We start from the raw sequence: 72,089 nt of genomic DNA, 5'->3' as shown, positions 1-72,089 counted from the left end.
CCCCTTGGAGATCCTGATGATCCAACTCCACCCTTCACAGAAGAGATAATGAATGCCCATATCTCAAGGAAATTCAAGATGCCCACTATCAAAGCCTATGATGGCACGGGAGACCCCGCTAATCATGTTAGGACATTCTCTAATGCACTGCTGCTGCAACCCGTGAATGATGCTATAAAATGTCGGGCCTTCCCTCAAACCCTGTCGGGTATGGCTCAAAGATGGTACAGTCGCCTACCCCCAAATTCTATTGGATCATTCAGAGAATTAAGTCAGGCTTTTATTAAGCAATTCATCAGTGGAAGAGTCCATGAGAAAAGTTCAGCATCTCTTATGAGTCTTGTGCAGGGAGCTAAAGAATCCTTAAGAGATTACCTAAATCGTTTTACAAAGGAGGCTTTAAAAGTCCCAGACCTTGATGATAAGGTAGCCATGATAGCACTGCAACAAGGAACTAGGGATGAGTTTTTCAAGATGTCTTTGGCCAAACGACCCCCTGAGAGCATGTTGCAGCTCCAAGAGAGGGCAGGGAAGTATATCAAGGTTGAAGAAAGTATGAGGAAGACCGTAGTAAGTAATGAGCCCACTGGAGGCAAGAAACGAAAAACTGATTTGGAGTATATCGCTAAGGATAAATATCCTAGAACTGAACAAAACCCTGATTCAACCCCCAAGAAGGGAGGACCTGGGCAAAAGTTCACTGAATACGCTAAGCTGAATGCTCCCAGAAGTCAGATTTTGATGGAGATTGAGAAAGACAGAGATATTCGCTGGCCTAAGCCCTTGAAGGCTGATCCTGCCAAGCTAGATAAGGGCAAGTATTGCAGGTTTCACAAAGATGTTGGCCATGACACCGATGAGTGTAGGCAGTTGAAAGATGAAATTGAGTTTTTTGATTCGAAAAGGAAGATTGAACAAGTATACTGGAGATGGAGGAGACAGAAATAATAATGGAAGGAAGAACTTTGAAGATCTTAGGAGGGACCAAGATGATCAAGGGCGGAATCCCCAACCTAGAGGACCAGTTATAAACACCATTTATGGAGGGCCGAGACCTCGAGGGCCTGTGATAAATACGATCTTTGGAGGTCCAACTGCTGCTGGATTGTCCAAAAATTCCAGAAAGGCGTATACTAGAGAGGTTATGCATATTGTTGGAGAAGCCCCGAAGAGGGTCAGGACAGAAGTAACATTGGCTTTTGATGATTCCGACCTAGAGGGTGTGAAGTTTCCCCATGACGACCCGCTGGTCATAACGCCGATAATAGGAAATAGCCCGGTTAAGAGGGTCCTTGTGGATAATGGTGCTTCTGTGGATATCTTGCTCCACGACACCTTTCTAAGGATGGGGTATAACGACTCCCAGCTGACACCAACCGACATGCCGATATATGGATTTGCTGGAGTAGAATGTCCTGTGGAAGGGATAATTAAATTGCCAACCACCATAGGTACGGAGCCAAGGCAAGCAACGCAGATGCTGGATTTTGTGGTGGTAAAGGCTAGTTCAACTTATAATGCTATCATGGGGAGAACAAGGATACATGCCTTCAAGGCAGTCCCCTCTTCCTACCATTCAGTCATGAAGTTTCCCACCCGAAACGGGATTGGAGAAGAGAGAGGAGATCAAAAAATGGCTAGAAGCTGTTATGTGGCCTCTTTGAGGGCAGATGGAGTCGGGGGGCAGGTTCTTCCTATTGAAGATATGGATGTTCGAGAAAATGATGAGAATAGAGGAAGGCCAGCAGAAGAACTGGTTTCGGTTCCTTTAGATCCCAAGAATCCTGAGAGGATGACTTTCATTGGAGCCACATTAGAGGAGCCCCTTAGAGGGAAGTTAGTGAAATTTTTGCAAGAAAATAGTGATGTGTTTGCATGGTCAGCAGCTGATATGCCAGGCATAGACCCGGAGTTAATTACTCACAAATTAAACGTGGATCCAAGCCGGAAGACAGTGAAACAAAAGAAAAGAAATTTTGCCCCGGAAAGACAAGAGGCTATAAAGCAGGAAGTGGAAAAGCTCTTAGAGGCTGGTTTCATTGAGGAGATTCAATTTCCGGAGTGGTTAGCAAACCCTGTAATGGTAAAGAAGGCTAATGGAAAGTGGAGGATGTGTATAGACTTCACCGATCTGAATGATGCATGCCCCAAAGACTGTTTTCCGCTGCCTAGAATTGATACTTTGATTGATGCCACCGCTGGACATGAGATGCTGAGTTTCATGGATGGGTTTAGCGGATACAACCAGATCAAAATGCATAAGGATGACATTCCAAAGGTATCATTTATCACTGACTTTGGTGTTTATTGTTATCTTGTTATGGCGTTTGGTCTCAAGAATGCAGGAGCCACCTATCAAAGGTTGGTGAATAAAATTTTTAAGGATCTTATTGGGAAGACTATGGAAGTCTATGTTGATGACATGCTAGTCAAGAGTCTAGTAAAGACTGATCATATAACCCATTTGAGGGAAGCTTTTGAGGTCCTGAGGTACCACAAGATGATGTTGAATCCCACGAAGTGTGCTTTCGGAGTAGGATCTGGAAAATTCTTGGGATTGATGGTCTCAAAGAGGGGAATTGAGGCTAACCCCGATAAAATAAAGGCAATCCTGGACATGGAACCCCCAAAAACTGTCAAGGATGTTCAGAAACTCACAGGAAGGGTTGCTGCGCTAGGACGATTCATCTCCAAGTCAGGAGACAAGTGCTTGTCATTCTTCAAGTCATTAAAGAACATTAAAGACTTTGTATGGAGTGAGGAAAATCAGAAGGCATTTGAAGAGTTAAAGAAGTATATGGGCCAGGCCCCGTTGTTGGCCAAGCCAGTTCTGGGTGAAGTTTTATTCTTGTACTTGGTTGTTTCAGAAAGCGCCTTGAGCGCGGTGTTGGTTAAGGAGGAACTGAAAGTCCAGAAACCCGTATACTATGTCAGCAAAATTTTGCATGGTGCTGAGTTGAATTATTCAGCCATTGAGAAATTCGCTTTAGCCTTGGTAATGGCTTCAAGAAAGCTGCGTCCTTATTTTCAAGCTCACCAAATTGAAGTACTAACAAATCAGCCACTGAGAAATATCATTCACAGTCCCAAGGCAAGTGGGAGACTGATTAAGTGGGCAATAGAGTTGGGAGAGTTCGATCTCAAGTATAAGCCACGTACGGCCATAAAAGCCCAGGCACTAGCTGACTTCGTGGTGGAATGTACCATACCCAACCAAGAAGTCGGGGGGCAGGAAGATACCATACCTCAAGACAAGGGAGTCGACAATGGGGACAAGGAGAAAGAATATTGGGTTCTCTATTTTGATGGAGCATCAAAAACAAATTCCAGTGGAGCAGGGTTGGTTTTGCAAAGCCCTGATGGATTCTTAATTGAGTATGCCATGAAGCTAGACTTCCCAACAACAAACAATGAGGCAGAGTATGAAGCCCTGATTGCTGGCCTTGGTCTAGCTGGGACACTTAGAGTCAAAAACTTAAAGGTCCGTGGAGACTCGAAGCTGATCATATCCCAGGTAAAGGGAGAATTTGAGGCAAGGGATGATACGATGGCTAAGTATGTTCGCCTAGTAAGGGCTGTGATGACCCAATTTAATGAATGCCATGTTGAACACATTCCAAGGGAAGAAAATGCTAAAGCAGATGCGCTATCAAAGTTTGCTTCATCTGAGATTGAAGAAAGTTCAGGAAGTGTGTACTTCCGTGTTTTGAAGACACGAAGCATAGATGTTAAGCTTGTGGCTCCCGTAGGCTTGGGGACGTCATGGATTGATCCCATCAAGGCTCACATTCAGACCGGTTGGTTGCCAAGCGATGCAATTGAGGCACGGAAGTTAACTGTTCGAGCACTAAGGTACTCTTTGATAGATGGGATTCTATATAAAAGATCTTTCGTGGTTCCTTACCTGAGGTGTCTCAGGCCCGATGAGGCACGCTTGGCTCTTGAAGAAGTGCATGAAGGTATTTGTGGACAACACCTGGGGGGCAGGGCCTTGGCTCATAAAATAACCCGTTTAGGCTTCTATTGGCCAGAAATGATGGCTGATGCCAAAGAATATGTGAAGAAGTGTGATCGCTGTCAGAAGCATGCACCAGTTGTTAGACAACCCCCCGAGATGCTGACCTCTATCAACTCGCCTATTCCCTTTGCCATGTGGGGGATGGATATTCTAGGGCCTTTTCCTATGGCCACGGCACAAAGGAAATTTCTGATTGTAGCCATTGATTATTTCACCAAGTGGATCGAAGCCAAACCCTTGGCCAAAATCACAACTAAGCAGGTTGCACAATTCCTGTGGGAAAACATTATGTGCCGATATGGAATTCCCCGTATCCTCGTCACTGACAATGGAACACAATTCAACAATGAGGAATTCAAGATGTATTGTGAAGAAAATGAAATTGAGTTACGATTCACCTCTGTGGCTCACCCGCAAGCCAATGGGCAAGCAGAGGTAGCAAATCGGATAATCCTGGATGGACTAAAAAAGAGGATCGAGAAGTCAAGAAATAATTGGGTGGATGAGATACTTCCAATATTATGGGCCTATAGGACTACCTGTAGAGTCACGACAGGAGCAACTCCTTTCATGTTGGCATATGGGGCAGAAGCAGTAGTTCCCGTGGAGATATCGCATTCCTCTCCAAGGATTCAGACTTTCAATACTGTAGAAAATGAGGAAGGGCAGAGGTTAGCCCTGGATCTAATTGATGAAGTGCGAGATGAGGCACATGCAAAGATAGTAGAATATCAGAAAAAGGCTTCATTCTATTACAACCTAAGGGTTAAAGAGAGATTTTTTAAACAAGGAGATCTAGTCTTGAGAAAAATAGAGGCTTCTGGTGTTGGACAGAAAGGAAAGCTTGCCCCGAATTGGGAAGGGCCGTACAGAGTCAAGAGCGTTCAGGGTAGAGGAACCTACAAGCTGGAAACTATGGAAGGTTTTGAAGTCCCGAGGACCTGGCACGCACAAAACCTGAAGGCTTACTATGTGTAAGATAGGAGAAGTACGATTCTCACTTGTCATTGACAAGTAGGTTTAAAAGCACCTTAAAGCTTTGCTTGCATAGGATTTTATATTCCAGTAGAATTTACATTATCTAATTATTGTTGATTAGGGTCGAACCCATGCTATGTAAGGTTTTGGAAAACCAGACTTCATATTAAAGAGTTTGAAATTATTTCTATCTAAGGATGTTTAAGGTTCAAATGCATATTAAGATTGTAAAGATAAAACAGAAAAAGGCAAGAAAAGCAACATATAGAATACAAGCCCCGAAGGGTAATAAGTTCTGAATGCGATTAAGTCAATACATAGAAAGCCACAATGGGCCAAACAAGAAAAACAAAATACTCAAAGATCCTTGAAGAAGTCATCATCGATGTTTCCTTCGTTGGCAACAGAAGAAGGAACTGGAACATGATCAGCACCTCGAGGAGAAACAGCTTCGGCCTCAGCAGAAGAAGCAAGAATAGGAGAAAGAGGGATATCATCAAGAAGAGGCTCTTTCCCAGGAATATCAGGGACTGGATAGGCAGTAAGAGTCACCTCCGGAATCTTCTTCCCAATCTCCTCTACTATCTGCTCCCAACAGCTAGAAAAGGTCTCCGGGAAGTTAGCATCGTACTCAGCATTTAGGACATCCTGAAAGTCCTGAGATGCCTTATACTCAGCTATCACCTCAGCTCGGGCCCTTTGAGCATCCAGCTCCAGCTTACGAACTTTCTCCTTCTCGTCCGCCAGCTCCTTCTCTACCTCACGAAAACGAGTGAAGTTGGCCTCGGAAGCCTTGAGGTACCTATCCCTGTCCCTCTCAGCAATAGTTAGGCTGGTCCTCACATCCTTCAAATTGTGAAGGGCAGCCTGGAGATAGGTATTCATCTGCACGAACATATCAAAGTACAGTAAGTAATAATAAACAAAAAAAAAACAGTTAAAAAAGGAAGAGGCTTACAGAAGCCACGGCCTGAGCACCCAGACGTTCAATCTGTAGGTCATCAGAAGACTCGACGATCTCAGCCCTGTCACGAGGCGTGATCACACTCTGAGACCAAACGGCGGCAGCCTCGGAACTCCCTACCACCGTGTCCCTCCTCTGAAGGCCCCAAGTGACGGTGAAGGGAGAGTTATCTTCATCAAGGCTAGGAGGCCTCTGGGATAAAAAAGTAGGGACGGCCTCCTGAACCGTGACTGAAGGGCCGTCACCAATCCTAACCCGCTTGTCGCGGTGGCTCTCAACAGCAGAGCCCTTGGCGGCACGGGCCTCCCGCTTCTTGAAGATCGTGTCCAAAGCGGCCCTAGCTGCATGCAAATACAAGCACGTAAGAAAAAGGACAAATAGAAAATGGAGGAAATGGAACAAAAAGGGGAAAGAAATACCCTCGGGACCAAGGTCACTTAGACCTACACCTTGCAAATTACCCTCTGAAAGGATGAGAGCGCAATGGTGCAAGTTATCAGCAGTAATGGCCTTGATGGCCGCATCCTCATCTATCCCCAATTTTAGGTCTCTTAAAGACCCGTCTATACTTTTTGAGAAGTTGGGCCTGAAAAAATGGTCCCAACCCTCCTCGGAATCCAGAAATATATAAAACCACTCACTCTTCCATGTTGGATACGAGTCGGGATTGGTGCCAGAAATAAAGCAGGAACGAGCCAAGGATCTATGAATATTTTGACCCATCCTTGGTCCTCAGAAGCATTTACAAATTTAAATAAATAACGAAAGACACAAACATTTGGCTCAAAACCGTGTTTACGAGATTGGGCCATATAACAGTGAATAAAACGCCAAGAGTTGGGAGTGAGTTGGGTCGGACAGACTCGGGCCTCAGCTAAAAGGCAAAAAACAAAAGGATGAGGAGGTAGGCGAAAACCAGCATAGAAGGTTTCCTTATAGACCCGAATGGCCCCAGGTTTTGGGTAGCAGGCCCTATCATTTGGGCCTGGAGCCTCGGCCCTATAAGGGTGGGAAATGCCAAAAAGGCGGGCTATGGTACCTACTTGATCTGAACCAAATCTAGAAGGATAATTATATGCATCTAAGTGTAACATGTTAGGAAAGGCTTGCCCAAATTCGGTTAAAAGATCCCTAAGAGAAATAACTGAGGAATGTACAAGAGATTTTTTACCTCGGCTGGCCCTAGAGGGACGGGCAACAGCTTGGGGGACATGGGAGTGAGATGAATCGGAATCCGCTATGGATGAAGACAAAAACCCAGGAAGCTCTTGAAAGTAAGTAAAGAAGATGAAGATTCAAACGGAATCTTCAAAATAAGCCCAGAAAGCGGCGGAGTAGAAAGCCGGAAATCGCTTGGAGGTGGCGATTCTTGAGAGACTAATTGCAGAGTTGAAATTTAGAAATTTTTGTGAAAGTGAAGTGTGAGAAATGAACTCACACTCCACCTCTTATATAGAGAAGCTCAAAGATGCACAAACGGGCCTGGGCCTAATAAAAAGGCGGGAAGCCCATAAGATTTGCATTTTGAAAAGATTTAAAATCAAAGTTCAATGAATGAATCAAGGCTCGAACAGCCTCAACAACACTCAGGATACATCGTCCCTAGCCGTTGTTAGAAGTGTGGCTCCTAGGCGTGGTACAACAACGCCCAGGAAGCATCTGTATTCAACAACGCTCAGGATACATCGTCCCTAGCCGTTGTTAGAAGTGTGGCTCCTAGGCGTGGTACAACAACGCCCAGGAAGCATCTGTATTCAACAACGCCCAGGACGCAAGTTTCTTAGACGTTGTTAGAAAACTGTCTCCTAGGCGTGGGTGCACAACGTCTAGGATCTATGAAAGCATCTGTCTTCGACAACGCCCAGGACGCAAGTTTCCTAGACGTTGTTAGAAAACTGTCTCCTAGGCGTGGGTGCACAACGTCTAGGATCTATGAAAACATATGTCTTAAACAACGCCCAGGACGCAAGTTTCCTAGACGTTGTTAGGAAACCGACTCCTAGGCGTGGATCAACAACGCCCAGGAAGCATCAGCCTCCAACAACGCCCAGGACGCAAGTTTTCCTAGACGTTGTTAGGAAACTGTCTCCTAGGCGTGGATCAACAACGCCTAGGATGTATTGAGCAACAAGAATTCTGTTTTTCTGATTATTTAATTAGAAAAATAAGAAAATTCCTTAAATATTTTCAGAAATTAGGGAAAATCCCAGAAAATTAGGGAAAATCCCAGAAAATTAGGGAAAATCCCAGAAAATTAGGGAAAATCCCAGAAATTAGGGAAAATCCCAGAAAATTAGGGGAAAATCCAGAAAATAAGGGAAGAATCCCGGAAATAAGGGAAAAATCCAGAAAATTAAGGATAAATCCCAGAAATTAAGGGAAAAATCCAGAAAATTAAGGATAAATCCCAGAAATTAAGGGAAAAGTCCAGAAAATTAAGGATAAATCCCGGAATTAAGGGAAAAATTCCTGGAAATTCAGATAATTCCTGAATAAAAGGAAAAATCGTTGTAAACGTGTAGGTCGCTCCACACTTTACGCAAAAACGAAACCCTGCAAGGGAACGAATAGACTTAACTTCTGCGAAACCTAATCGATGTTTCCCAAAAGTTGGGGGGCAAATGATAGGGATAAATAAATTATGATTGTATTATTAAATACTGCATTAATTGTACAAACTGTGGGCTGCTAGGCCCAATATAAAGATATATGATACTCAGACCAGAAAGGTTAAGCCTGATGGACCAGATCAGGCCTGATGGAATAAAAAAGGCCCAAAAGCCCTGATTATTAATTAATTTCGTAATTAATTAATAAGGGACAAAACAGATGTTGAAAAGAGTCCCGATAAGGATATAAATCCTTGGAGATTAGTCTCAAGGGGACCTAAAAGGATAAGGAATCAGTTTCCTACTATCTAGGACTCCAAAGTCCATTCTAACTATGAGACTTGCCCACCAAGTCTCCTATACCAAGTCCAATTCAAGGACTCCCAACATCTATATAAGGGGCCTCACCCCACAAATCAGAACTACGTTTTTTGGCTTGATTCTCTAATTCACAGAGATACGTAGGCATCTCGTAAAGGCAGATTGAGTCACGAAACACGAGAGCAGCCATTAAAGGCCTTGAGCTCCCGAATCTTAGTATTAAATACAGCAAGTAATAACCTTGGTTTTTTTTATCCATTACATCAGTAATAAGCGGAGTCATAATACCTCGAATGAATATTATAAATAATATTCATTAAATAAAATAAAGGAGTCATACATCCTCAAATGAATATTCAAATAATATTCAATTAATAAAATAAAAGGAGTCATAAGCCCTCGAATGAATATTCAAGATAATATTCATTAATAAAATAAAGTTATCGAATAAACCTTATTCGATTAATAGTTTTGAAAACTATAACCATATATATATAAATATATATATATAAAAAAAAAATCTACTCGGGATCCTCGACTCCCGGTTTTAGAAAATGTTTTCACCTTTGGGTCCCTATACTAAGGGTATATGCAAGTTACCGCTATTCTCTAGCATAGGTATTATCAACTGAACCAACAAATATATATTTCAAGAATATGAAGCAGGCATGCATATATACCATATCACATGCTACAATATATCGCAAGAATTTGCTAAATAACCAATATGCATTTATCGCAAGATCATGCATATACACATATACATCACAACAACAGTATAACGGGTAGAAAACTTGCCTGAGCGACTGGGGGTTACGAATGGCTCGGGACGAGTCTGGTAACCTATAAGCAACAAGTAAGTTGGAATTAAACCAAATTCACTTGTAAATCTATACTTTAACTAACTTAGACTCTAACGCTTGTTTTGCGCTCACTGATTCGCTTAAGTCACTCGGGTACCCTCGGCTCCACCATTTTTAATAATTTAACCTTTACGAGTTTTAAAGCGATTCCTTCGCGAGTGTCTTACCAACTGCCTAACACACTTACCATAAATGTTTCATACATTAATTAACCCTTTTTGGTCTTTAACCTATGTTTCAAAGTAAGGTGAGGGGAAAAGTTTCGTTCGCGAAACGCCGTTACTTGAAACGGTCGTTTCTCCTAAACCGTGCGTCGGAATCGAACGAACTACATATCAAAACGAAGCTCGTAACATGATTTATCTAAACATGGCAGTGGTGATAATCTAGCAGGGGGTTCTCGGGTCCTAATGTTATGCACAAAAACAGTCTACAGGAAATCGGACGTTACGACGGCTATATTTACACGATTTCCCAAATTTAAACCAATTCAATCAACCACAATTTCAACTCCAATTCACAACCCAATCAAACCTCCAATTAAACTACACCACAACAGCCCCAAATCAACTCAATATTACCAATTTATTCATCTACACCAAGTCAAAAATGTGACCAAGAACTTCAAATCTAACAAGCATCACTCCTAACTCCAAAATCAACAAAACCACTTACTAAACAAAGCTCTATCATGAGTACACACTCATTACACTAACCCATCATCTAACATTATGAAATCCAAACCAACAAAACTTAATACTAAGGGTTTGAGAAGTTATACCTTCCTTGGAGAGTGGAGAATCAAGAGAATGGCTTGGAATCACCCTTAAAGTCCTTATCCAAGCTTAATCTAAACAAAACTTCAAGAACACAAATTTTAGTTCTTGAAAACACTATTCACCATCTTCTTTCATGATTTATAGAAAAAGATTGGCTTGGAATTAGAAGCTTAAACTTATAGGAAGTATGTAACTATCCATGGGGAAGCTTAGATAATTACCTTGCTAAATAGTAAGTGGAGGAGCTTGGACTTTTATTTTTTAAGAAAACCACCCGAGAGCATGAAGAAGAAGAAGAGAGAATTTTGTGTTTTGGCTTGATTTGCTTTTGGTTGGTTGATTTTTGTTGTTTGTTTTAGTGAATTACCTAGTTGCCCTTGGTTTTGTGTGGTTAAAAAGTCACCACATCTCCTTCCTTTCTTGTCATGCCTATGTCACCTTGCACATGTCATAATGCTCCCACTTGTCCACACCTTGTGGTTTGATGATGTCACAATCCCTGGCTTCTTGTACAAGCTTGTCTCTTGGTCACTTATTTGTTTTACGGTTCGCTTATCTTTCGTTCTCGTTTATCGTTTGAGGGATCTTACCCGGGATCTTATTACTTAGGTTCCCTTAACCTTTCTCAATATATTATATTCCTTTTATGATCCTCTCCTATAATCTTTTAATTTAAATCCTTTTTATCCTGTTACCTTATACTCAATTCTCTCCGTATCTTGTGAATTTCCGGGAAAAATCAAAGTGTTCGGAATTGGATTCTGACGATCTTTACATACACTTATATACCACATAGAGTACTAATAATATCCCATAAGATCAATAACAGAACCCCTATATAGCGTGGCATGAAAAGTTTTCTCGTTCAGCAAAAACACTATTCATAAGGGTTTCAAAATTTCTCAAAAATTGGGGTTATTACAACATCACATCCCTATCACTTCTACCTATACGATTTCACAACCCAACTCATATTTATATGTATTATTGAAATACACATAGCAATTATGGCTTGCATCTTCGAAACTCGGTTCAGTATTTTTTTTCGGAAAATACATATATTCGTCGTTTTGAAAAACAGGGCAATCGATTATATTTAAATCATTTTGTCTCAATCGCATTTAAGTTCATATAATATAACTATATATGGTTATTCGACGTCTACGATAATTATAGCTTACGTTCCCGTAATTTCGGAATTAATTTCCCGAATATCGGTCAATTATTAATTATTGTTATTCATATTTTATTTTTCTTTTCGTTTCGAAATTAATGTTACAACTAATTTTATTTATTTATAATTTAGGACTCAGATTAAAATCATCATTGTCCACCGTCGGCTCGCTGAGGCTCATTGGCGACGGCGATAAAATTCGCGGGTACCCAATTAATTTCGGGTTTCGAACGCGTATTTCACCGATTAACTTAACATTTTCTCGCACAAATATCATTTTATTTCACGAATTGCCATCAATTAATCTTTGCAGAGAATTAATAAAATAAATTAATAAAATAGGAATTTTCCACAAAATAATTAAAAAGGCACCCATACACAAAACCCACACGCGCGTATGCGGAGGGCAGAGCTCCGGTCACCACACTGGAAAACGGCCCGGTTGGCAACCATAAAATCGTCAACGATCAGGCAGCCAAGGAGAACAACAATAATAACAATAACTTCATAGACCCACACGTATACACACGATTGTATACACACAGAGACACATGACACGCGCCACCGCCGTCGCCTGGCCGCAGAGCCGGCGACAACAGGGCGGCGAGAACAAAAAGTACTGAGCTTACCAAGAACAGGGCGAGAGACTGAAGCTAAGAGAACATGAACTACACAGTAATTAAATAGAAACATCACAGAGAATCGAGAACCCGAGAGGAAGAAGAGAGATGCGACCGGGGGGGGGGGGTTTAGGAAGAGGGAGAGACAGTAAATTTAAGAATAATTTTAATAATTTAATAATCTACGAATAACTTACGAGTAGAAGTAACCCGATAATTCAAGAAAATAATTTTAAATATCCTGAAATGGTTTAAAGATAATAATATAAACTCCTGAAATTTTTAAATCACATTTTTTATATGCGACTATTACCCGCATTTAATGATTTAACGTATAATTGTGTGGGTGAGTAAAAGTAAGAAAATTGCCGGAATAATCTTAAAATACTCAAAATATTTAAAAGTTAACAAAATAAAATTTTCATGATTTTTGCAGCATTCTGGAATTAAATACTGATTTTATAATTAAATGGAGTCAGGAAATCATTTAAAGATAATTAATAAATAAAATATTGATTTCTATATTTTATAAACTCCTAAAATAATAAATAAAATTATAAAACAACACAAATAATTTTAGAAACAATTTTAGCATTTATGAGAATAAATATTCAATAAAATCATTTTAAAATGAATTAAATTCATACAGCTCTATAATTAATTACAAAATTAATCTGTGAAAGGAATATGTCCTAAGTCCAATCATGTATTAGGATTTAGGAATAACTTTTAAGTAATCTGTTTTGATTTCATTGATATTAATAAAGACTTGTTTTGCTTTTATTACGGGCTTTATCTATTTAAGTGTTTAAATAAGATATAGCATAGTTTAGAGTAAAGCTTTTTATGGATTATGATGAGATCATAATAGTGAGACCTAAAAAGATGATAACTCTAAACTTAAATAGTTCCTGGTCGTAGGATTACTAACTGGTAATTAATAATCCGCAAAGATCGGTACATACTATGCTTGCTTCATTATGAAGGATGTCTGTTCTCATAGACATTTGTGTGGTGACATATAGCTAGTATGTAGGTGCTGATTATAGAATAAGTTCACTGAACATGACTCGCCCAACTGAACAACTGATGGAGTTCACTCACGTGTCAGCAGTTGTTCGCTTAGTGATAGTTGTACAAGTATCCTAAGACTTGAGGTCATCATAGTCATCTTGTGTACACTGAACTATACTTTGGTTTAGTTCTTAGTCTCTAGGGACAATTATTAGGGCTCTTCCGGGTATAGGAATTTGTACACGAAGATAGTGTATGATTAATAAAGGATCTACCCCTTCCAGTGAAGGAAGCGAATGTTCAAGGCTGATCCACTTATGCTAGTTCAGGAATCTCTGGCCAGAGTGAATGAAATTAGAAAGGAGTTTCTAATTTGCATAGAACTACGCATAGTAAATGGTAAGCAAGTGATTAAATTAGATAGGGTTGACACGAGATCCATGCCTTGTATTTAATCAGGACATTGTAGGGTAGAAGGAGTTTATTGTACGGTAACTATTCACTGAATAGGTTCTTGGTATTCTAAGCAGTGAATTCATATTATCTGGATAGTCGCGATATGCTGAGAAGTATCCCTCACGATGTAGAATAAATGTGATTAATTAATTAATCATATTTAATAAATTAGAGAATTTATATAAATAATGATAAAATAGTTTTATTATTATTTTATTTCTACTACCGGCTTAATATTGAACCTACAGGGTCACACCATAAAAAGAGAATGATTTAATGGTGGAGGAATTAATTAATAATGGCTAAATAATTATTTATTTGTGAAATAAATAATTAATTGGCAAATTTAATAATTGATTAAATGAGATTTAATTGATTATAAATTAATTAAGAAAAGTTCTTAATATTATTAATTAAAGGATTTAATTTTTGGAAATTAAATCAAGAGAGAGAATTATTTCTAAAGTGTTTAGAAAAAGGATTAATAATTAAAAGGTGTTTTAATTATTAATGAGAATAATAAATGGGATAATAATAATATTATTTATGGAAAAATTTCAGCTGAAAATTTTGCCTATAAATACACTATTATAGACCCTATTTTATTCTAACCCACATTCGAACCCGAAAACCCAAAAAGTTTGGAAAACCCAATTCTCTCCACCTCCTTCCTCCTCCTTAACATCGTTTTCTTGGTGGATACCGGTGGAGTGCTTCACACTTGAGGAGCAACTGCTAAGGATCTCTGATCGTTATCTCCGAATTATTTTAAAAGGTTAGATTCGATCCCTCGAATTTTTATTCATGATCTGTATGCTTTTATTTGGATTTTGTATGTGTAAAAAGTGTTTTTCCATGCCCCCGCTGCGTTAAAAATCCAACAATGGTATCAGAGCATATGTTGTATGCATATAGATCTGGGGTAAAAATTTCAGAATTTTATATGCTTGTATGAATTTATTATGATTTTTACAATTTATATTATGGATTAATTTTTTCTGATGAGAAATCGTTTCTCAGAATAATTTTGAATGTTGATCTGGGTTCTACAAGTGTTGTAGATCGTCTGGGTATTTTTTTCATAATTTTATGATGTATAGATTTTTTATTATGAATTTTTGAAGTTCTTACAATTAAATTCGTAATTAAATAAATCATATATATATATATATATAATATAAAGTAATTATATGTATATATCTGCATCTGTAATGATGCTGTCTGTTGATGGCACACGGAAATAGAGACTGTCAGGGTACAGAGAAGTCAGGCGCACGGAATTCCGTGCGGGAGCTTGTCAGGCGGCTGTATAAAAAATAAATAAAAATAGGGGTGTAACGCATTCCGGGAATGCGTTACACACCTGTGGCGCATTCACGGAATGCGTTACACCCTTTAATGGCTGAAAAGGGGTGTAACGCATCACCGGAATGCGTTACATGTATTGTAACGCGTTCCTGTAATACGTTACAGCCCTTTTGTTGATTTTAAAATTGATTTTCTGGGAGTTTCGTAACTCCGTTTTAGGCGTGCAATATACCGTTGGATTCGTTTTTCCGAGACGGATCTAATGGAGTGATCAATTTTAGTTTATATAAAAGTTTGAACTGTTTATATTTCCATGAAGTGTTTTAAAGATGTTTTTTACTGTTTTAATTGCTTTTAAATGCTTCATGTGATACATAGGGATGTATAATGCTTAGACTAATGTGCTAGATGATATAACATGCCTACCTTGATGTTTATTCATGTTGATATATGTGATATATGCTTAGTTTATCATGCGATGATAGATTTAGGTGAACTTAAATGAACATAAGGCGTTTGTTAGAAAACCTAGTATAGTGAAATTGTTTCATAACCTTAATAACAATATTATGAATACAATCATGATATTCTTGTGTTTATGAAACACGTAATTGAATATTAATTTTTGATATGAGAGAAAGGATGATTCTATCAACAATAGATTTCTATCTGTAAGAAAGGGTTATTAAGTGACGCATCTTGACAATGCTCCACCTGATCTGAGAATCATCTGATTATTGATTATTGATTTGAAATATTTAATTTAAAAGGAAGAATTTCTTTATAATATTATTATGATTGTAACGTAATATAATCCCTCTAAAATTAAATAATATCAAGTAGTAATTGGCCAATGATACAACGGGCTTGTGTCGGTCATAGCCTTCCAACATGATAGAAAGTAGTTCTTATTTTTGAATCATTGTCGGTTTGTGCTACAGCCGAGGGCTTTGATTTCGAAATAAGAAATACTTGTCTATTACATAGAGATGTGTACATTGAATAAGAATCTAAAGGTCGGTACGTGCTACAGCCGTGGGCCTTTGGGGACTGATTCAACTGTACGGAATGTTGGGTTAGACTTGACTTAGAATATTGAGTTTGTCATGCTACAGCCGAGACTCAATTATTCAAGAGGCTAAAGTTTGATTAGGGAATAACATGAGATGTAATTGACAAGAGTTGTCTGCCTATTGAACATTACATGGCGGTTCGTGCTACAGCCGGGGTCGTGTAATGGAATGTAGGATCCCTATTCCCACTAGCATTATGAATGCTTAATTTTTCACGTAGGGGGTTGAATAAATTAGGAAAACTAGTGGGAGCCACTTATGAATAAAGACCCGATTCATATAGTGTTTTGATATGAAATCGAATATTTTCTAAGTGTTGTTATGTGTTTATCATTTACAGATTTACTTTGTACGTTATGTCTTCTGCACTATCACTCAGGAGCATACTAGATGCTCACAAATTAACTGGTCCTAATTATGCTGACTGGCTTCGAAACTTGAGAATTATTCTCAGGATTGAGAAGCTGGAATACGTGATTGACTCACCTAAGCCTACTGAACCTGCTAGTGATGCACATAATGATGAACATGTTGTGTATCGTAAGTGGATAGATGATGCAAATGTTGCTCAATGCATCATGCTAGCTTCCATGAACATTGAGCTACAGAAGCAACATGAGCATATGGATGCTCACACTATCCTAATGCATCTACAAGAGTTGTATGATGTGGCGGGGAGGACAGCTCGATATGAGATATCGAAGGAGTTGTTCGGTTGTAGGATGTCTGAGGGATCATCTGTGAATGACCATGTACTTAAGATGATCAATTTGATTGAACGTCTTGGACAACTTGGTTTTGCCATGGATGGGGAGCTGAGCCAAGACTTGGTCTTGCAATCGCTTCCAAGTTTGTTCTCGCAGTTTGTTGTGAACTTTCACATGAATAAGTTGGATGTCAGCCTGCCTGAACTCCACAACATGTTGAAGACTGTGGAATCGAATTTTCCCCCTAAGAAGAGTTCTGTTCTTCTAATTGGTGAAGGTTCCAATCCTAAGAAAAAGAAGAGGAACTCTTCCAAGAAGAAGAAAGTAGGTGAAGAAAACGCCGGTTCCATCAAAAGCTGAAGACCCCAAGAGCAAAGTTGTTTGCTTTCACTGTAACAAGGTGGGTCACTGGAAGAGGAACTGCAAGGTTTACCTTGCAGAATTGAAGAAGAAGAAGGGTAGTGAGACTACCGCTTCTGATTCAGGTATGTTCGTGATAGAAGTGAATATGTCATTAAATCAAATTTCTACTTGGGTATTAGATACCGCCTGTGGTTCTCATATCTGCAATTGTTGCAGGGACCAAGGAGAGATAGGACTCTTGAGGAAGAAGAGGTGATTCTACTGATGGGAAATGGAGCAAGAGTTGTTGCTGAAGATGTAGAATCATTTTATTTACATATGCCTACGGTCAAGACTATTGTTTTAAATAAGTGTTATTTTGTTCCCTCGATTGTGAGGAATATTATTCCCATGTAAGACTTGGCTGGATTTTCATTTATTATTGAGAATAATGAATGTTCTATTCTTAGAGATAATATTCTTTATGGACGTGGTACTTTAAATAATGGTCTGTATGTATGTGACATAATTTACTTCAGATTGAACAAACTAATAAAAGAAAAGGGATGATGAAAATCTCACTTCATAGTGGCACTGCAGTCTCTATTTAGTAGACATGGAGAGAGGACTGCAAATTTGCTAGGAATGGTACACACAGATGTATGTGGACCAATGTCTAAGCAAGCCATGGGTGGATTTTCATACTTCATTACTTTTATAGATGATAGATCTAGATTCGGATATGTGTTTGATGAAACACAAGTCTGAGGCCTATGAAAAGTTCAAAGAATATAAGTATGAAGTGGAGAAACAACCAAACATAGTATTATAACTCTTCGATCAGATCGAGGTGGTGAATACTTTAATGGAGTGTTTCTAGATTATCTCAAAGTAAATGGTATAGTCTCCCAGTGGACTCCTCCAGATTGGTATCTGAAAGGAGAAATCGAACTTTGTTAGACATAGTTCGGTCCATGATGAGCTATGCAAATCTTCCAGTATGCCTATGGGGTTATGCATTGGAAACCTCAGCATATTTACTGAATATGGTGCCTTCCAAAATCTGTTCCTCAAACTTCGTATGAGATATGGAAAGTAAGGAAACCGAGTCTTAAACACGTTAAGATTTGGGGATGTCCAGCTTATGTCAAGTAAGTTGACCCAAATAAGCTGGAATATCGATCCGTAAAATGTGGTTTTGTGGGATATCCTAAAGAGACTTTAGGGTATTACTTTTACACCGATCATCGGGTGTTTGTCTCCAGACATGCTACCTTCTTGGAAAAGGAGTTTATCCTTGAAGGAAACAGTGGGAGCAAAATTGAACTTGATGAAGTTCAAGAAGCACAAACTACTACGGATCAAGTGGAAACACCTGTTCTGACTGAACAACCTTTTGTGGAACAACCCATTCATAGATCAGGGAGAGTGTCTCGCTAACCTGAGAGGTATTATGGCCTTGTCATTGAGAATGACAATGAGTTGTCGATCATTGATGATGACTACCCTGTGACCTATAATGAGGTTATGAGTAGTGTTGACTCAGAGAAATGGCATAGTGCCATGAAATCCGGAAAGAAATCTATGTATACGGGATACAAAAGAATGATTAGAGCAGATGGCCAGGTGGAGACCTTTAAGGCCAGGCTTGTGGCAAAAGAATTCAAACAAAGGCAATGGATTGACTTTGATGAAACCTTTTACCTGTAGCCCTGTTAAAATCAGTTCGGATTTTGCTTGCGAATGCTGCTTACTACGACTATGAGATCTGGCAATTAGCCAGATGGTTTTCTTTCCAAGAGAAATGAAAACCTAGTGTGTAAGCTGCTGCGAACCATATGTGGTTTAAAGCAGGCTTCTCGAAAGATGGAACATTCATTTTGATGAGACAATCAAAGAGTTTGATTTTATCAAAAATGAAGATGAACCATGCGTCTACAAAAGGGTTAGTGGGAGCGCGGTAATATTTCTTGTATTGTATTGAAATAGAGTTGACACACATAACAACATAGCAGACCCACTCACAAAGCTACTTTATGAAAGTCACTTTGATCGTCATAAAGACAAGATGGGTATTAGGTACCAGAGTGATTGGCTTTAGTACAAGTGGGAGATTGAAAGGAATATGTCCTAAGTCCAATCATGTATTAAGATTTAGGAATAACTTTTAAGTAATCTGTTTTGATTTTATTGATATTATTAAAGACTTTACTTTGCTTTTATTACGGGCTTTATCTATTTAAGTGTTTAAATAAGATATACCATAGTTTAGAGTAAAGCTTTTTATGGATTATGATGAGATCATAATAGTGAGACCTAAAAAGATGATAACTCTAAACTTAAATAGTTCCTGGTCGTAGGATTACTAACTGGTAATTAATAATCCGCAAAGATCGGTACATACTATGCTTGCTTCATTATGAAGGATGTCTGTTCTCATAGACATTTGTGTGGTGACACTATAGCTAGTATGTAGGTGCTTATTATAGAATAAGTTCACTGAACATGACTCGCCCAGCTGAACAACTGATGGAGTTCACTCACGTGTCAGCAGTTGTTCGCTTAGTGATAGTTGTACAAGTATCCTTAGACTTGAGGTCATCATAGTCATCTTGTGTACACTGAACTATACTTTGGTTTAGTTCTTAGTCTCCAGGGACAATTATTAGGGCTCTTCTGGGTATAGGAATTTGTACACGAAGATAGTGTATGATCAATAAAGGATCTACCCCTTCCAGTGAAGGAAGCGAATGTTCAAGGCTGATCCACTTATGCTAGTTCAGGAATCTCTGGCCAGAGTGAATGAAATTAGAAAGGAGTTTCTAATTTGCATAGAACTACGCATAGTAAATGGTAAGCAAGTGATTAAATTAGATAGGCTTGACACGAGATCCATGCCTTGTATTTAATCGGGACATTGTAGGGTAGAAGGAGTTTATTGTACGGTAACTATTCACTGAATAGGTTCTTGGTATTCTAAGCAGTGAATTCATATTATCCGGATAGTCGCGATATGCTGAGAAGTATCCCTCACGATGTAGAATAAATGTGATTAATTAATTAATCATATTTAATAAATTAGAGAATTTATATAAATAATGATAAAATAGTTTTATTATTATTTATTTCTACTACCGGCTTAATATTGAACCTAAAGGGTCACACCATAAAAAGAGAATGATTTAATGGTGGAGGAATTAATTAATAATGGTTAAATAATTATTTATTTGTGAAATAAATAATTAATTGGCAAATTTAATAATTGATTAAATGAGATTTAATTGATTATAAATTAATTAAGAAAAGTTCTTAATATTATTAATTAAAGGATTTAATTTTTGGAAATTAAATCAAGAGAGAGAATTATTTCTAAAGTGTTTAGAAAAAGGATTAATAATTAAAAGGTGTTTTAATTATTAATGAGAATAATAAATGGGATAATAATAATATTATTTATCGGAAAATTTCAGCTGAAAATTTTGCCTATAAATACACTATTATAGAACCTAATTTATTCTAACCCACATTCGAACCCGAAAACCCAAAAAGTTTGGAAAACCCAATTTTCTCCACCTCCTTCCTCCTCCTTAACATCGTTTTCTTGGTGGATACCGGTGGAGTACTTCACACTTGAGGAGCAACTGCTAAGGATCTCTGATCGTTGTCTCCGAATTATTTTAAAAGGTTAGATTCGATCCCTCGAATTTTTATTCATGATCTGTATGCTTTTATTTGGATTTTGTATGTGTAAAAAGTGTTTTTCCATGCCCCCGCTGCATTAAAAATCCAACAATCTGCACATCCAACAATCACAAACAATTAATACCACAACAACACATAGCTGACAAAACCATCACATATTTTATTTACTTAATAATTCGATAGTTACATTTACATATCGGATCCAAAAATAGGTTACTTAGCCGCTAAGTAACTAAAATGACGATACAATTTTAATACCAGAATTGGATAATTATCAAAACAGAGACTCTTATAAAATACTTTATACAAAAATGAGGTAATAATATCTCGCCTTTTGGGAATACAGATTTTTTTATTGATATATAAAATGATTTGCGTATCAAAAATTTTACACCGGGACTCGTACAGGTCAAACCGTACCCCGAATCGAGAAAGTCAAAACATGAAAAGTGTTCAGAATTACCAGATTAGGTTAGAAAGGAGTTTCCGAGTTTCGGGTTGTAAAAACGCAAAAACGATTGAAGTGGGACGATTTCTGGTTCTAAAAAGTAATTTTTATAATTACGTGAAATAATCATTATTAATTCTATAAATTCTTATAAAATCATATGATAATCCAAAAATTTCCAGAAAAATACCAAAATTATCTAGATTTAATTCTGGATAATTGGAAATTAAAATATCTCAATTTTATCAGAAATAAACATCCAATTATTATTATCCTTCATCAAATAATTCACCAAAATTTACAACAAAATCACATAATAATTATTTATTGATAAAAATAATTACATAGTATTTCCTAGACGTTACATAAAGTGTAGAGCGACCTATATATTTACAACGATTTGCCTTATTGTGGATTCAGGGTTGTTTTGGAATCCCCCATTATTTACCTTACCTCATTCCTAAGTTTTAGGAGTTTTCTGGTATTCTCCATAATTTACAGGAATTTTTCCTTAATTTCTGGGATTTTTCCTTTTTTCAGCCTTTTTCGACCAGGATTCTGCCTTAATCGACCAAGATTCCTAATCGATTTCGACCAGGATTCTGGTCAATTTTAGCTTACTTTTGCCCCCCTGGTCGATGAGAATTTCGACCAGGATTCTACCTTAATCGACCAGGATTCCTGATCGATTTCGATCAGGATTCTGGTCGACTTTAGCTTAAATTTGCCCCTTGGTCGATGAGAATTTTGATCAAGATTCTGCCTTAATTGACCAGGATTCCTGATCGATTTCGATCAGGATTCTGGTCGACTTTAACTTAAATTTTCCCCTTTGGTCGATGAGAATTTCGACCAGGATTCTGTCTTAATCGACTAGGATTTCTGATCAATTTAACTTGGATTTTATCACTGTGGTTTAAGGGAAAATCGATCAGGACTCCTGATCGATTTGATCAAGATTTTGTTCGACTTATACTTATATTTGACACTGAGGTCTATCTAAAATTCGATCAGAATTATTTTTCCATCGATCAGGACTCTGATCGACTTAAGTGAATTTCTACCCCTCTAATTGAATGAAAATTCGATCAAAATTCTTTCTTTATCGATCAGGACTCTGATCGACTTAAGTGCTTTTCTACCACTCTAATCGAATGAAAATTCGATCAAGGTGATCCTTCTTTAGCTGAAATTCTGGTCGATTTTTGACCTTTCAGATTCTTTTTTCACCTTCTAGATCGTCCCAGAAACACCTTTTCTAGTGGGCTTTCCTTGATTGGTCCTTGCCTTCATGGGCTTTTAACCGATTCACTTTCCAAAACTTTGGCTATATAAGTGTGGTGAGAAGTGAGAATTCTCATTTCACTTCTCACTCTCAAAATCTCTCAAAATCTCTCTTATAAGGCGATTTTCGGCGAGTTCCTCAGCCGCAGCTCCACCATTAGTCTACCTTCTTCCTCCTTTTTCTGCATTTCAAGATTTCATCCCAAGAATTTTAATGTTTGATCATGATCTTGCTCGTTTGGCAAAGATGAACTCATCCAAGAGAGGTACCATTATTCATATTCAATCTCCTTATACTTTCCTCATAGACATGATAAATTCTAGGGGGATGAATATCCCTCCTTTTCTGATCTAGATTCTTACAATCACTGTAATACATTCCATGAGCTTGATGGTAGGATAGAAAGTCTTAATAACACGTATAAACTCCCCATAACCTTAGAAACATTTAAAAGATGTTCAAGTAAACCCATGTCAGCTTCCCCAAAACACATGGAGAAACATTTTATGTTTCATGGTCTTATGTCTTAGGAACAAGTTCCCCCTTTCTGTTGCTATTTTTAGAAAAAAAATTCAATTCTATAATAGTTCTTTAACTCAACCGGGCTGGGTTTTTATTCGCCAATGGCCCAGAATCCCTCATATTTTTTATAGTAATTATATTGTCGAAAACAATCCAAAATGGAGAAACGAATTTGTAAAGTTAACAAGGGCCGAAGGCGATTGGGCTACCTTTTTCGAAGGCCCTTTTGCAAGGTAGTGAAAGAGATATGTCCTAAGTCCAATCATGTATGAGGATTTAGGAATAACTTTTATGTAATCTATTTTGATTTCATTGATATTAATAAAAGACTTGTTTTGTTTTTATTGCGGGCTCTATCTATTTAAATGTTTAAATAAGATATACCACAGTTTCGAGTAAAGTTTTTTATGGATTGTGATGAGATCATAATAATGAGACCTAAAAGATGATAACTCTAAACTTAAATAGTTCCTGGTCGTAGGATTACTAACTGGTAATTAATAATCCGCAAAGATCGGTACATACTATGTTTACTTCATTATGAAGGATGTCTGTTCTCATAGACATTTGTGTGGTGACACTATAGCTAGTATGTAGGTGCTTATTATAGAATAAGTTCACTGAACATGACTCACACAGCTGAACAACTGATGGAGTTCACTCACGTGTCAGCAGTTGTTCACATAGTGATAGTTGTACAAGTATCCTTAGACTTGAGGTCATCATAGTCATCTTGTGTACACTGAACTATGCTTTGGTTTAGTTCTTAGTCTCAAGGGACAATTATAAGGGCTCTACTGGGTATAGAAATTTGTACACGAAGATAGTGTATGATCAATAAAGGATCTACCCCTTCCAGTGTAGGAAGAGAATGTTCAATGCTGATCCACTTATGTTAGTTCAGGAATCTCTGGCCAGAGTGAATGAAATTAGAAAGGAGTTTCTAATTTACATTAAATAGAACTAAGCATAGTGAATGGGAATGCAAGTGATTAAATAAGATAGGCTTGACACAAGTTCCATGCCTTGTATTTAATCGTGACGTTGCAAGATAGAAGGAATTAATTGTACGGTAACTACTCACTGAATAGGTTCTTGGTATTCTAAGCAGTGAATTCGTATTATCCGGATAGTCGCGATATGCTGAGAAGTATCCCTCACGATGTAGAATAAACATGATTAATTAATTAATCATATTTAATGAATTAGAGAATTTATATAAATAATGATAAAATAGTTTTATTATTATTTATTTCTACTACCGGCTTAATATTGAACCTACAGGGTCACACCATAAAAGAGAATGATTTAATGGTGGAGAAATTAATTAATAATGGCTGATAATTATTTATTTATGAAATAAATAATTAATTGGAAAATTTAATAATTGATTAAATAAGATTTAATTGATTATAAATTAATTAAGAAAAAGTTCTTAATATTATTAATTAAGAATTTAATTTTTGGAAATTAAATCAAGTGAGAGAATTATTTCTAAAGTGTTTAGAAAAAGGATTAATAATTAAAAGGTGTTTTAATTATTAGTGAGAATAATAAAGGGTTAATAATAATAATATTTTATGGGAAAATTTTCAGCTGAAAATTTTGCCTATAAATATACTATTATAGACCCTATTTTTGCCTCAACCCAAAAAGATTTACAAAACCCTAATTCTCTCCATCTCCTCCTCCTTCATTACATCGTTTTCTTGGTGGATACCGGTGGAGTGCTTCACACTTGAGGAGCAGCTGCTAAGGATCTTCGTTCATCATTTTTGGATTGCCATTAAAGACCTCCATCTTTCCATTAACGTAAAGCTTCTTAAGGTAAACATACTGAACTACGAATTAAATATTATTTTTCGCATGGATCCTGCGGAGGGTTTCATTTTTTTAAGATTTAGATTTACGTTTTTGTTGCGTTTATGTGCTAAAAACCCTTCAGGTAGTAGATGGTAGCCCATCTAGGATTAGGCTTACCGACGAGGAGGAGGTTGTTTATCAAGCCTTCATTTCATATGATGGTCAAATAGACACATGGACTCTCTTAGAGAATTTCTCTTTGAGGAATGTGGGCCTTTCTCAGGCCAGTGATAGGGGTAATTTTAGTTTTCCCCTTGTTTATTTATAATTTGTCAACATTTATAATTGTTAACACTTTCCTTCTTTTATTTCAGCTTGCGAGGCCATTAATAATATGAACAGGCCTAAGGAGGGGGAATCTAGCCGCCAGAAGAGGGCCAAGCTCAATATGGACCCCAGGAGCAAACTTGATGCTCCTATCTTCCTTAGGCCTCATGTCCCCGAGGTCGCGCTGAGGGATGAAGTGGATCCTCCACTCATGGTGCACTCTTTCAGGCCCAACTGGGGCTTCAGGAGAAGTGATACGGTGGTAGGGTCTACCAAACATGCTAAGTATTGGTCTTACCACTCCATAACTCCCCACGACTTTACTGACATTGTCACAGGGAGTGACATTAAGACCATTGAGCTTCTTGGTTCTCAAGCTCAAGCTTCGGTAATATTTCTTTCTTTTCTTTTAACTGTTATCTTTTTTTATTTTGAATCCATGCTAAATCATGCTTCCCTTGTGCAGAGTAACACCTACTTCCAGGCGGCCCTTCACCAAGCTAGGTCTTGGAAGGGGAACTCAGATGAGTTTGAGAAGGAGATGAAGAAATGAAAGGAGAGGGCCGAGGTCTTAGAGAATTAGCTGAAGACCAAGGGGGAGGAGCTTTCAAAGGCTCATGCTGAGCTGGTTAAGCTCCGGAGTGATAAGGAAACCATCATTGATGACTACATGGATTCTCAGAAATTTAAGGATCTCATGGATATTCATGATGAGGGTCTTCATCCTCTTCAGTTTATCCAAGGGTGGGATGGGGCGTGAAGGCAGTGTCTGAGAAGCATCCTGGCTTGATAGAGCCCAAGGACTTTATAAGTCCTGAGTAGCCAGAGACTGAAGATAGCCAGGACGCTCTCTTCAATTCTCCCCGAAATGATGATCGCATCCTAGAACCCAGCACTACCTCTCCTGCAAAGGATGCTAAGCCTTCCACTAATGCTGAGAAGGGAGATGCCGAGAAGGAGCAGGGGAAAGATGGCTCCAACATGGAGGAGTAGTATTTCTAGTCTTTTCAGACTTTATGTTTGTTGTGTTTATTATGACTTATTGTTCAAAACTTATTTTCCTTCGGGGATTATTTATGTTATTTTAAGTCGTTTGTTTACTTTTTTACTATTTTTCTAAGGACTTGTATTATTTTATGGGAGTTAGATAGCTTGCTTGCCTTTTCACAGCTTTCTCTTATATTTCTTTGTACTTGTACTGAAAATAGATAAGCAAACCAAACCATACATAGCATGAACAAAACAGTTCTATGACAAGTTTGTGGAACCTTTATAAATTTTAAACTCTTGGGATTCATCCCTTACATAATCCTTCGTAGAGCTAGAATTTGAGATATTAGTCTTATAAAACTAACACATGAAATCCTAAGAAAGCAAAGCTTCAAGGTGCTTTTCAACCTTGTTACCACTATAGTATGTATAAGCTATAGGTAGTAAACTTTCAGGTTTTGAGCATGCCAAGTCTGAGGTACTTCTTCCCCTTCCATGGTCTCCAATTTGTTAGATCATCTTCCTTGAACGCTCTTAACCTTGTATGGTCCTTCCCAATTTGGAGCGAGCTTTCCTTTCTGCCCTACTCCGGAAGCTTCCACCATCCTTAGGACCAAATCCCCTTGTTTGAAAAACCTTTCTTTCACCCTTAGGTTGTAGTAAAAGGAGGCTTTTTTCTGATATTCTATGATCTTTGCGTGCGCCGCATCTTGTACTTCATCTATTAGGTCAAGGGCTAACCTTTTCCCCTCCTTATTTTCCTCAGCATTGTATGATTGAATTCTAGGAGATGAGTGTGATATTTCTAAAAAAACTACTGCTTATGCCCCATATGCCAGCATGAATGGTGTATCTCCTGTAGCAACTCTACATGTGGTTCTGTAAGCCCATAGTATTGGTACTACATCATCCACCCAATTATTTTTGGATTTTGCAATCCTCTTCTTTAACCCATCTAGAATGATACGATTTGCCACCTCTGCTTGTTCGTTGGCTTGAGGGTGAGCAACAGAGGTGAATCTTAAGTCAATTTCATTTTCCTCACAATAATTTTTGAACTCTTCATTATTGAACTGTGTTCCATTGTTGTTACCAAGACTCGGGGAATTCCGTATCTACACATGATATTTTCCCACAGGAACTGAGAGACTTGTTTAGTCGTAATCTTTGCCAAGGGCTTGGCTTCAATCCATTTGGTAAAGTAATCTATCGCAACAATCAAGAACTTCCTTTGAGTAGTTGTCATGGGGAAAGGTCCAAGAATATCCATTCCCTTCATAGTAAATGGGATTGGGGAGTTTATGGAAGTCAGCATTTAAGGATATTGGCTCACTACAGGGGCATGTTTCTGAGAACGGTCACATCTCTTTACATATTCTTTGGCGTTAGCTATCATTTCTGGCCAATAGAAGCCTAAGCGGGTGATTTTGTTGGCTAAGACCCTGCCCCCCAAGTGTTGGCCACATATGACCTCGTGTACTTCTTCTAGAGCAAATCGAGCCTCATCTGGCCAGAGGCATCTTAAGTAAGGCACTGCAAAAGATCTTTTATACAAAATTCCGTCAATCAAGGAAAATCTCAGTGCTTGCACGACTAACCTTCGGGCTTCAGTCACATTATTCAGGAGCCAACTAGTTTTAATATGGCCCTTAATAGGATCTATCCATGATGTCCCCAGCCCTATTTGGTCAACAAGCTTAACATCAATGCTTCATATTTTCAGAATGCGGAAGTACACATTCCTTGAAGTTTTCTCTATCTCTGATGAGGCAAACTTAGACAATGCATCTGCCTTAGCATTTTCCTCTCTTGGAATGTGTTCAACATGACATTCATCAAATTGAGTCATCACGACCCTTAATAGGCGCACATACCTTGCCATGGTTTCACCCCGTGCTTCAAACTCCCCCTTGACCTGGGATACGACAAGCTTCGAATCTCTACAGACTTTCAAGTTCCTGACCCTCAATGTCCCTGCTAGGCCGAGGCCAGCTATCAGAGCTTCATACTCAGCTTCGTTATTTATGATTGGGAAGTCTAACTTCATAGCATATTTAATCAAGAACCCATCTCTGTCCTTTGTAAAACTAGCCATGCCCCACTCAATTTTGTTTTTGATGCTCCATCAAAATAGAGAATCCAGTATTCCTTCTCCTTAACGCCCTCTCCTTTGTCTCCTTTATTACCTTCTGTGTCTGGAGGTATAGTATATTTCTACCCCCCGACTTCTTGGTTGGGTATGGTACACTCCACCATGAAGTCAACCAACGCTGGGCTTTTATTATCGTTCGCAGCTTGTACTTGATATCGAATTCTCCCAATTCTATTGCCCATTTAATTAGCCTCCCACTAGCTTTGGGACTGTGAATGATGTTTCTCAAGGGCTGATTTTTTAGCACTTCAATTTTATGAGCTTAGAAGTAAGGGCGCAACTTCCTTGAATCCATCACCAGGGCTAAAACAAACTTTTTAATAGATGAATAACTCAACTCAGCTCCGTGCAGAATCTTACTGACATAATATATGGGTTTCTGGACTTTAAGTTCCTCTTTAACCAATACAGCGCTGGTTTGGCCAACAACGGGGCTGGAACCATATAATTTTTTAATCCCTCAAACGCTTCCTAACTTTCCTCAGTCCATATGAAATCTTTTACTTTCTTCAAGGATTTGAAGAATGGCAAGCACTTGTCTCCAGATTTGGAGATGAATCGTCCCAATGCAGCAACCCTTCCGGTGAGCTTTTGAACATCTTTGACAGTATCTGGAGGCTCTATTTCAAAATTGCCTTTATCTTATCAGGATTTTCCTCGATTCCCCTCTTGGAGACCATCAATCCCAAAAACTTTCCAGATCCCACTTTGAAAGCGCACTTTACAGGATTCAGCATCATTTTTTGATATCTTAGGACCTCAAAAGCTTCCCTCAAATGGGTTATGTGGCCAGTCTTCATAATACTCTTGACTAACATGTCATCTACATATACTTCCATTATTTTCCCAATAAGATCTTTAAAAAATTTATTCACCAACCTTTGATAGGTAGCTCCTGCATTCTTGAGACCAAACGCCATAACAAGATAACAAAAAACACCAAAGTCGGTGATGAATGATACCTTTGGGATATCATCCTTATGCATCTTAATCTGATTGTATCCACTGAATCCATCCATAAAACTCAGCATCTCATGACCCACGGTTGCATCTATCAATGTATCTATCATTGGTAGGGGAAACAATCCTTCAGGCATGCGTCATTCAGATCAGTGAAATCCACACAAATTCCCCATTTTCCATTAGCCTTCTTTACCATTACAGGGTTTGCTAACTATTCCAAAAATTATATCTCTTCAATGAAACCAGCCTCCAAGAGCTTTTCTACTTCTTGCTTGATTGCCTCCCGCCTCTCAGGGGCAAAGCTCCTTTTTTTTTGCTTCACCATCTTTCGATTTGGATCTACATTCAACTTGTGAGTGATTAGTTCTGGGTCTATACCAGGAATATCAGTTGTTGACCTTGCAAATACATCGCTATTCTCTTGTAAAAATTTCACCAACTTCCCTCTAAGGGGCTCCTCTAGTGACGCTCCAATGAAAGTTACTTTCTCAGGATCCTCGGGAGCCAAAGGAATCGGAACCAAGTCTTTTGCTGGCTTCCCTCTTTTCTCGTCATTCTCAGGATATCCAGATCTTCAATAGGCAAAACCTGCCCCCTGGCTCCATCATCCCTAATTGAGGCTACATAACAACTCCTTGCAATCTTTTGATCTCCTCTCTCTTCTCCAATCCCATTCCGGGTGGGAAACTTCATCACTGAATGGTAAGAAGAAGGGACTGCATTGAAAGCATGTATACCCCGTTCTTCCCATGATTGTATTATAAGTTGATCCAGCCTTTACCACTACAAAGTCCAACATCTGTGTTGCTTGTCTTGGTTCTTGACCTATAGTCAGAGGAAATTTAATTATTCCCTCCACGGGGCATTCGACTCCAGCAAAACCATATATTGGCATATCAGTTGAGGTTAATTGACAATCATTGTAACCCATCCTTATAAAGGTATCATAGAGTAAGATATCCACCAAAGCTCCATTGTCTACAAGGACTCTTTTCACCGGGTTGTTCCCTATTATTGGTGTTATGACCAGAGGATCGTCATGAGGAAATTTGACACCCTCTAAATTAAAATCATTGAATGTCATTGTTACTCCTGTCATATCCCTCTTTGGGGCTTCTTCGATAATATGCATAACTTCTCTGGTATATGATTTCCTTGAATTTTTAGATGAACCAGCAGCAGTTGGTCCTCGAAAGATCGTATTTATCACTGGCCCTCGGGGTTGTGGTCCTCCAAAGATTGAATTTATCACCGGTCCTCTAGGCTGGGGATTTTGCCCCTGATCATCCTGATCCCTTTTGCAATCATTAAAGTTCCTTCTTCCATTATTATTCATATCTCCTCCATCTCCAGTATACTTGCTCAACCTTCCTTTTCGAATGAGGAATTCTATCTCATCTTTCAATTTTCTACACTCATCGGTGTCATGGCCAGCATCCTTGTGAAATCTGCAATATTTGCTCTTATCTAGCTTGGTAGGATCAGCCTTCAGGGGCTTAGGCCAACAAATATCTCTATCTTTCTCAATTTCCATCAAGATCTGACTTCTAGGAACGTTCAACTTAGCATATTCAGTGAACTTTTGTCCAAGTCCTCCCTTCTTTGGGGTTGAATCATTGTTTTGCTCAGTTCTAGGATACTTATCCTTAGCAATATATTCCAGATCAGTCTTTCGCTTCTTGCACCAGCAGGCTCGTTATTCACTATTGTCTTCCTCATGCTTTCTTCCACTTTAATGTACTTCCCGGCCCTGTCTTGGAGCTATAACATGCTTTCAGAGGGTGCTTGGCTAACGACATCTTGAAGAAATCGTCCTTAGTTCCCTGTTGCAGTGCTATCATAGCTACCTTGTCATCAAGGTCTGGGACCTTCAAAGCTTCCTTGGTGAAACGGTTCGGATAGCCTCTCAAGGACTCTTTTGCTCCCTATACAATGCTCATGAGTGATGCTGAACTTTTCTCATGCACTCTCCCACTAATGAATTGCTTAATAAAATCTTTACTTAGGTCTCTGAAGGATCCAATAGAATTTGGAGGCAAACGGCTATACCATCTTTGAGCAATTCCCGACAGGGTTTGAGGAAAGGCCCGATGTGACGGCCTCAACCCCGGGGTCAGGGGCTGACGTCACCAAAAATATGATAAATTATAACAAAAACTGCTAAATAAACTTTATTATAATACACGACCCCAACCAGGAGCCGAAACAGGTTCAAGTATTATTTAGGTTACAACACACTCACTAACTTATTCAAAACCAGACACTCTCACTTATTACAGCAACTCATCAGACCTCAGGGCCTGATACAAACTACCTTGGAGGAGCCGGGACCGGAGGCTGACACTCTACGCTGACCTGGTCTTCTAGACATCTGCAATAAATAAATACAAAACAAGCTGCAAGGGTGATCAATCCATTGCTCAACAGTACCTCTATATGAATAACCAGTAACAGGTTGTATAAAATAATATAGGAACGGATATTAAACTGATATACGAGAAATCCATAAAACAGGTATAAACTGGATATCAAAACTAGCATGCTTTGCAAAATAACATCATCTGTAGTATGCTGTGTGAAAATACCAGAGTTCAATTTTAGCATGCTATTTCCTTTCCAAAACCACTGTCCATTGATGGACCAATAAATCACTGGTCCCTTTACAGGGACTATAAACTATTCCAACTTTATCAGATATATAAAAGTGGATGAATTCTAGGGACAGCTGATTAGTCTATCCCACCACAAATTTCGTTCCGGAACTCAAAGACAAGCTAGGTCTCTGTCATGCTGGACTAAGCGGCCTACCAGTGCGTGCATCCGACTTAGCCTCTTACGCAACCATGCTGGGTCGTTACCTAATAACGGACCTCTTACGCCAACTTACCATCAAATATCTGATTTATTTTTATTCAGTTTCCAAAACCATTTACACCTATCTCTTTTTAAACGATTACAACACACATTCTAAAAATCTCTTTTTAATTTTAATCACAATCTAGAGATAGGCATTTTCAGAAGTTACTTTTTCCCCAAAACCTCATTCAGTAAAACATATTTAAATACGGGGAATACGTAACTTAAAACGTTCTGTTCCAATACATATTTTAAATACACAACTATTCATATATACTGAACTGTAAAAGATTAGTTCAGGGGTATTTGCCTTGCAAAGCTTTGCAATAACTTTGGCTTAATTCTAATTGACTTGAACTACCGGGTCCTTTGACTCGAACCTACGAAATCGAAACAGCCTAGGTTAGACAACCGATTATGTTTGACTTTTCCTCACTAACTAATTACCCATCCCTATAATTTTCGACTCGTAAGTATATTAATATCAATAACATATACTTAATAATGGTGCACATAGCAATCAGAGTTTAATTTGTATTAAACGAGGTATATGAACTCGATTTATAATTTAAGGCTATTTTTAGAAAAATTGGACAGCGACTCCTCTGTTTATACGTCTACCCGTCGAAACATCAATCGATGTCAAATCCCAACAAAATCAATTTGAATCGTCACATAACTAAATTTTAGTCCTGGACATAATTTATACAAAATTTATTTATCAAAATATTTAGGACTCAGAGTTATATCATCCCCGTCCACCGTCCGCTCGTAACAAGTCATCGCGGTACGGCGGCAAAATTTCACGGCTACCCGAGAAATTTTCCGGGTTTCCAACGCGAACTTCGCCGATTACTAAAATTACTTCTTGCGAGAATATAATTAATCACAAATTACACACATCCATATTCTACAGAAAATAAATTAAATAATTAAATTATAACCAACAGGACGCGCGTGCAACACACGTAGATCGGAAAACAACAACACAACCGAGAACAAGGCGGCAGACAAGCAACAAAGCTACAGACCCAACTAATACACACATATAATTACACTCATGTATATATATATGCATATGTCAAGTCAATGAATCGAAATAGAGAGGGCTGCCGGAAAACTAACCGGAAACAACCAAGGAACAGCGGCGCAACCTAGAGGAAACCGTACAGGGAGCACAGGGAAACAAAAGAGAGAAGGAGAGATAGAGAGATAGATTGAGAGAAGGAGGATGAGAGATTACAGGAGAGAGATAATAAATTGATTGAGGAAGGGAGAGACAAAGACTGTGGTGCAGGGGTGTGTGTTTTCACCTAGTGTTTCCACGTATTAGCTACAAGATACCTAGCGAACCCGTATTTTTAGCGCCTTAGGTTCGTTTCCTGCTAAAATAATACCAGTTGTGCTTTGAACATATAAAAAAATTATAAACTTTACACTGAAATTCCCGGAATATTTGGAAGTTAATAAAATAAAATCTTCAAAATTTTTAAAGCATTTTTTAAAATGCAACTAATATTCGCATTTAGCGCTTAAGGGAAATACCGAGCAGGTAAAATAAATTTCAAAAATTACCAAAATAATTTTAAAATTCTCAGAATATTGTAAACGTAATAAAATATGAGTTTCATAATTTTTTTTAAGAATCTAAGAATTAAATATGGATTTTATAATTTAAATGAATTCAGAAAATCATTGAAGAATAAATAAATGACAGAATGACGATTTGTAAATTTTGTAAAATCCCTAAAATAATTAGCAAGGTTATAAAATCATAAAAACAATTTTGGCGACAACCCAAATAATTTCGGAAATAAAATTTTTATAAAACCACTTTTTAAAAAAAATGAAACCAAAAATGACGTTGTGCACCAGCTAATTATAAAACACACTACGCAATCCAGCAATCGCATATAAACGATGATAAGTAAACACAGAGACCATGAGTGATATAAACTTCTTTATTAATTAACTACACAATAATTACATATTTAAATATTACATAAATATACGAGTCGTTATATCCTTCCCCCCTTAAAAAGATTCTGCCCTCAGAATCTTTACTAATTAAATAAGTGAGGATATTTGTCAAGCATATCTGATTCTAGTTCCCAGGTAGACTCTTCTACCGTAGGGTTTTTTCCAAAGTACTTTAACTATAGGAATAGATTTATTTCTAAGTACACGCTCCTTACGATCTAATATTTGGATTGGCTGCTCCACATAGGATAAATCTGATTGAAGCTCGATCGGTTCATATTCAATTACTTGATTCGAGGCAGGAATGTACGGCTTCAACATTGACACATGAAATAAATTATGGATATGCTGCCATTGCGGGGGTAACGTTATCTCGTATGCCACTTTTCCTATTTGCTTCAAAACTTCAAATGGTCCTATATATCTCGGACTCAGTTTACCCTTCTGACCGAATCGAACCAATCCCTTCCATGGCGAAACTTTTAGTAATACCAATGATCCTATTTCAAATCTTATGTCTTTTCGATGCAAATCTGCATTCTTTTTCTGTCTATTCTGCGTGGCTTCCAATCTTTTCCGAATTAACACCACTGCTTCTTTTGTCTGCTGCACTAATTCAGGTCCTAACACTTTCTTTTCTCCTACCTCATCCCAGTATAGAGGTGATCTACACTTTCATCCATATAAAGCTTCGTAGGGTGGCATTCCAATGCTGTCATAGTAACTGCTATTATAGGGAAAATTCTATTAATGGTAAATGATCGTCCCAACTTCCCTTGAAATTCAAAGCACATACCCTTAACATATCTTCGATCTTCTGAATCGTTCTCTCACTTTGGCCATCAGTTTGAGGATGATAAGCGGTGCTCATATTTAATTTAGTTCCTAAACACTCTTGAAACTTTGTCCAAAACCATGAATTAAATCTTGGATCTCGATCTGATACTATAGACACAGGTACCCCATGCTTGAAAACTATCTCATCTAAATATTTTTAACTAGCTTTTCCAGAGAATACTTTTCATTAATTGGGAGGAAATGCGCTGACTTGGTCAATCTATCAATGATCACCCAAATGGTATCGTGATTCGATCTTGTCCTCGGCAAGCCTACCACAAAATCCATTGCAATTTCTTCCCACTTCCACTGTGGAATTTCTAGAGGCTGCAACAATCCACTGGGCCTTTGGTGCTCTGCTTTTACACTCTGACACACGTGACACTTGCTAACCCACTCCGCAATCTCTATCTTCATTCCTGGCCACCAGAAGTGTTTCTTTAAATCTTGGTACATCTTCGTGCTACCAGGGTGAATAGAAAACCTAGAATTGTGCGCTTCATGCAATATTTCATTCTTCAGTTCTACTACATTAGGAACCCAGATACGAGAGGAAAACTTGTATAGACCGCGGTTATCCTTTTGAGTACATAATTCTTCTCCTGTCAGATCTTCCAATTCTCATTCCATAACTCCTTCTTGACAACTTTTAATCTTTTCCATTAACGCTGGCTGCAAAGTAATCTCGTATAACGATTCCCGGTTTTCACCTGATACTCGAATTTCGATTTCCATCTTTCCCAAGTCCTGTGCTAATTCATTCGCGATACGACCCATGTTTAATTTTTCTTTTCTACTAAGGGCATCAGCTACCACATTAGTCTTACCTGGGTGATTGTTAATTGAACAGTCATAGTCCTTAATCAACTCCAACCATCTCCTTTGTCTCATGTTTAAGTCCTTTTGGGTGAATATATACTTTAAGCTTTTATGATCCGTGTATATATCATATTTCTCTCCGTACAAGTAATGACGCCATAACTTCAAAGAAAACACTATAGCCGCCAACTCAAGATCATGAACTGGATATTTCTGCTCGTGGGGTTTTAACTGCCTAGACGCATACACAATAACCTTATCATGTTGCATTAGCACACAACCTAATCCTTTAAGAGAAACATCACTGTAAATTACGAAATTCCCGGTTTCATCTGGTAATGCTAACACTGGTGCTGTCACTAGTCTTTTCTTTAGCTCTTGAAAGCTTTCTTCACATTTCTCCGTCCAAACAAATCTCTCATTTTTCTGGGTCAGCTTGGTCAACGGGGTTGCAATCTTGGCAAAGTCCTTCACAAATCTTCGGTAATAGCCTGCTAATCCAAGAAAAATTCTAATTTCCGTCGGGGTCTTTGGCTGCTCCCATCTGGATACCGCTTCAATCTTTGCAGGTTCTACCCTAATACCATCTTTACCAACTATATGACCTAAAAACTGAACTTCCTCCAACCAAAATTCACACTTTGAGAACTTAGCATATAATTGTTTTTCTCTCAACCTTTGTAATATAATCCTTAGATGTCCGGCATGGTCATCTTTGGTCTTTGAATAGATGAGGATGTCATCAATAAATACAATAACAAACTTATCCAAGTACTCCTTGTACACCCGGTTCATTAAATCCATGAAAGCTGTTGGCGCATTAGTCAACCCGAATGACATCACTAGAAACTCGTAATAGCCATATCTGGTTCGAAAAGCAGTCTTTGGTATATCTTCAGGCTTGATCTTCAACTGATGATAGCCCGATCTTAAGTCGATCTTGGAAAAAGAACATGCTCCCTTCAGTTGATCAAATAAATCATCAATCCTGGGAAGGGGGTACTTATTCTTGATGGTTAACTTATTCAATTCTCGGTAGTCAATACACAATCTCATGCTTCCATCTTTCTTTTTCACAGACAACACTGGCGCACCCCACGGAGATACACTTGGTCTGATTACCCCTTTATCCAAAAGTTCCTGAAGTTGTTTAGCTAATTCTTTCATTTATACTGGGGCCATACGGTAAGGTGCTTTTGAAACTGGTTCTGCTCCCGGAATCAAATCAATAGAAAACTCAATCTCCCGATCTGGTGGTAATCCTGGTAACTCGTCTGGAAACACATCTGGAAATTCATTAACTACCGAAATCTTCTCTAATTCGGGTATTCTCTTCTCAGTGTCCACAACATGAGCTAAGTATGCTTCACAACCTTGTCTCAATAACTTCTTCACTTCCAAGATAGAAAGAAATTGCTTGCCCTATTTTTGTCCTTGATAAACCATCCTTTTATTGTCTTCTGAGTATAACAAAACTTTCTTTTTCTTACAATCAATATTTGCCTTATGCTGAGACAACCAATCCATTCCTAAAATTATATCAAACTCTCCTAACTGAAAAGGTACTAGATCCACCAGAAAGAAATGCCCGCAAATTTCTATTTGACATCTAGGGCAAAACTGGTTTACTGAGACTTTATCCTGATTAGCTACCTCTATCGTTAAGGGCTCATCTAAATTTTCCAACATCAAATTCATTTTACTTACACATTCATTAGATATAAAGGACTTAGATGCTCCCGAATCAAATAAAACCTTAACAGGCACTGAATTTAGAGAAAGCATACCTGCAACCACATCTGAATCTTGAGCATTAGATTTCTTGGTCATTTTAAAGGTTCTGGCTCTCGCTGTAGTAGTTGATGGTCCTTGAGATTCATTACCTCCTATATTACCCTGAGTAGCCGTCTTGCAGTTTCTGGAGATGTGCCCAACCTTACCACACTTGAAGCAAGTGACTCCGACATTTCCTGGGTTACATTCTAACGCATAATGACCCTTTTTATCGCATTTAAAACACTAGACATCCTTCCGACACAGCCCACTATGCTTTTTACCACATAACTTACAATCCACAACTGGTCTGGTTGACTGGACTGGGGCGGAGGCAACTGAAGTGACACCGGAGTTTGTCTGAGCCATGCCTTGCCTTCTAAATCTCCGATTCTTATTCTGGCCAAACTTCCTTGGGAACTTCTGACTAGACTCCTCCTGGTCTGCATTAGCTGTAACACTTTCAAACTTTCTTTTCTGATCACCCCTTTCCTTGGAGGCCAACTTCTGATCACTCTTTATCATCAGGGCGGCTTGAACTAGAGAGGTATACGTCTTAAGTTGCAGGGCTACCACTCCGCTAAGAATTTCCGGCTTTAGTCCTTGCTGAAATCTCCTAGCTTTCTGAATCTCAGTGTTTACATATCCAGGGGCTAGTCGAGCCAACTCCGTAAACTTGGCCTCATACTCAGCCACGCTCCTTTCTCCCTGCTTCAATTCCAAAAAACTCTACTTCTAACTGACTCTGCAAATAATCTGGAAAATACTTTTCTAGGAACAGCTCTGTGAATCTAGCCTAAGAAACAGGGCCTTCTCCTTCTAAGACACACACAGATTCCCACCAAAAACTTGCTTCACCTTTCAGAAAATAACTAGCATAATCTGACTTAGAATCATCACTTACCTGAGTAAGGGTGAAGGCTTTCTCCATTTCTTTAAGCCAAATTCTAGCAGCAATCGGGTCTACCTCGCCCTTAAACTCTGGGAGTTTAACTGACTGAAAAGACTTCAAACTAACAGTCTGGTTCGGTTCACTTGGCTGGGGTTGATGTTGAAGCTGTAACTGTTGTTGGATTTGTTGATGTTGTTGTTGTATAAATTGCTGCTGTTGTTGCTGCTGTTGTAGGAATTGCTGTTGCTGCTGCTGGAATTGTTCTTGCTGCTGAGCCATCTGATTAGACTGTTGGCGCAGCAAATCTAGTAATTCATCCATGACTGGGCCCCCTTCAGAGTTCCTACTGGAGGAATTGGATGGGAAATTTTTCTTGGGAGGCATTCTCCTGAAACACAACAAAAATGTTTTATATGAAAATTGTGCCCCCGGGTAGCAACAGTTTTATGCATCAGGAGAATGCGGTCACAATTAAATATTCCCTTCCTTGTTTATTTGGGGTCCACCCATGATGCATAACCAAATTTAACAATCCAACAACAATTACAACAATAACAATAACAACAATAACAAAAGTGCAATAAAATAAAACCGACAACCATAACATCAGATAATAGTAATACAACAACAGTACAAATCCATCTAACAACTACAGTACAACACTTATAGCATACTAAGTACACAACAAAATTGGCTGTCATAGCAGCCCTGCCTAATACAAGCTACAATACAAAGAAAACATACATAAGAAAAACATATACAGAACTCCTGCAACTAACTCCGAGCTCTGTATCTCACTCCAGCAAGTCTAATCTAGCCACTGCCACTGCCACCAATGGATCCTAACTCAAATACCAACCAGTTCACAAGATCCTGGTACTGAACAGCTCTAAACTCGGAGCTAATGAAACAGTCAATGGTCTGAGCTCTCTCTACTGCAGCCTGAGTCAAGGATCAAACTCTCTCCTGCACATCTGGGGAAGGGGCAGGAATACCCAGGAAAGGCCCGACCAGAATTTGGTCAAGCTGAGCAGCTAACCCTGGGCTCTGCTCTCTGATCAAAGACTGGTTCACCGCTCGGTAAACATGGTAAGGGATCGGGGAGGATGTACCTGAAGGAATAGAGGGAGGAACAGGTGGTTTCGAGGTGGAGGAACTAGGACCACATCCTAGAGGGAAATCCCTAACAGCCGACACTGACCTTGGTACCCAGCGAGGACGGATACTAGGTCCTGACACACCTCCTGGTACAACTGGAGGAACAGGTGGAGGAGGCATATGAGTATCCTCGGCTACAACATCCAAGGTCCGCTCAGAATCTGAATCATCTGAGTCTGACGGGTTTCCCCGAGAAGGAGAACTGGAGATCACTATAGGCCACTGTCAATCATAACAATATACAGAAAAGACAGAACAAAGTTAGGGCAAATCTATTAAAATATTAATAGATGCCAGGGTAACACCGTCGGAACCCTCGACTTATACTTAAGGTTACTCCTCGACATGAGTTGCTGACTCGCACTATAAGACATACTTCCTACACCTTACTAACTCATCTCTTAACCTAAATCAGGGACTTGAACCTGTAGCTCTGATACCAACTGTGACGGCCTCAACCCCGGGGTCAGGGGCTGACGTCACCAAAAATATGATAAATTATAACAAAAACTGCTAAATAAAATTTATTATAATACACGACCCCAACCAGGAGCCGAAACAGGTTCAAGTATTATTTAGGTTACAACATACACACTAACTTATTCAAAACCAGACACTCTCACTTATTACAGCAACTCATCAGACCTCAGGGCCTGATACAAACTACCTCGGAGGAGCCGGGACCGGAGGCTGACACTCTACGCTGACCTGGTCTTCTAGACATCTGCAATAAATAAATACAAAACAAGCTGCAAGGGTGAGCAATCCATTGCTCAACAGTACCTCTATATGAATAACCAGTAACAGGTTGTATAAAACAATATAGGAACAAATATTAAACTAATATATGAGAAATCCGTAAAACAGGTATAAACTGGATATCAAAACTAGCATGCTTTGCAAAATAACATCATCTGTAGTGTGCTGTATGAAAATACCAGAGTTCAATTTTAGCATGCTATTTCCTTTGCAAAACCACTTTCCATTGCTGGACTAATAAATCACAGGTCCCGTTACAGGGACTATAAACTATTCCAACTTTATCAAATATATAAAAGAGGATGAATTCTAGGGACAGCTGATCAGTCTATCCCACCACAAATTTCGTTCCGGAACTCAGAGACTAGCTAGGTCTCTGTCATAATGGACTAAGCGGCCTACCAGTGCGCGCATCCGACTTAGCCTCTTACGCAACCATGTTGGGTCGTTACCTAATAACGTACCTCTTACGCCAACTGACCATCCAATATCTGATTTATTTTTATCCAGTTTCCAAAACCATTTACACCTATCTCTTTTTAAACGATTACAGCACACATTCTAAAAATCTCTTTTTAATTTTAATCAAAATCTAGAGATAGGCATTTTCAGAAGTTACTTTTTCCCCAAAACCTCATTCAGTAAAACATATTTAAATACGGGGAATACGTAACTTAAAACGTTCTGTTCCAGTACATATTTCAAATAAACAACTATTCATATATACTGAACTGTAAAAGATTAGTTCAGGGGTAATTGCCTTGCAAAGCTTTGCACTAACTTTCGCTTAATTCTAATTGACTTGAACTACCGGATCCTTTGACTCGAACCTACGAAATCGAAACAGCCTAGGTTACACAACCGATTATGTTTGACTTTTCCTCACTAACAAATTACCCATCGCTATAATTTTCGACTCGTAAGTATATTAATATCAATAACATATACTTAATAATGGTGCACATAGCAACCAGAGTTTAATTTGTATTAAATGAGGTATATGAACTCGATTTATAATTTAAGGCTATTTTTAGAAAAATTGGACAGCGACTCGTCTGTTTATAGGTCTACCCGTCGAAACATCAATCGACGTCAAATCCCAACAAAATCAATTTGAATCGTCACATAACTAAATTTTAGTCCTGAACATAATTTATACAAATTTTATTTATTAAAATATTTAGGACTCAGAGTTATATCATCCCCGTCCACCGTCCGCTCGTAACAAGTCATCGCGGTACGGCGGCAAAATTTCGCAGGTACCCGAGAAATTTTTCGGGTTTCCAACGCGAACTTCACCGATTACTAAAATTACTTCCTGCGAGAATATAATTAATCACAAATTACACTCATCCATATTCTGCAGAAAATAAATTAAATAATTAAATTATAACCAACAGGACGCGCGTGCAACACACGCAGATCGGAAAACAACAACACAACCGAGAACAAGGCGGCAGACAAGCAACAAAGCTACAGACCCAACTAATACACACATATAATTACACTCATGTATATATATATGCATATGTCAAGTCAATGAATCGAAATAGAGAGGGCTGCCGGAAAACTAACCGGAAATAACCAAGGAACAGCGGCGCAACCTAGAGGAAACCGTACAGGGAGCACAGAGAAATAAAAGAGAGAAGGAGAGATAGAGAGATAGATTGAGAGAAGGAGGATGAGAGATTATAGGAGGGAGAGAATGAATTGATTGAGGAAGGGAGAGACAAAGATTGTGGTGCAGGGGTGTGTGTTTTCACCCGGTGTTGCCACGTATTAGCTACAAGATACGTGGCGAACCCGTATTTTTAGCGCCTTAGGTTCGTTTCCTGCTAAAATAACGTACCAGCTGTGCTTTGAACATATGAAAAAAAATTATAAACTTTACACCGAAATTCCCGGAATATTTGGAAGTTAATAAAATAAAATCTTCAAAATTTTTAAAGCATTTTTTAAAATGCAACTAATATTCGCATTTAGCGCTTAAGCGAAATACCGCGCCGGTAAAATAAATTTCAAAAATTACCAAAATAATTTTAAAATTCTCAAAATATTGTAAACGTAATAAAATATAAGTTTCATAATTTTTTTTAAGAATCCAAGAATTAAATATGGATTTTACAATTTAAATGAATTCAGAAAATTATTGAAGAATAAATAAATGACAGAATGTTGATTTGTAAATTTTGAAAAATCCCTAAAATAATTAGCAAGGTTATAAAATCATAAAAAAAATTTTGGAGACAACCCAAATAAATTCGGAAATAAAATTGTCATAAAATCACTTTTAAAAAAAAAAAATGAAACCAAAAATGACGCTGTGCACCAGCTAATTATAAAACACAATACGCAATCCAGCAATCGCATATAAACGATAATAAGTAAACACAGAGACCATGAGTGATATAAACTTCTTTATTAATTAACTACACAATAATTACATATTTAAATATTACAGAAATATACGAGTCGTTATACCCGACACTTAATAACGTCGTTCACGGGCTGCAAAAGTAGTGCATTAGAGAATGTCCTGACATGATCAGTGGGATCTCCAGTGCCATTATAAGCTTTGATGATGGGCATCTGAAATTTCCTTGAGATGTGGGCATTCATTATCTCTTAAGTGGATGGTGGAGTTGGATCATCAGGATCTCCTAGGGGCAGAAGATCACTTGGATCAGCCCTTAGGACAACAGTCCTTCTTTGTAGCGGACCATCCAGGTCTATGATTGGAGGAGGATTTCTCCTCCTTGGAGGTAGTGGGGGTCTCTGGGTCAGGTGCGTCTCTAAGTCGCGCTTCAGTCTTTGGATCTTAGCTTCATGAGCCCTGATCCTTTCCTGCACTTATTGGGGATTCGTCCCTCGGGTGCTTCTGGGGCGTTGGTTAGGACCAGGCATTGGTTCTTTATCCGCACACCTCCTCCTTGAAGCCATATCATCATCTGAAGATTCTGAGTCTCTTTCAGTATAAGGCCCAGAGAATTCTTGATCCTCTAGAATAGGAGCCAAACCACCTATATAGGGGGCGTCTGCCCTTGCGCTTCACTCCGATTTGCATGTCCACTTCCTCCAACTTCGGGGTATGGGGGCATCCCATAAAGGGGTTAGTGGTGATAATAGTGGAATACTCTTGCCCGACAGGTCGAGGATTCACAGGTGCATATAGCTGCTGAAATTGAGAATTCGCCCCTTGAGGACCCGGGGGATTCGTCCCTTGTCGTTGAGGCTCAGTTGCCCCTATTTGGGTTCCTCCATGGGTGGTGGCATAGGTCGAATGCAGGGGTATCTCCACCACTGATGAAATTGGTTGAGTTGTCCCAGCTGGTGTTCCTTCAGGGGCGCTGCTTCCGCTCCGTGTTCTCACCATGGTTGTTGTTATGCTTTCCCACAGACGGTGCCAAATGTTATGGCTTAAAAACTAGGTCGTATTTATTTCTAGGGCTCGTAAGCTTCGAGGCTCGATTTGACTGCTCTTGTATTTTGTGACTCGATCTGCCTTAACAAGATGCCTATGTACCTTGCTGTTTGTCAAGGATCAAGTCAAAAAATGTAGTTCTGATTGGTGGAGGTGAGACCATTTATATAGGTGTGAAACACCTTGAATTAGATTATATTTAGGAGACTTGGTGGGCAAGTCTCATAATTAGGATGGACTTTGAAGTCCTAGGAAGTAGGAATCTGATTCCTTATCATTTGAGACCTCTTGGAGGCTAATCCACAAGGTTTCATACCTTTATTAGGACTTTTCTCAATTGCTGATTTTTCCCATATTTACTAATTATGAAAATAATAAATATTTAGGATTATTGGGCCTTCCTTGTCCCATCAGGCCTGATCAATGTGTTAACCTTCTTGGTTTGAATGTCATACACATGGCCTTCCTTAATGGGCCTTCCAGTCCTAGATGTAATCAATGCAACATTAATGGCATAATTAAGGTTTATTTATCCCCTATCACCATGGTAAGGACTTGTATTAGTACATATATATGTTGATGATATCATTTTTGGATCTACTAATGATAAACTTTGTGAGAGATTTGCAAAGCTAATGCACTCTAGATATCAAATGAGTATGATGGGATAATTGAGTTATTTTCCGGGGTTATAAGTAAAACAGACTGATGAAAGGATCTTCATAAATCAATCCAAATACACCAGGAATTTGCTCAAAAGGTTTAGAATGCAAGACATCTCAACTGTATCAACTTTGATGGCCACTGCAACCAAGTTAGATTTAAGTACTGGTTCATCAGTAGATATAACTAACTACAGAGGTATGATTGGCTCACTCCTATATTTGACTGCTAGTAGACCTGATATCATGTATTCCACCTGTCTCTGTGCAAGGTTCCAAGTTGATCCAAGGGAACCTCATCAATTATCTGTAAAAAGAATTTTTAAATATCTCAAAGGCACCATGAATCTTGGATTATGGTATCCTAGAGATTCAAATATTAAGGTAATTGGATATTCAGATGTTGATTTTGCAGGATGCAAAATACACAGAAAAATCACTTCTGGAAGATGCCAATTTCTTGGAGGCAGATTGGTTTCTTGGTTTATCAAGAAACAAAAGTCCATTTTCACATCAACTGCAGAAGCTGAATATATTGCTGCAGGAAGTTGTTGTGCTCAGATTTTATGGATGAACAATCAGTTACTAGATTATGGGTTAGATTATTCTGCTATTCCTATATATTGTGATAATTAAAGTGCTATTGCAATGACAAAAAATCCAATACGACATTCGATGACCAAACACATCAGCATTAGGTACCATTTCATAAGGGAACATGTGGAAGAGGGTTCGTTGGAATTGGTCTTTATTCTAACAGATCAACAATTAGAAGATATATTCACCAAGCCTTTCTGTGAAGCTACTTTCACAAGATTGGTGAATGAATTGGGATTGATATCAGGACATTTCTCAAATTCTGATAATTAAGGAATAACTACTGATAGTTTGAGTATGGTATCTTATTATTATGCATCAGTACTTGCTAGATACTAATTATTGTGTTAAATTCTGATGCCATAAAAGCATGCAATGAACTTCTATTAATCACAGCCAGTAGCTGCATTTAAACTCTGATTATGTGTATAAGATCTGATATTTGTCAAAACTTGTTTTGACTGATAAATCCCAAAAGTAGTTGTTAAACTCTGATATTAGTCAAAGGTGAGTTGACTAGTATATTCTGATAATTGTTGTTTAAATACTGATAATGGTCAAACTTTGCTTGACTATTATATTTTAATGTTATTTTGAATTTATTCGAAATAAATGGTTACTCAGTATTTTTAATTAACAATGAGTTAGTGGAAAATCTTTTAATTGCTTGCATAGGTTAACTATTGTTGTAAGTAACTATCAAACTCTTGAGTACTTACATCGGGAATAGGAATCTGAAAAGGGAGATTACTTTTTGTTTACCTGGATACGCGTAAGAGTGTATGCATGATGTGTTCAATTATTACATGGTTAATCGGAGAGTCTTTTCAGTTTCTATCTCTTCCGCTATAAATACATACCCTTCACTTCCAAATAACTCGCCTCTTTCTCATGCACAACTCTTAATCTTCTCAAAACCTTTCATCCAAAACTCACAAATTCAATGGCTATTATTTGTTCTCTCAAACATGAAGTTTATCGACCAGTTCCCAATCCTGAACCAGGAAGGTTATACTTTGATCCCTTCCGTCTCAGGGTCATATTTGACGATCAAGATTATCCTCCAACTGGACTCCCACAGTCGATTTTTGATCGTCTCGATTGGGACGACACCCTATCATTGCATCTTTTCGAAATGGATGTCCATTTTGAGGAGATGCGAAGGGCTGAGGAGGTCGAGCAGCGTCGCCTCGAATGTTAGGCACTGCAAGAGAATGTAATTTCTCTTGCAGGTACCATGTCTCGCATGTTCCATCGCAGGGCGATGAAGAGGGAAGAGGATGAGAAGAAGAAGAAGACTGAGTAGCTTAGATTAAGTTAGGATTTTAATTTAAAATTCTAAATCTTGTACTCATCTTCTTAATATTATTGAAAAAACTCTTTTGCCTTCTTAGATTTCATAGTTGAATGAATGTCTCTTATTTTGTTTGTGCTTAACCTATTATGACTGTTCATATTACAATTAGTACTGCATGTTTAATTATAATAAATTTTCAATAGTGCATGTGTACAACTAATCTCTGTTTGAGTTACATATGTTCACTATAGTATAGATTGAGCATAACATTACAGGAAGCAACTGATATCACAGAAGAAATTGATGAAAGGTTTAATTCTAATCTCATGAGAATTATGATCTTTGAGTGTTCTTGTCTATCAAAATGTCTAAACTTATCTATGTAATAACCCCAATTTTTGGAATTTTTGAAACCCTTATGAATAGTGCTTTTGCTGATTATGCTGAATAAGAAAACTTTTCATACCACACTATGTAGGGGTTCTTTTATTGATCTTCTGAGATATTATTAGTACTCTTTGTGGTATATAAGTGTATGTAAAGATCGTCAGAATCCAAATCCGAACACTTTGATTTTTCCCGAAAATCCACCAGATACCGAAAGAATTGAGTATAAGGTAACATGATTAAAAGGATTTAAATTCAAGGATTATAAGAGAGGATCATAAAAGGAATATAATGTATTGAGAAAGGTTAAGGGAACCCAAGTAATAAGATCCCGGGTATGATCCCTCAAATGATAAACGAGAACGAAAGTTAAGCGAACCGTAAAACAAATAAACGGTCAAGAAACAAGCTTGTAAAAGAAGCAAGGGAGATTAATCAAGTGGAGTAGAAAATAGATGACATCATCACTCCATAAGAATTAGACAAGTGGCTAGATGGTGAGGTAAGCATGGTGATGCAAGCATTAATCAAGATATTTATCCAAGATTAAACCTCCACCAAGTATTCTAATCACATTTTTAACCAAGTAATCAACCAAGCAACTCCTTTCTTCTCTCCCCACCTTGTAGCTTCGACTTTTTCATGAAAAATGGAGGTTTAGAAATTCAAAGTCCAAGCTTGGCTCATTCATAATTCTCAAGGTTGTTTAAGCTTAGATCAGGGCTCACTTAGGAATTTCAAGGCTCTTTGATGGTATTAAGAAGCTCCAAGAAGGTTACCGGACCCACTCTAAGCTTAAGTCTACCCCCGGAGCACTCAGGCAAGTTTTCTACCCGTTATACTATTGTTGTGATGTAAATATATGTATATGCATTATCTTGTGATAGATGCATGTTGGTTAATTAGCAAATTTTGCGATATATTGAAGCATGCTGATATGGTATATATATGCATGTCTGTTTCGTAATCTTGATATATATCTGTTGATTCAAATGCTTATTAGTTGCATAATACCTATGCCAGAGATAAGCAGTAGTTGCGTATACCCTTAGTATAGGGGACCCAAAGGTGAACATTTTCTAAAATCGGGAGTCGATGTTCCCGAGTATATTATATATATATATATATTTATTTATATATATAGATTGATATAGTTTTCAAAACTATTAATTGAATAAGGTTTATTCGATAACTTTATTTTAAATAATAAATATTATTTGAATATTCATTCGAGGACTTATGACTCTGTTCATTCTATTTAATGAATATTATTTGAATATTCATTCGAGGACTTATAACTCAGTTTATTCTACTTATTGTATATTATTTGAATATTCATTTGAGGACTTATGACTCCGATTATTTACTAATTAATATTCTTTATTTTATTAAAGAATAATGTTTCGATAATCAAATTTATTTTCGATTATTCAAATAAAGATAGTACTTTCGTATAAATATATCTTTGGTTATTAATATCCGTTCCAAGTATGAGTTTTAAAACTTCTACTTCAATTATTTTTTTTAAAGATTATTCTTTATGGGAATATTATTTAAATAATAATATTCAGATATTTTCTAAATATATTGGGACTGATTTATTTTATTAAATTAGCATTAGTCCAAACATTCTTAAAAATGTTTTCGAGTCTTCAAAATGATTTTCTAAAAGTTAGAGCGGATCCTAAAACTCATTTTTGTATTTAAGATCTTCCTTTCGATGGAGATTTAAATAGTCGCTCAAAACCTGAGGGATCCGGCTCTGTGGTGTATTTTATATTCGCAACGAGGTTGTTGTTTTGATAAATGAATTGATTACTTACCCAAAGTTCGGGAAGTAGGTCCATCTATTGAGTCGGCATAAGCAACATGGGCTCAGTGGGCGTCCATGAAAGTGTAAGTGGCTCAGTGGGAGTCCATCAAATGCGTAAGTGGCTGAGTGGCAGTCCAGCATAAAGTCCTATTGCGGCCAGGGTGATGACCAGTGGGGAATTCGTCCATCTACTAGTAGAAAAGGTTACTTATTGGTATCTTTGCCTGATCAGCAAGATATCAGGTTTATGCCAAGGTTTTCTCCTTTCCAAATTCATTGGATATTGCAACTCTGTTTATAATTTTCATAACAGAGGTTTTCAAGGAGTGTATGAAATGTATATATATAGGTGTATATATATATCGGGACTTAATGAAGTATCTCGTAACTTCATTATTTATAAAGATATTCAAAGATTGAATCTATTCAAATCTTGTCTTGTAGTCTCATCTATGTGATGAACTTTTGAAACTAATTATAACTTGAACGGTGGTAGTTCAAGTAGTATTCGGAAAAGATATAAGTATATTGGAGTATCTTGTAACTTCATCTTTTCAACTTATATCTGGTCAATGATTATCTTATGCATGACAAAGATTTTCACAAAAATGTTGAGACAAGGTTAGATATATGAGATCACCTTGCAACGATATTCTTTATATAGTTATAAACTGGAACTCTGTGGATATTATGCATGGAAGAGGACTTCCAAAATTTTGAAAAGTATATATATACATATATACTGAATATCTTGCGACTTGGTCGGGTTAAGATATCAAACTTGGTTCATTTCTTCTTGACCAAGACTTTCATGAGTACTATAAGAATGCTCATATATTGTTAATTGTTATACATATTATTTCGGTGGGCTTGTTGCTCACCCTTGCTTTCTTCTTTCATCACACAACAACAGATAGACAAGATGAACAGGATCAAGCTCCCAATTCGCGAGCAGTTAGGAAATGTTCCGCAGTTTCCTGTAGGCGTCGATGCCGTGTAGCTGAGGTAGGATCTACCAATAGGCTAGGCTTTCAACTTTCGATGTACCAGACTTATGTATATTTATGAATTGTAATAATGGCAAAGAATATGTAAATTATTCAGAAACCGTTTTTAAGGTGAAATGGTTTATAATTGTGGAATAAAATGACTTGTGTTATTTTTGGTATTCATCTCCGAGATTATAACTTGTGGTGTGTGTGAGTATATTGTGGGGTCACAGTACGCAGTAGTTGGTTGACTGTTAAGATTAAGTATTGATAAGGGAAATGGAACTCGTGATAACCTGGATCCCCAACCCTGGATTTGGGGGTGTTACAGAAATGGTATCAGAGCTGAGCGTTATAAACCTCAGAGATGATGTGACGTTAAGATAATAAGTTCACTAAGATAATAAGAACTCTTGCCAAGTTCATAGTCGGGCTACCTAACGTAGTACTGACAGTTAAAACCCTTATGGGAACCCTTATAAATATCGTGATAGAAGCGTAGTTCATTATCGTATATAGTAGCGGGACTCTGAACCCTGAAGTTGAGGAGCAACAGCGTGATGATGTTTTATTACTGATTGGGGATCGAATTGTGGATCCAATGGAACACCCTAATGAGGTACCGGATGATATTCATATTAAGGATGTAGCGGTTGAGGATGTTGTCCCAGAAGGGATTGTTGTTGAGAAGGATCTCGTGAAGGATCCCAACAAGACTGAAGAGATGACCGCTGACGAATTGATAACCATGGTTAGGGCGACTACCAGAGGTAGGATTGGCCGGTCACTGCCGGAGGTTCGTTCAAGTTTGTAAAGATAGTAGCCCCTTTAACGCGGCTTACTCGTAAGGCTGAGAAGTTTGAATGGAAAGAGAAATGCGAGAACAGCTTTCAAGAACTGAAGCAAAGATTGGTGATTGCCCCTATGTTGGCATTGCCGGATGGAAAAAGGAGATTTTGTGATTTGTATTGACGCTTCGCATAAGGAATTAGGGTGCTCTTATATAGCACAACAAGGTACTCGCGTACGCGTCAAGAAAATTAATGGAATATAAAATTCGATATCCCCACCCATGAGCTTGGGCTCGTGGCAATAGTTTTGCCCAAAAGATTGGAGGCACTACTTGTATGGAGAGAAGTGCGAGATTTACCTAAGCCATTGTACGCTAGTACATTTTCCCGTAGAAAGAGCTCAACATATGCCAGAGGAGGCGGGTAGAGCTAATCAAGAATTATGATTGGGAGATTCTTTATCATTCGGGGAAAGCCAATGTGGTGGCTGATGCCCTTAGTAAAATGGAGAGACTCAAGATGATAATGTCTTTGAGAGAGTTTATAAGAGATTTTGAGAAAATGGAAATAGAAGTGAAGGTAACCGGAGCCGATATCAAAAAGCTGTTTGAGATTGCAATACAGTCCGAATTATCGGAAAGAACATATTATGCCAGAAAAAGTGATGAATGAAGGCAGAGAGCCAACAATTAGATAAAAGATTAATACCGAGAAAGATGATAAGGGAATAATGAGGTATTCCTACTGAATTTGGGTTCTAAATGTTCAAGAGCTTAGAGATGAGATCTTAGATGAAAGCTAGTTTGAGGAATAAGATTTAGAGCAAACCCTGAACGTGATAGTCAGGGAGGTCGACATCAAGATAGAAGGAACCCATAATATAATGAAGTGGAAAACAAGGATTTTTAACGTATAAGATAACCCCGATTATGGGAGAAGGTTGGAACATTTCATACTGAGAAAACAGAAGTTGAACAAGATAGGGAGAATCAGGATGGTACTCCTATTGGGCAATTCATGGACCTGCCTAAACAGAACTTAGACTATTATCCCCAACCACCACCCTGAGGAAACAATGCGGCGAGAAATTCTTTCAGGACCTTTAAGTCGCTAAGCTCTCAGAGTTCCAAGGAACAAGCTGACCCAGTCGAGGCAAGAGCCTGGCTAAAGGAAATATAGGAATCATTTGAGATTCTAAATGATTGACGAATCACAAAAGACTGTTTTTGTCACTTACCCTCCTAAGAGAGAGGCCACCCGCTGGTGAAAGGCCAAGGAAGGCACGGAGCAAGATATTATAATAAACTGATTTAAGTTCAGTCAATTGTTTTCAGGAAAGTACTTCCCAAGGTTATGGAGATAGTGTAAAAGCTTTAGAGCCAGAACAAAGGCAGAAGAGTATGATGAATTATGAATCTAAGTTGTAAAAGTTGTCAAGATTCGTTCTAAGGACACGAATCCAGAATGACGGGATGTTTGAAATCAATGCTTATGTTGTGTTGGTTCATGAAATAATGATAAGAGAAAGGAAAATAAAAAGAAACTGAAGTGGAAAGGAATTTAAAGGCAATAGAGTTTGAGGAATGATAAGGGAGTTGGGTATGAGGAAACCCTAAAGACTCGTAGCAATAGAAATAGAAAAATATGTAATCGTCAGGATGAGGGTGATTCACCATGAGTTAAAGTTGATGATTGAAGGAATAAGAGATACATATATTTGATCCCCTGTAAGTTGGGAGGATTCGAGGAAACCTTGAGATAGTTCGAAGGATAAATAATGAGACGCGGATAGACTGAGGAGACAAGGAAGTAAGAAATTAGGAAAATTGGATGAAGGAAGTGACCTTCAAGAATGTGAAGTGTAAGACCGGTGGCTTGATACCCATAAAGGGATACGCCAGGTATGAAAGATATCCCAACATTGAGATGACTGTTGAGATAAACAACAAAAGTAAATAAGGAATTATTAAGAAGAAGTTCACGTTGAACACGACCAGTATCTTCCAGAACATCCTTGTTATCGTTACCAAATTAGGCAAGAAAAGCGGATAACCGTTGTTATCTTTTGGAGGCCATATTGATTGACCTCATTTTGAATACAGATGTTATTGTGAAATTAAGCATATACTATCGAGGTGGGAATGATTTAATAAGACACCCTTATCAGGGATATATGACTTGATTTATCCATGGAATGATGTGTGTACCTTTTAAAGGTGGAATTAAGGATAGAACATCAGTAACTTAAAATGAATCCTAGGGGAATGCATAAAGGTTGGCATTTCACCCTTAATAGGGATAGTATGAGTTTTGAGAGTATGAATTGGAAAGGATTAAGGTAATAACAACCTTTAAGAATCAGTGGAGAAATTTTTCAGAAGTATATAGACAATGATTCTGGTATTAATAAATGGTATCTTGATATGCCCTGTATCTAGGGAATACAGGAGGAGAGATTCAAGGATAACCTTAGAGTTTTTACAAGGAGAAAGGTAATATTCAAAATTCTCAAGAATAAAAATGTTGATAAAGGAAATATGACGTAATTATAATGATGCCAAGTGGGGCACGTGTTAAACCACGAGAAAGTATGGATCGAACCAGTAAAGGTCGAAGTTGTTCAGGGCAATTAGGGCCTAAGATAAAAGATGTTCTAAGTATGATTGAGAGTCAGTCGTGACAGTGATTAACCTCTAAAGACTGAGGCAATAACTTATGGAAAAATGGTGATATTTTTTTTACTCATCAGATTTTAAGGAAAACATGTTCACATAAACAGTGATTGAAATGAGGTAGAAAATTTATTTGGAGGTGGTTAAATGACATTGACTGTAAGGAAATTTTACTAACAGAAAAGGCCAAAGAGGTGGCTGACACTTTAAAGGTAAGAGGATAATTATAGGCGCTTGTGCCAAAAGAATACAGTGATGATGGTTGAAGCTGTGAAGGTTGTATTATGGTTTGGAAGATTGACATTCCTTCTGATGACTGTGCAATACCCAACCGTAATTGTAGTTGGTAAAGATTTAACTCGTGTAATCGCCATGAGCGGGCTATCTATCTCAGAAGGTACTATCTTGAGATAAGCCAGGACCATGTTTCAAAAAGGACTAAACGAACCTTTGAGTTAAGTCTTCTATTTAAGGCATATGATTAAGAATGGTATTAACCTGCTATCGTTGCTTTGATTGAAACTCTTCTGCAATTTTATCTGCTTCATGTCATGAAAGTACGTCAGAATTTGGAGTGTTCTTTATGAATTATGAATGGTGATTATGTTAACTCCTTAGAAGAATTCTATACGACATGTATGGACTCCGTATGGTTAGATATTAAGATTTCATGGAAAGTGAATGACGACAGTAGGTCAGTGGGGGACTATAGTAATGCAGCAATGATCCTGCGAGTAATGAGCTGATTACAACCGTGAGAGTTGTATTGGAATGGATGTTGAGATTGAGTACCACTAATCGGGTCGTGTTAACGTATAAGTTATCTTTGATAGAAAAACTAGGTCGATTATTTACCTATTGAATATTTATTCCTTCTTATCAATAGAGAGTCGTCTTACTATACGAGGAAGGTTGTGATGCAAGCATAGAATTCTAGTAACGATGATGTCTAGAATCAGATCCCAGATTCGATTTTTGATATCAAGGGAGTTTCAAAGGTGATTGTGTATAAGCTCGAGGAAGAGCATGGGTCCATAGAATGATGGACGGAATAGCAAAAATATTTAGGCATGTGAAATACGATGCTATAATACTTGATGTTGATATAAATACATATATGTTTTGTTCTCCTATGACAAACCTCTATAGTTCAGAGGTAGATTCCAAGCCAGATATTTTATGGCAATAAATTTTTTTTTACGTATATACAATTCTCTTCAGTTCGTTCTTTTCTCTTCTTTTCATTTCATGTAAATTGAGAAGAACAACCCTTCCAGAAGGGGAGGTATTGCTGAATGACTATCTATCTGTGTGATAGAAGCCTATTAGGATACCACATGTTGTTTAATTGCTTGTCAAGTACTAAAGGCTGGCCACCTTCTGTACTAACTATGCAATAGAACAAGTGTTCATGATCATAGTGATCTATCAACAAATTCCTTTACTTCTATATGATTGATCAAATTTTGGAAAATAGAAACAGCTGAAAAAGGAGTAGTAAAGTTATGGTGGTATTCGGAATGGAAACACATTCGTGATACTAAGGTTAACATGGTTATTAAAAGGTTATAGAACGCTAACGAGCAAAAGTATAACCAGTATAATATTAGAAACGGAAGGTAGTAGCGATTACGAACTGGAAAAGAATGGGTATTGAGAAGCAAAAGCTCTAATACTAAAAGCTATAATGAGAGTCTGTGCAATAGACTTGAAAGAATTTGGAATGATCACTTAACGCGGATTGAGTTTTCTCATAATAATAGATCGTATGTCAGGTATCGAGATGTCGTCTTATGAAATTTTTGAGGGAAGACAATGTCGATCCCCCTTATGTTAGGATGAAGTTGTAGAGCGCAAGATGCTCGGACCAGCAGTGGTCCAAAGGACCAAGGATATAATAGATTTAATCAGAGGACGGCTGGTAGTAGCCCAAGATGGGAACACGAAGTATGTTGATTTGGCACGAAAGGACAAGGAATAGGAAGTAGGGGACCTAGTGCTGTTATGGGTATTCCCTTGGAAATGATGGATGAGGTTCGGAAAGAAAGGGAAGCTAACCCACGAATTGTTGGACCCTTTGAGGTTTTAAGACATATTGGGAAGTTAGCATATGAGCTAGCCCTACCCCGAACATGTAGCAAGTCGTAACGTGTTTCACGTATCAATGTTAAGGAAGTGTAATTCAGATGCCAGATAAATAGGGGCATATGAGCGCATAGACATGCAACCAGACGTAACCTATATGGAGCAACCAGGAAGGGTTATAAATTGAAAAAGGAACAAGTGCTTAGGAGAAGGGTTATCAAACTATTCAGAGTTTGATGGAAGAACCACATTGTGGGAAAATTTACTTGAGAGTTAGAAAGTGCAATGCTAAGAAAGTATCCCTATTCATTTTCTATCCGATTCCGGGACGGAATCCTTTTAAGGAGGGGAGACTGTAATAACCCCAATTTTTGGAATTTTTGAAACCCTTATGAATAGTGCTTTTGCTGATTATGCTGAATAAGAAAACTTTTCATACCAAACTATGTAGGGGTTCTTTTATTGATCTTCTGAGATATTATTAGTACTCTTTGTGGTATATAAGTGTATGTAAAGATCGTCAGAATCCGAATCCGAACACTTTGATTTTTCCCGAAAATCCACCAGATACCGAAAGAATTGAGTACAAGGTAACATGATTAAAAGGATTTAAATTCAAGAATTATAAGAGAGGATTATAAAAGGAATATAATGTATTGAGAAAGGTTAAGGGAACCCCAGTAATAAGATCCCGGGTATGATCCCTCAAACGATAAACGAGAACGAAAGTTAAGCGAACCGTAAAACAAATAAACAGTCAAGAAACAAGCTTGTAAAAGAAGCAAGGGAGATTAATCAAGTGGAGTAGAAAATAGATGACATCATCACTCCATAAGAATTAGACAAGTGGCTAGATGGTGAGGTAAGCATGGTGATGCAAGCATTAATCAAGATATTTATCCAAGATTAAATCTCCACCAAGTATTCTAATCAGATTTTTAACCAAGTAATCAACCAAGCAACTCCTTTCTTCTCTCCCCACCTTGTAGCTTCGACTTTTTCATGAAAAATGGAGGTTTAGAAATTCAAAGTCCAAGTTTGGCTGATTCATAATTCTCAAGGTTGTTTAAGCTTAGATCAGGGCTCTCTTAGGAATTTCAAGGCTCTTTGATGGTATTAAGAAGCTCCAAGAAGGTTACCGGACCCACTCTAAGCTTAAGTCTACCCCCGGAGCACTCAGGTAAGTTTTCTACCCGTTATACTATTGTTGTGATGTAAATATATGTATATGCATTATCTTGTGATAGATGCATGTTGGTTAATTAGCAAATTTTGCAATATATTGAAGCATGCTGATATGGTATATATATGCATGTCTGTTTCGTAATCTTGATATATATCTGTTGATTCAAATGCTTATTAGTTGCATAATACCTATGCCAGAGATAAGCAGTAGTTGCGTATACCCTTAGTATAGGGGACCCAAAGGTGAACATTTTCTAAAATCGGGAGTCGATGTTCCCGAGTATATTATATATATATATATATTTATATATATAGATTGATACAGTTTTCAAAACTATTAATCGAATAAGGTTTATTCGATAACTTTATTTTAAATAATGAATATTATTTGAATATTCATTCGAGGACTTATGACTCTGTTCATTCTATTTAATGAATATTATTTGAATATTCATTCGAGGACTTACGACTCTGTTTATTCTACTTATTGAATATTATTTGAATATTCATTTGAGGACTTATGACTCCGATTATTTACTAATTAATATTCTTTATTTTATTAAAGAATAATGTTTCGATAATCAAATTTATTTTCGATTATTCAAATAAAGATAGTACTTTCGTATAAGTATAACTTTGGTTATTAATATCCGTTCCAAGTATGAGTTTTAAAACTTCTACTTCAATTATTTTTTTTAAAGATTATTCTTTAGGGGAATATTATTTAAATAATAATATTCTGATATTTTCTAAATATATTGGGACTGATTTATTTTATTAAATTAGCATTACTCCAAATATTCTTAAAAATGTTTTCGAGTCTTCAAAATGATTTTCTAAAAGTTAGAGCGGATCCCAAAACTCATTTTTGTATTTAAGATCTTCCTTTCGATGGGGATTTAAATATTCGCTCAAAACCTGAGGGATCCGGCTCTGTGGTGTATTTTATATTCGCAACGAGGTTGTTGTTTTGATAAATGAATTGATTACTTACCCAAAGTTTGGGAAGTAAGTCCATCTATTGAGTCGGAATAAGCAACATGGGCTCAGTGGGCGTCCATGAAAGTGTAAGTGGCTCAGTGGGAGTCCATCAAATGCGTAAGTGGCTGAGTGGCAGTCCAGCATAAGGTCCTATTGCGGCCAGGGTGATGACCAGTGGGGAATTCATCCATCTACTAGTAGAAAAGGTTACTTATTAGTATCTTTGCTTGATCAGCAAGATATCAGGTTTATGCCAAGGTTTTCTCCTTTCCAAATTCATTGGATATTGCAACTCTGTTTATAATTTTCATAACAGAGGTTTTCAAGGAGTGTATGAAATGTATATATATAGGTGTATATATGTATCGGGACTTAATGAAGTATCTCGTAACTTCATTATTTATAAAGATATTCAAAGATTGAATCTATTCAAATCTTGTCTTGTAGTCTCATCTATGTGATGAACTTTTGAAACTAATTATAACTTGAACGGTGGTAGTTCAAGTAGTATTCGGAAAAGATATAAGTATATTGGAGTATCTTGTAACTTCATCTTTCTAACTTATATCTGGTCAATGATTATCTTATGCATGACAAAGATATTCACAAAAATGTTGAGACAAGGTTAGATATATGAGATCACCTTGCAACGATATTCTTTATACAGTTATAAACTGGAACTCTGTGGATATTATGCATGGAAGAGGACTTCCAAGATTTTGAAAAGTATATATATACATATATACTGAATATTTTGCGACTTGGTCGCGTTAAGATATCAAACTTGGTTCATTTCTTCTTGACCAAGACTTTCATGAGTACTATAAGAATGCTCATATATTGTTAATTGTTATAAATATTATTTCGGTGGGCTTGTTGCTCACCCTTGCTTTCTTCTTTCATCACACAACAACAGATAGACAAGATGTATAAAATCAAGCTCCCAATTCGCGAGCAGTTAGGAAACATTCCGCAGTTTCCGGTAGGCGTTGATGTCGTGTAGCTGAGGTAGGATCTACCAATAGGCTAGGCTTTCAACTTTCGATGTACCAGACTTATGTATATTTATGAATTGTAATAATGGAAAAGAATATGTAAATTATTCAGAAACCGTTTTTAAGGTGAAATGGTTTATAATTGTGGAATAAAGTGACTTGTGTTATTTTTGGTATTCATCTCTAAGACTATAACTTGTGGTATGTGTGAGTATATTGTGGGGTCACAGTACGCAGTAGTTGGTTGACTGTTAAGATTAAGTATTGATAAGGGAAATGGAACTCGTGACAACCTGGATCCCCGACCCCGAATTTGGGGGTGTTACAATCTATGTTTCAAAAGTATGATAATATGGAACGGGGCACATTATTTGAAACTTTCTTTTCTCTGAAAGGAAGTTGTCAACACTCAATCTCAAAATCACACATCTTCTATCTCAAATTTCTTCTTAAAGATGAAACATCTGAATCCATTTCTCAAATGTTTCCAAAATCAAGTAACATGATTCATGAAACTATGCTCACCACTCAGAAACAACATTAAGTTGGTAAGAGACTACATGTTGAGGTAGATCTTGATGACACCAAAAAAACACAAGGGTTTCATCAGTTTTACTGAAGACCCTGTGATAGCATCAAATAACACATTCAAGTGTCAGTTCTTTGCAAGAAGAACAAGGTTTGAGACCATGGTACATGACATTAACCTGGTCAAATCCTCTCCAATTCAAATGGAGGTTCCCATAATTGGTGATCAACACACTGTCATAACCACGGTTTCAAATGCGATTTCAACTTAATCTTCAGATTCACAAGGTATAAATACTGATTTCACTTTATCAACATTTATTTACTGATTTTGTCTTATCAACATTTATTATGCATGTTATAAATCATGCTGGTATGATTATTGCTGGACCTTATTTAAGGACTACCTCAAGTTGTATGACCACATACCACCCTTCTTTAGCCATCTCTTCTTTATGTAGGATAAATTATTTGAGCTTCTATGTGACTTGTGTAAAAAGATTTAGAGAAAAACAGAATTAAAAAGAGGCAGGATCCTTCCTGGAAAAAGGAGAGGTAGATTAGAGAAAGGATTTAGTAATCCTTGTGAGGAAACTCTAACTTTTGAAAGTTATGAGTTGTGTGGTGTGAAGATTAGTGAGACTACTTTAAAAGAATATAGAGATTAAGTGTTACTTGTTATATTTTGCAGGTGCACAGAGTACACAAGAAATAGCTGCTGAACAACAGTCTGTTGACCCTCATATAAACTATGATTTACCAAGTGCTGATAATCTCCCTGTAGGTCTAAGTAGTGATACTTTCCTGCAGTCCATTCAATTTACTATTCCACCACATGTAGCAATCCCTGTTTTTGCTGAAAAATAGTCCATTCATTCTACTATTCCATCACCTAAAATTCTCCCTGTTGTTGCTGAAGATGTAGTAGCACAACAGTCCATTCATAAAGATCTATCCATTACAGAGTCACCACAGCACTCTACAGGTACTGAGGTTCTAGAAGTAAATCCTGAAGTTCTAGTTCATTTATCTACAATTCTTGAAAATGTAGAGCTAAATGATGATAGTATGGAAGCTTCTTAAGCTGCTGGATCACATACAAGACCAATTTCTGATTCTATCTTACATGTTGAAGTTGGTGATGAAGTTCAGCAGATAGTTCAAGATTCAGTTGCAAATGAAAAATCTAATGATGGTGAAAAAGCTGATACTTTAAAAACTCTTATAGCACATGAGGATGATCCATTCTTCCCTGAAGATATGCCTAAATATGTGAGGCAACAGAAGCTTAAGGAGTTGGATGCTAATAAGAAGCAGGATTATTTTGATGAAATCTGGAATGCTATATGGAAAGATGTTGCATATCATATTTCCAGAACAAATGTTGTTGAATATCTGAAATTAGCTGAATAGAGAATTCAAAATCCTGATATGTTGAATCATCTGAAAGCATCTACTCTGGTTGTCTGATCTCTACATACAGCTCAAGAAGCAACTACTTCTAAAATCAATAAGATCAAAGAATCTTTGATTGCTTCAAGGCTGACTACTCATCAGGAAATTCAGAAGCATATTGCACCAATTGTCGCAAGGCATACTACAATTGAAACCATTCAAGCTAGATTGGAAGTTAAGAAAGCTCAAATGTCTGAACAACTAACAGAGGTACAGAATTCAGTGGAGCTGATTCTTTCTCTACTGCTTGGTGATGATGCCAAAAAGGGGGAGAAGATTGTTAAATCTAAATGGAAGCAGATGACATTGACAAATACTGATGATGAAAATCCTGATGGAGGTAATAAAGGGGGATAAAAGGATAGTGAAAGGAGAAGAGGTAAAGAGCTAGTTGGAACTAGCGGTTCGTCAAAAGCAATCACTAGGTCTCAATCTAGACAAGGTGGAGAAAGTAGGAGAAGTGAAACAAGAGTTCAATCTAAAGAACTGAATGTGACTACAACAACTCAACAAACTCTGAAACTCACAACTACTGATGAAGACAAGGTATTCTGGAGATAGAAGCTGGTACAGAAGCAAGACAGTATCTTCAAACTATGAAAGTAAAAGGTAGAAAGACAACTCTATTCTACAAGGACCCAAAGATTCAAGCATTTGACTCTGAGGTGAGTAGAAGAATATTTGAGAAAGAAAATCCTGGAATTGATCTAGAACATTTAAGGAAAATGGAGGAAGATATTAACAATTCCATGAAGACAACAAAAAATGATGCTACTGTTATCTCTCAAGATCCATATGAAGATGATCCTTATAACAGACCAACCAAAGGGGTAGTCATAAGGGAGGTGAGTCAGGAAGAGGCTGAAAGACCTCTTAGGTCTCAAGCTATCTTAACTGCTGACAGGAGTCATAAAGAGAAAGAGAAGATGAGAGAGAAGTCCAAGCTTTCAAAGCCTAAAATCAAAGATGTTGCTAAGAAAAATCAGTATCTAAGGCACCTAAATCACAAATACTTATAGATACAGTCTATACAGTAGCTCAAGCATTTGATACTGAAGAAAGAGTTGAAGAAGAAGAAGAAGTCAGTCAAGCTCATCAAAGAAGGAAGATTTATGGAGCTGACTGGGCTGAAAGACTGAAGTTAACCTCTAACATTGCTCAAGTTAATAAAGAAACAAATGTTGTTATTTAACCAATCACAACCTCTGATACTACTCATGTTGATAATTTTTCAAACCCAATTCAAGTTGAGTTATCAAATCCTGATTCTAAAAACATGGTCTCTGATAAGCCAAAACTTACTCTTAAACAGAAGAAGAAGCTACTGTGGGGAAGCAAGAAACTTGCACCTAGAAGAGATTCTCCTGAAACATTAAAGAATATTTACAGTGAAAGTTTTCATGCTAGAAAACCTGGAATCACAAGTGGTCTGGGAAGGTTAAATATTGATCTATCTGTAAGAGATGCTTTGATTCTAAGAAAGCATGCTAATCTGACAGAAATTGGAGACAATGTGATGCTTGAAGACTTGTAGAAGATCATATCAGTTCAAATTATTATTGATCTTGTTGGAGAGAAAATGATTTATTTTCTGGAGTCTAGGAGAAGATTAAGGTTGACTCAAGAATAGTTAAGAGACAAACCATGGCAGGAATTAGAACTTGTTGCTACAATTCTCAAGGTAACCAATCATGTAATTGCCAGATGCTCTGCATTTATAAAGAACCTGATATAGTTAAAGTAGAGAGGAATGCATTACAAATCTAACTATATTCCAAAGTACATTGATCATTCTGAATATGCTGTTGATATTCCTATTGGAGGAACTAAGATAGAAATGAGTCTAGGAAGACAAGTCTTAACTTTTAATCCTAATGGAAAGAAGATTGGGTTTCCGGAACTGGATGATGTATCTCTTGGAAATTCAAAGTTACATGACCTCAAGGCTGCCATCTATCAGAATGATGAATCAACAGATGAATTGAAAGAACACAAACAGAGGATGCAATGGTATTTGGATGTAATGGGAGAAAATCTGCTGAGGAAGTTTCTTGAAGATTTTCCAAACTGTGTTAGAGTTCAGAATGAAGAATAAAGTCTGATAATCACTGAAGTAAGAATGAATATGCTTATTTGATTTCTACATTTAGATAGTTTTGACATCATCAATTGGAACTTGTACATATATTCATAATGCACAAGTTGGGGGAGATTGTTAGATATAATTGATGATATCAAGACAGAAACTATCAGGAGTTCTTATCAGGACTTAATATCAGTATATACTAAAGAGTGACGTCTTTAGTACTTATATCAGTATTTGATGATTAGCAGTTTATGTCATCGGGTTTTATCACGTCAGTAGATATTCGAGGAGGAAAAGGAAAGCATAAATTCAAGACGGTGAAGGACTTTATCTCAGAAGCAATCATACATGGATATGTAATAGATTTCCTTATTGTAATAGAATAATATTCTTTATTGATTGTGTAATCGTGCTCTATATAAAGCACGCATTAGGTTTATGCTTAATGTGTTGCGTACATTGATATATCATTCGCATAACCTAGAAGCTCTCAAGGATAATTGTTCATCCTTTGAGAGAGTACTTTTGTAATCAATTTTATTTGTTAATATAAAAACTGTTCATTCTGTTAAATATTTATCGAATTGTTTGCATAAACTGTATTCACGCTCCCCCCCCCTCTACAGTTGATTATGGACCTAACACAAATGCCGGTGTGAGGACTACAAGTACAACTGCCAATGAATGTCTACATGCATGCTTTGTTTCACAAATTGAGCCTAAGAAAACTGAGGAAGCTCTACTTGATCCTGACTGGATATCTGCTATGCAAGAAGAGCTAAATCAATTTGAAAGAAATAAAGTTTGGAAGTTGGTTCCTACACCAAAGAACAGAAGTATAATTGGAACAAAGTGGGTGTATAGGAAAAAAATGGATGAAAATGGAATTATAACAAGAAATAAAGCAAGGTTGGTTGCAAAAGGCTACTCATAAGAAAAAGGAATTGATTATGATGAAACTTTTGCTCCATTTACAGGACTTGAAGCAATAAAGGTCTTTCTTGAATTTTCTGCACACTCAAACTTTAAAGTGTATCAAATGGATGTAAAGAGTGCATTCCTAAATGGTGAATTGGAAGAAGAGGTTTATGTGCAACAGCCACCTGGCTTTGAAGATCCAGAATTTTCAGATTTTGTCTCCCAACTTCTTAAGGCTCTCTATGGATTAAAACAAGCACCTAGAGCTTGGTATGATACATTATCAGAATTTTTGTTTAAACATGGATTCACTAGCGAAATAATTAACAAGACTCTATTCTACACGCAACATGGTAGTGATACGATCCTAGTTCAAATCTATGTAGATGATATCATTTTTGGTTCTACTAATGAAAAATTATGTCAAAGATTCTCAAGACTCATTCCGATTGAATATAAAATGAGCATGATGGGAGAATTAAGTTACTTTCTTGCACTTCAAGTTAGTCAAAGAAGTAATGGAATCTTCATCTGCCAAACCAAGTATGTTAAGGATTTGTTGAAGAAATTTGGAATGGTTGACTGTTCACCTGCATCAACACCTATGTCTACAACTACAAAGTTGGATGAAGATAAGAAAGGAAAAAATGTAGACATTTCAGGTTACGGAGAAATGATTGGATATTTGTTGTATTTGAATGCTAGTAGACCAGACATTATATTTGTACCATGTCTGTGAGCAAGATTTCAAGCCAATCCAAAGGAGTCGTATTTGATGGATGTGAAAAGAATTTTCAGATACTTAAAGGGAACACCAAACTTGGGATTGTAGTATCCTAAGGGAACTGGATTTGAAGCTGTTGGATACACAGATGCAGATTTTGCTGGATGCAGGGTTGACAGAAAGAGCACTAGTGAAAGCTGTCAATTTCTTGGATAAAGACTTGTATTCTGGTACAATAAGAAACAGCAATCTGTGTCAACTTCCACAACTGAGGTTGAATACATAGCTGCTGGAAGTTGTTGTGCTCAAGTGCTTTGGATTAGAAATCAACTAATGGACTATGGACTTGTGTTACATAAAATTCCAATTATATATGACAATACTAGTACAATATCTATTGTTGCTAATCCAATTAATCATTCTAGAACAAAGATCATTGATGCAAGGTACCATTTTATTAGAGAACATGTTGAAAATGGTACTATTGAGCTTATTTTTGTTCCAACTGAAAAACAATTAGCTGACATTTTCACTAAACCTTTAGATGAAGCAACTTTCACTAGACTTGTTGGTGAAACTGTAATGTTAAATTCTTCATCCTAAAGGCAAGAAATCAGCTAATATGTTGCAGCAGATTAATTTCTAGTGAATCAAAATTAATTTGATTTAATTGGAAATTAACAGGAATATGAGTTATAAATATTTCAAAATTCTCTATATATTTATTTTTCAAAAGTCAAAATTTAGCTTGGAATTTTTCAAATTCTAAGAAAACCGTCTAAATGTTAGTTTACATTTTTAATATGTGAACTTAACATAAGACATAACCAAAGAGAATAAAAGTATATAGAGAACTGAGTTCTTGATAAGTCTAACTGACTTCTCGACAAGTCATTTTGAGACTTCTCGATAGAGTTCTCGATAAGTCTTTTTATAGAACTTCCCGAAGGACTTCTCAACAAGCCTCATTATGACTTCTCGATAAGTCTTGCAGAAATCTCGACATTTGTTAATTCATAGGGTTCTCCACAAGTATCAATTTTTTGACTTCTCGATAACTTGGAACTGAAATAATTTAATTTAAGAAATTATTTTAGTAAAATACTTTCGATATAAAATCATTTTGATTTTATTTTGATTTATTCAAATATAAATTGGAAATATCCAGTCCATTCAAGACAAACTAGGTATTTATTTGACATCTCGATAAGTCACTGTCTAGTTCTCGATAAGAGTCAGGAAAGTGATATATCGATATGTATCTATTCTCACACGTGGCTCCTCGTCAAGCGAATCCCAAATGTTTATTTCTACTTCTCGACAAGTCATTTACCTTTTCCTATAAATACCCAGACATCTCGACATAACCCCTCTTTACACTTTCGAGATCTCGAGTGACCTAGCTTTTACAAATCTTAACTATTCTCTCTCATTTCAAACTCATTCTCTTTCAAATCTTTTACCTACTCAAATTCAAACACTTATAATGGCATCAAACACTGTTAGAGCTTTCATCCCCAAGAAGGGCACCGACTACCTAGCTTTTACAGATGCTAATCAAGCTCCTGAAAGCTTCAAGAGCTTTGTCAAGTTTTTGTCTGAAAAATACTTTGCAGGTGCCTTAACTGCTAACCCCATTCTGTACATGGATGTTCCTAACGAATTCTAGAATTCAGCTGTGGTTAGGACAGTTGTGCATGAATTCTAGGCTGTGTCTCTAGTGGTAAACTGTTCCATCCAAGGCCAACCGATGGAGTTTAAAGAGGATGATGTCAACAAGTTTTTGGGAATTCCTACTAACAACATGGTGGAAGTCCCAACTCAACAAGAGCTAGCTGAGTTCATGGACTTTATCAACAACAGTGAGAAGATCAACCTGGCTAGCTTGAATAAGAAGCATCTGAGTATGGAATGGTCATTCCTGTTTAACTCAATTGTGAGGGCCTTCACTTGCAGGAAGACTGGATATGACAATATATCCATTATGGTCCAGAAGATGGTGTTCTCTATGGCTCATTACAGACATATTAATGTGGGCTCTTGATTCTGGTGGAACTCAGCACAAGGCTCACAATGCATTTGGCCACAAGAGATAAGGAAATTTTTATTCCTAGGTTTATTATATCTACTTTAATTTATAAAGTTGCAGACATACATTTACTTAGTGGTAGTGATAGAAGTAAAATAGGCAATTGTAAGCAAGTGTACAAAATCCTATTTGGTTCTCTAATTACAAAGAACAAGGTACATGTAGGCCTTAGAATCACTCCATTTATATTGGAGAAATTTGGAACCTATCCATACCCTATGCTTGATATGAGGTCAAACGTTATACCTAGTTTAGTAATGGCTCATGTACCTGTGGAAGTACAAACACAGGAACACCAACAGGGGCCTTCCCAAACTGAGACCATTTCTTCATTACCCCTAGAAGCTAGGAAACCAACCACTTCATCCTCTCAGAAGGGTGAGGTGAATAAAAAGAAGAGAAAGAATGCACCCTTAACAGTAATTACTGAGAGTGGTGAGGAACAAACAGAACCTGAGTCTCACCTGGTCAGAGAGCCAAAGAATACTAAGAAAATTGAGTTGACCACTCAATTGGCCACCTCTGCATCTTCCCAAAAGGATGCAGTTGTAAAAGAGGGATCTAAAAAGACTCTAGAGGCATCCTCTTAACAGGGTGTCTCTATTGAACAAAGCACTCTCCCTAGTGCATCCTGTAAAGAGTTTTCACCACAACTTGAGCATACTCAAGTTTAGGAAAGAAGAAATAAGGATGACACGCACATTGAGATCACATCATTTGAAGCTCCCTCATCTATTCAGGGTAGCTGCAAACACTCAATTCTCAATTCACTAATCTTATTTCTCAAATTTCTTCTACCTATAATAAAACACTTGAATCCACTTCTCAAGTGTTGTCAAAATCAAGTGACACAGTTCAAGAGACTGTGCTCACCACCCAGGAACCACATTCAGTTCGGGAGAGGCTACACTCTGGGGTAGACCTTGATGACACCAACAAAAACACAGGGGGTTCATCAGTTTTTACTGAAGACCCTTTGGAAGTACCAAATGCACCTTCATGTGCAAATCAATCTTCACATATTGAAAGGTTTGAGGGTAGTACTCCTGAGGGGGAGCTATCTAAATCCTTTCTAATTCAATTGGAGGTTCCTCATGTAGGGATAACTCCCTTCAAAACCCTAGCTAAAATAGGTCTGTCAATAGAAGCTGGGAGTAAAATTATCAATGATCTAATTATTGGGGAGGCAAGTCAAGTACATTCAAGTGACAGTTTTTTGCAAGAAGAACAAGGGTTTGAGGCCATGGTACATGACAGTAACCTGGTCAAATTCCCTCCAATTAAAATGAAGGTTCCCATTACTGGTAAACAACACACTTTCACAACCACAGTTTCTACTGTGAGTTCAACTGTAATTCCAATCACAGGGTTACCTACCATCTCACAACCCTTCACCTCTTACCAAACAAACATCCCATCTACCTCCAACCCCACTCAAAAACCTTCTCACCTCATCTCACAATGGCTGCCGGATGCTCATTCTCAGCCATTTACAATGAATGATCTTCTTGTGGACCAACTAGCTGCCCTTGCAAACATTACCCAACAGCTACTCACAACTGACATGTCCAATCATGATTATCAGGCTATTTTGTTGTCATATAAAGCAGATGTTGAAGAACAACACCACAAGATTGTTGATGAAGCATAGCAGGTTGGGAATGTGGATGCTTGGCTAGATAAGGATTTCAGTTTGAGTATGGATAAGATCTTGTCTAGATTCAGAGAAGAGCATGTCACCATCCTAGGAAGCAATGCTAAGAATCTCATTCCACAGGAAGTATATGATGCTATTAAAAAGGTCTATAAGGCACAACTCAAAACTTTCCACCTCATTGGTAAAGCATTGGAACAGACACTGAATAGTCATCAAGACAAAATTAGAAGGTTGGTGAAAGATAAACTGGATCAACTTGTGCCATCTCAGGCTGAGATCAAAAATAAATTTAACAAATTTGATGATCAAATGGCCAGGCTTGAACCAGTATGGAGCAAAACATCAAAAATTTAAAGCAATCATTTCTGGCTCTTTATGAAGTTGTCCAAAATCAAATCACAAGTAACAATGACACAAGAGTCAAGTTGGACCAACTCCACAACCCAGATATGAACCCTCAGCATTATTAATGGAGGGAACCAAGGAATCTATTTAAGCCACTTTTGGTGCTCCTCTCTCATCAGGCTCACAACAACCAATCTCCATCTCAACAAATCTAAAAATACAGTCTCTACAGCAACAAGTCTCCAATCTTCAAGCCTCTAATAATTTTCTTAAAGCTCAGGTCACTGCTCTTACTACCTTAGTTTAGAGTCAGTAAAATGATATAAGGTCGCTAGTAGACTCCCATAAACATCTCCAAATGCAGAATTATGTCTCTTTAGGAGCTATTATGGGTGCCATCCATATTCCACAACCTGCATTGTCTGAAGCTGTTAGGCCAGAAATTCCAACTCCTCTATTCATGCCTGCTACCAAGACTAGGGGAGATAGAAGTTAGAATTCAACAATTTAAAGAAGCTGGACTGCAATCAAAAGAAGCTAGAAAATTAACACACTCTGGCCAAAGCTCTACTCAAGTTCAAATTTCTCAAGATGTTGGTAAAGACGGACTCCAAAAAGCTGCAGAAGGACCCTATCAAGACAAGGAGTTCAATGAGCTATTAACTGTGTTAAGTCTCTCTTTACAATAACTAATCACCTACAAGAGGGTTTTGGTCAACAACATCAACTTTCTGAGAGTGGTGATTGTAAAGATTGGAAACTTCTTGGAGGAAAAGGATAGTGGCCAATGTCAATGATTGTGGTTTGGACAGGTGTCTACAAGTGTCTCTTTCAAATCTCCAATCCATGAGAGCATCTAAGCTGGATGTCATAATTGATAGAGTTAATCCGGTTATTCCAGAGGACCCCCAATTGCTTAATAAACTCAAGAAGGCTCAGATAGCTGCTTTTCCTGAAGTCTATCTCTATCCAAGCAAGGGGTGGCTTACATCTGTCTATAAACCAGAAAGTGCAAATACTTCACAATCCCCAAAAACTGTGTTAAGGTAATCTAAGACTAATCATGACATTGGAAACTGATCTCAAGACAAAGAAGAAGACAGATGAAGATGAGGAAGTGATCAGGATTATGGGAAGATTCTTGTAAAATGCTGAAAATATGTTGCCAAATACTCAATTCAACACAAAAGGATTATGGGAATGATGAGCAAAAATCTTCTGGATCAAATCCAAGTCAATCTACCAAGGCAATTGGCAGTAAGGTAGATGAGAAGAATAAGGATTGGAAGAAGAGGGATTATAGAAGGAAGGGAGATGTTAGCAAGAGGAAGAAAAAGGGAGAAGGAGAAGGTACCAAGAAACCTGTTGTTAATCCCAAAGAATGCAACAAGAATTACAGAAGGGGGGTTGAATGTAATTCTGGCTACTTTTTATAATTTTAAGAATGTTCTTACTTAATATATATAACTGTGTTCGATTCTGCAAGAAGTGCGGAATGAGAATAAAATTGAAATCAATACACAAAGCAATAAAACAAAAATTTTAAAACTTTCTGGTGGATTTGAACTTATCCACCAGATATATATATAAAGTTGAGAACTCTGTGATGCTTGAATAGCACACAGCTGCTTACAAGAGAACTTACAGAATTACAAAGAGATTCTTAACTGATACAGCCTTTTTTATTTCTCTGAAAATAATGCTTACTTAATTAAGTTGTTCTACTTGCTACACTTGGTTTATATATCACCAAGTTACATGATAGTAAGACAAGACAATAAGACAAACTGAATCTAGTCTAACTTCATGTTGCTACATTATTCTATCCAGCATCCTTGAATATCTTCATAATTGCATGGAAATGGTAATGCTTCTTTGTTCTCTAAATCCTGCAATTAGGCTGCCACATTCCATTTACAAACACCAGATGCATGTGACTGCATTGTCACTGTCAACTACTAATTTGAATATTATCATCCGTCGGGACTGTGTTGATCATCCGTCGGGAGCCTTGTTGATTATCTGTCGGGAGTCTTTGTAGATCATCCGTCGGGAGTCTTTCTGTCACTTGATTATATTTCACTTATACAAAATTACAAGACATCTTATATTTACAATTACCCAACCTATTCTGCATATCAATCTAGTAGTCAACATGACTTAAAGAATCCTACAGTGTCTACTTAACTAAAATATTGTTGTTTGCAGAAATGTGTTACAATACTTATTATTACATAAGCTACACTCTCGATGGATGTTAAATTGTCATCCATTGGGACTATAAATTTCATCTGTTGGGACTTTATTAAAACATCCATCGAGAGCTACAAAAACACTATGTTAAATCTACTAAGATGTTTTGTTCAACTTATCATCAAGTTCACAACATATTCCTAACAATCTCCCTAATTTATGTCTACTAGAATTGTAGCCATAAATTAAGAGAAACTTGATGATAACAAAATACCCTAAATGTACAGATTGAATTATGGTATATAAGACTAGTAACTGCTATAGTTTATTTGAAAATTGAACAAAGTAAAGTGTACAAGGAGTTCTCACAATCATTATCAAGGTGCTCCTTTAGCCTGAGCATATATTTTCCATTTCCTTGACTGTCTTGATTTCTTCCCAAGCTTACAGTTGTTTTCTTCTATTTAATTATGGAGTTGTCTGTGAAATTCGAATTCTTCAGCATTTGATAGATCTAACTTTGCTTGTATTTCCAATAGAGTCTCTTTGCTTGAGATGCTCAATTGTTCATCCAATCTGAAGAATCTTCTAACACCTTTGTCATCCATGAATTTCATTAGCCAGTAAGGCCTCAAGTGCACTGTATTTCCTGTGAAGAGAATGGATAGAGTTTTTGGAAGTGTATTTGAGGCTGTTCTGCTCCTGAGTTCTTCTATCTTCTTTAGAACCAATTTCTTGGTTGTCACATTGAATCCAAAATTTTTCTTAAAGGATGAGAAGATCTTTATCAAAACAGAACAACTTTCTTGAAGAATTCTATGAAGGGGCCATATGATCTCTTTCCTACCCTTCTATTTGAACACCAGTCTTTCAGGGAGATTTCTGTGAATATCAATTCCTCTCACTTCTTCTAATTCATCCATGTAGAGATTGATATCTGAAAATTCCTTGGTATCACAGATGTATAGAAGATCTCCCTTGTTGACAGTTGGTTGAGCTTTGGTTAAGGTTTTGGTTCCGAGTTTTACAGGCTTGACCTTCTTGATTGCTTTTGTCTTTGTCTTCTTTAGCTTGTTGAAGATTGGTAAGTTAAATTCAGGAAGAGGTAAATTATCCCAGTCTATAGGCTCATCCTTGGGAACTATTGGCTCACCATGAAAGTTCTTTGTAGGATCTACCTTAAATTCATCCTGCACTTCTGAGGGCTTGGATATTTGAAATGAAGTTGTAGACTGTTTGGGAATATAATCTTCCATTTCCTCATTATTGAAGTCCAATTTTCTCTTGATTCTTTGTTTGTATCTTGGATTCTTTGTCTGTTGAGGTTCCTTGAGCATTTTCTGATCCTGAGCTTCAGATACCACAGGTTGCTTTTCAGGAAATCTCAGTTGCAGTTTTCATAGCTTGAAGTTTGGCTACTATAGTAGCTTGCTTTTTCTTCTGTTTGAGATTTTTAGCATCTAAAGCAGCCCGCTTCTTTTCTTGGTTGATTCTTTCTTTTTCTTCCTTCTTAGCTTCTGCAAACTGAGGGGGTCCAGCCACACAGATTTCCTTCCCATTCCTTTAGATCTTAGCTATTCTTCTTTTTAGCAATGAGTCAGTTGGATCTTTGAAGAATGCAATGGACCTTGCCAACAGCTTCTTTTTATCTGGCCTTGGAGTCTCAAACATAAAATCCAAGGGATTTTTGTCAGATGACTTTGGATAATTCCTTTTGGGCTTCAAAA

The sequence above is a fragment of the Apium graveolens genome, chromosome 4, assembly GCF_009905375.1.
Source record: "Apium graveolens cultivar Ventura chromosome 4, ASM990537v1, whole genome shotgun sequence".
Classification (NCBI taxonomy): Eukaryota; Viridiplantae; Streptophyta; class Magnoliopsida; order Apiales; family Apiaceae; genus Apium; species Apium graveolens.
Note: the sequence above shows the minus strand (reverse complement) of the source record.